The sequence below is a fragment of the Bufo gargarizans genome, chromosome 1 (assembly GCF_014858855.1).
Source record: "Bufo gargarizans isolate SCDJY-AF-19 chromosome 1, ASM1485885v1, whole genome shotgun sequence".
NCBI lineage: Eukaryota > Metazoa > Chordata > Amphibia > Anura > Bufonidae > Bufo > Bufo gargarizans.
The window spans coordinates 477,777,035-477,849,123 of NC_058080.1; the positions used below are offsets into that span (position 1 = coordinate 477,777,035).

At 44.6% G+C, this 72,089-nt stretch overlaps 2 protein-coding genes across 2 annotated transcripts; one reads left to right on the forward strand and one right to left on the reverse strand.

Moving 5' to 3' along the window:
• The first annotated feature begins 2,481 nt into the window (after window positions 1-2,481).
• Window positions 2,482-35,796, forward strand: LOC122922800 (fructose-1,6-bisphosphatase isozyme 2). The gene is made up of 7 exons (XM_044273539.1): window positions 2,482-2,753; window positions 9,450-9,612; window positions 12,643-12,735; window positions 16,731-16,871; window positions 16,968-17,105; window positions 18,995-19,114; window positions 35,534-35,796. Exons 1-7 carry the CDS (start codon window positions 2,584-2,586, stop codon window positions 35,726-35,728), a joined length of 1,020 nt encoding a protein of 339 aa, XP_044129474.1. The 5' UTR covers window positions 2,482-2,583; the 3' UTR covers window positions 35,729-35,796.
• Window positions 35,797-63,264: 27,468 nt separating this feature from the next.
• On the reverse strand, window positions 63,265-69,314 carry CTSL (cathepsin L). The gene is made up of 8 exons (XM_044273552.1): window positions 69,173-69,314; window positions 66,879-67,009; window positions 65,450-65,572; window positions 65,130-65,279; window positions 64,696-64,920; window positions 64,424-64,592; window positions 64,084-64,201; window positions 63,265-63,608 (listed from the first exon to the last, which is right to left on the reverse strand). Exons 2-8 carry the CDS (start codon window positions 67,002-67,004, stop codon window positions 63,509-63,511), a joined length of 1,011 nt encoding a protein of 336 aa, XP_044129487.1. The 5' UTR covers window positions 67,005-67,009; window positions 69,173-69,314; the 3' UTR covers window positions 63,265-63,508.
• Between the last annotated feature and the right edge of the window lie 2,775 nt (window positions 69,315-72,089).

The following is a 72,089-nucleotide window of genomic DNA, read 5'->3' on the forward strand; positions in this document are numbered from 1 at the left end:
AAAAAAAGTGACAGTTTGCACTGATCACTTTTTTCACTTTCACTAGTGATTGACAGGGGCGATCAAAGGGGTGATCAAAGGGTTAATTGGGGTGCAGGGGGTGATCTGGGGCTAGTGTTTGGTGTACTCACTGTGAAGCCTGCTCCTCTGCTGGATCCAACCAACGAAAAGGACCAGCAGAGGAGCAGGGAAGCCGTATACAAGATCATATTTACTAATATGATGTGTTATCTGGCTTCTCATTGGATTTTTTAAAAATCAGCAACCTGCCAGCAACGATCATTGGCTGGCAGGTTGCTGACGTGACCCCCCTTTAACTTTTGCCGGCCCGCCATGCGCATGCGCGGGCCGGCAGATCGCGTCATCTCGCGTCTCGTGAGATGACGCGTATATGCGTAACTCTGCGCAGCGCTGCCACCTCCGGAACGCAAATCTGCGTTAGGCGGTCCGGAGGTGGTTAAAGGATAACTATCACACTTAGACCCTAATTTCAATTTTCATATATATATTTTATATATGTTACCAATAACATGATATTCCAGAATCAGTTACTATTAGACTGACTTACCCCATATTTAATAATATTCAGCCCTTAGCAACCAGTCTGCATAAAAGTGCAATCTCACTATTCAGTTAAGATGGCCGCCACTGCCCTCACCCCGAGGCTAATCCTGCCTGCCCTCACTAGCCAGTAACAATAGCCCCCCAAAAGTGTCAGTAACCAGAGCCCTCCCCCCTAAAGGGTTAATCTCCTGCATTTATACACTGAGCAGACGGCAGATCTCCCTTCCCTGGTCTGCGCTGCTTCAACTCTGCATTCTCCAGCTCTGCTGAGTGAGGGAGCGTCTGCCAAGCGCAGGGACAGGGAGAAGTGCACACAGCCCAGGCACTGTTATCAGCTGCTGGGGAGGACCTGGCTTTAATAATTTACTTACAGTCCCTGGCTGTCAGTAATCTGACCTTGCAGGCTGTGTGCTTCTGCGTGCTCCGTCCTTCAACAGATAGACGGACCATGCCTAGCAACCCTATTTTAAGCACAGGTAAAAGTAGGCAGTAATGGGAACAAAACTGTGTAATTAAGGGGTAATTGAGTACACAGTGAAAAGTTGAAATAGGGCCACCAAGGAGATATTAATCACCACAATCCAATACTCCAAAAATATATATATATATGACAGTTATACTTTAAGTATTTTTGTTTTCTTAATTCCCGGAGAACCCCTTTAAGCCTCCGCCAGAGGTGTCTGAGGCCAAGTTCACACATCAGTACTTTGTTAAATCTACTTTCACAAAGTCAGTGTTTGATCAGTGTTTGTGAGCCAAAACCAGGAATAGAAACTACACAGAGATAATGTATAATGGACAATGTGTTTTGGACCCGCAGTTGGTTTGCGATCACAGTCACTTATGGAAATTCCAAATAAATCACTGACCAAACACTGACTGTATGAAAGCGGCCTACTGTAAGTGTCTGGTCAGTGGTTTACATCAGTGACTGTGCATTGTGCCGGTTGCCCACTGCATAAGGGGTTCATGTATTTCTCGCATATATTTTCATCCCAAACGCTGTATATAGGGAGAACGGAAGGGGTTAATTAGCTGGCCCTTGTGATGATTGCTGGGTGGGGGCGGTCCATCTATCTAGATGCTGGTGTCTGTGAGTGGATGCAGCAGATAGGTATCCTCCTGCCCTGTGAGCCAAGAGCAGCCAGAAAGCTACTGTAGAAAGTGCCTACTGAGAGAGAGAGGGATTGAGCTTACAGAAGGATTAACGCCAATACAAGTATCTGTCAGAGAAGGTAGGGCTAGTTTTATATTAGCGTTAAAATCTCCTGGCAACGGAATAGCCTGCTGGATTTTATCGTATCCAGCATAGCCAGATACTGCCGTTCCCTCTGGAGCCCATTAAATACTGGGACCTGGTGGGGATCCGGCCTGTTTCCCTATTCCCTTCCCAGGCCTATTGCATTTGTGAGTCGAAATCAGGCGTGGGTCAAAGACTCAGAACAGATGCAAATCTTTCCATGACGGGCATTCATACGACCAGATTTACAGAATGCGGATGCGGTCTGTGCGCATCCTGCACTTTTTACAGGCCCTATTGAAAAAATGTCTACACTTGTCCACAAAACAGACAAGAATAGGACCTGCTCTATAAGTTGCGACTCGGCCACACAGAAGCAGGCAGCACATGGATGACATCTGTGTGCACTTTTTGTAGATCTGTAGAAATTAATGGGTCCACATGCAATCCGCAAAAAGTGTGGATCGGATGCGGACCGAAAATACAGTCCCTTGAATGCACCCTAATACCTTATCTCTGTGGAGGCTCCACTCCTGGTTTTGGCTCAGGCCTAACATGAAAACTCCATGTAGGCTGTGTGTCAACGCCCAGACTGCCAGTGGATTGCTGCTTTGATATTCAACTCTACAGGGTCACGTGTTCTCTGCAGTATTTCTGGAAGACCAACTGGAGGAGCATTTGGAAGTGTGTGGATAGTTAAAGCAGCTACAGGAAGGCAAGGACCTCCAGTTTAGTTTATCCCATTCTTCTGAGGACAAGGCACGCTCGTTTTCAGCACAATGTCAGACAGAAGCCCATTTGAAACGGATATGTTAACCCTTACTCGATTTGTCATGGAAAGGGGAAGACAAGCCAAGGGTACCGGGGAATTCACACAACTACTCAATTCCATGCTGACTGCTATAAAAGCCATTTCTTCTGCCGTGAGAAAAGCTGGCATTGCTCACATGTGAGTCTTTTCAACTAGCAGTATGATACTGTTTGCTTAAACTGAACTGCATTTGTTACTGTAATGTCAGAACTGTTCTTCTTACAAATCATGGTATAATCTAACAAATCCTCCTGGATAAACAAATGGAAGATATTCAGAGTGGTATCACATATTACTTCCAAAGTCCTATTGATGACCAATTCCCAGAATTGTCAATATTAATGACATATTCTCTGGATAGGTCATCAATATGTGACTGATGGGGTCCGACTCCCTGTTTGAAGAGGCCGCTGCCTACTCGCAGCTTACCAAGCACGGTGCCATGCATTGTATAGTGGCAGCGATTGGTATCACAGCTCAGTCCCATTTACGTCAATGGGGCTGATCTGCAACTAGGTCATGTGACCAATGAACGTGATGTCATTGGCCTAGCAGGAGCGCAGTGTCTCTTCAAGCAGGTGATCAGCGGGGGTGCCTACAGCCAGACCCCCACCAAGCAGATATTGATGACCTATCCTGAAGATAGATCATCCATATAGAAAACCCCATTGGAGAAGACTTATCTAATGACTGTTTAAACACAGAAGAAAGGCTGGATTCACACACACAGGGTTTAGGTCAGGGTTTCCAGTCATTTATTTTGAAGAAAAATATGCTAATATTTGTATAAAAATATGACGTCTTCAACAGACAAAGTAGGGGTTGGAAGCAGGAGCGTACATAGTAATTATGGGGCCCCATAGCAAAACTCAGAATTGGGCCCCCTCCCCCAGAGGGTTAAAATGGCAGAACTGGATCTAGTTCACACCTGTCAGTTTGAGCAATGTATCAGCTATATAGCTGACATCAAAAGGTGATCACTGTGCTACACATCTACAGAGCAAGAAATGGTTAAAAAAAAAATGGTGTAAAGTAGAACTGGCTTAGTTGCCCTTGGCAACCAATCACATTCCTCCTTTCATTTTCCAAAGGAGCTCTCCAAAATGAAAGGTGGATCCTGATTGGTTGCTATGGGCAACTAAACCAGTTCTACTTTACACCAGTTTGATATATATATATATATATATATATATATATATATATATATATGAATATGAGAGAGAGAGATCTCATTCTTTCTCTATCTAGCTATCTATAAAAATATATATAGAGGGTTCAGTCTCTGTCTCTTATTGCCCTATTAGAAATACGCTATTCGCAATAAGGGGCAAAGACTGATTTCTCTGAATTTCAACCATGTGTCTGTGAGTGGTGGGAAACATATGGAGGCTGCTGTGTAGTCAGTAAGCAGTGTGTGTGTGTATATATGTATTAAGGCTGAGGTCAGCCTGTATTTGTGGGCAGGGCGTCGGCACCCTATATATACTTGCCTCCCCTGTTCTCTAGTGATGTGACTCACTTACCTCTCCCTCCCATCCCCTTTTCTCATACACTCCAACAGGGTATGCCTCTCCAGGCCTACCCACGCCCGTGGCTCCAGGCACAACCCAGCCATATAGTTCAGGTTCGGCATGCCTTACCCACGACCAAGACGCGTTCAGCCCTGCCCATATATATATATATATATATATATATAAAAAATGTCAGCACCAATTCACAAAAAATATAATGGGTGCTATGTCCCATGGTGTAACTTCTTACCCAAAAATATAGTAGGATACGGACAACACTTCCAGTAGAAAATCGTGATTTATTGACCCATGTGGGACAGTGAGGCAACGTTTAGGCTCGGACACAGAGCCTTTCTCAAGCATACATACATACATACATACATACATAAATACACAGTATATAAACACACACCAGCACACCTACTAATAACCCTGTCTCTGCCACACATATATGACACACCTAGCCTCAGCCAGCAGACACAGCAGTCACCTATGATTATTGTAGTGTTAGTGATCTCACTGTCTGCTGGGTCTGTACCGGCTCAGTTTGGTCCCTGGAAGACTTAATCCCTAAGGCTACATGCACACGACCGTATGTGTTTTGCGGTCCGCAAAAAAAATGGATGGCGTTCCGTATGGCATCCGTTTTTTTGCGGATGCATTGTAATAATGCCTATCCTTGTCCGCAAACTAGAAAAAACTAGGACATGCACAATTTTTTTTTCGGAGCAACAGAACGGACATACTGATGCGGACAGCACACGGGTCCGCATGAAATGAATGGGTCCGCATCCTTTCCGCAAACAAAAAAACGGATCGGACACGGAAACAAAATACGGTCGTGTGCATGAGGCCTTACTCTGCAGGTCACTGGTCAGGAGGAGGTCAGAGCAGTAAAGCTCTGCTGAAGTTGTTCTAACAAAAATCCTTACTTCGTGAAAATACCTTACCCCTCGTGACTTCCAGGGGTGTGCGCCTCAACTTCCGGGGGTATGAGCCTCAGCGCAAGCGCACCACTACGGCTCGGGTAAGATAAAATTACATGGAGCGCTGACTCACGAACACCACGCGTGCGCCATCAGGGGTAAGGAGATCTGACAGTCTTTTCTCCTTACCCTCACACTGCGCACGTGCGGATTGTGAAATCTCCTTACCCTCACAAGGGTTAGAGTTAGGGTTAGGGTTATGCCATCCAATATGCTGCACCCACCACCCAGCCCCCGGATGGCTGATAGTGCTGGGAGCAAAGGGAGATTTCACAATCCGAGCAAGCCTCCCTATGGCAATCCACCAGAATGCAGGATGATTTAAGTGTAGGGTCTTATATCCATAAATCTCATTAACTTCAGCTTGGGGTCCATTCACACGTCCATAGAATGGGTCTGCTTCCATTCCGCAAATTGTGGAATGGGTGCGGCCCCATTTATTCTCTATGGGGTAGGAATGGATGCGGACAGCACACAGTGTGCTGTCCGCATCTGCATTTCCGGAGCGCGCCCCCGTTCTTCCTGTCCATGGCTCTGTAAAAAAATAGAACATGTCCAATTCTTGTCCGCAATTGCAGACAAGAATAGGCAGTTCTATTGGGCTGCCGGCCGGGTGTATTGCGGATCCGCAATACACTACGGACGTGTTAATGGACCTTTTAGGTAGCACCCGCTAAACTATTTCCTATTAATCAGTGTTTCTCTAGTCCTGAAATCCTTGAGTGTATTTACACGGTGTGAATTTTGCTGCAATTTGTGCACTTTTGTCAGGTTTCACTAAATCAAAGGCCTGTATTAGACATCAGCATTTCGATTGTCGGGAAAGAATCGTTCCTTCCTGGCAATCGCTATCAGGGGTGGTGGGCCGATGCCCAGGGGGCCGCCCCAGCCCTCCTCTCTGCAGCTGGCCAACCAGCTCTCAGCTGTAATTAATGCTGTGAGAATCATTATTTGCCGGCAGCAGACCATGATTAGATGGCACAATCTGCTGGAAAACAATGACTTTTCAACATGCTTAAAAATTGCGATTGCCCGATGAAAGAGCGTTTGCTCGTTCATTAGGTAATCCACATCACTTTTAAGTCTCATTCACATGTCAGTGTTTTACGGACGTGTGCTGTACGCGTTCTCCGTGTTCGGATTGTCATCTGCGTCCGCGCGTCCACATCCGTTTTTTTCCTATCATTTGCATTGCAAACTTGAAAGTAAATTATTTTTACTTTCCTTCATGTCTGGTGATCCTCCAGAAATAAAGGAAGACACACGGAAACAAAAACGGAAACGGATCACGGAACAACGGAACCCCATTTTGCGGAACGGAACACAACAACGGTCGTGTGCATGAGGCCTTACTGTCATGTGCTAGCCAGGATTTGAAGACCTGTGACAATTGCTGATGACAATATTTAACCATTTCCCTGCCTATTGGGGCAACTATCTGGTAACCGTATAAACATGTCATCATCTAATATCTGTAATCTGATGGTGCTGTAAATCCCTGTGACCGTGCAGTTACTACAAGAATGCAGTCACAGGGAAGCACTGCTGAAGCACTGCCAAGTCATTGCCTCCTAAATGCCGTGGTCAGTATTGAGTCCCACAGTATCTAGATCAGGGATGACCAACCTGAGGCTCTCCAGATGTTGCAAAACTACAAGTCCCAGCATTCCCAGACTGCATACAGCTGTCAGCCTACAGCAGGGCATGGTGGGAATTGTAGTTTTACAACAGCTGGGGAGCCATAGGTTGGTCATGTCTGATCTAGATAGTTAGCATAGGGAGGGAAAAAGAACTAGAAAGTTATGTTCTATAACCCTTTAAGCAATGACCGCCACAGAAAAATAATAAAAATCATGCAAAAATAACAGATTTTTGTTCATCCCAACACCCAAAAATAGAATAAAGACACATCAAAAAGTTTTATGTACCGGTACAACAAATGGTGCCAATGAAAACTACAACTTGTCTTGCAAAAAACAAACCCTCACACAAGTTCACCAAAACAAATGATCTTTTTAAAGGGTGCAAAAGTAATAAAACGTAAAAAAAAATATCAATTTGCCCTTGCTGAAATTGGGCCAACCTAAAGAATAATGACATCTCATTTAGGGCTCATGCACACGACCGTATGTATTTTGCAGTCCGCAAAAAATACGGATTACGTTCGTGTGCATTCCGTATTTTGCCGAACGGAACAGCTGGCCCCTTATAGAACAGTCCTAGCCTTGTCCGTAATGCGGACACTAATAGGCCATGTTCTATTTTTTTGCAGAACGGAAAAACGGAAATGAAATGCACACGGAGTAACTTCAGTTTTTTTGCGGACCCATTGAAAGGAATGGTTCTGCATATAGTCCCCCAAAAACGGAAAGAAAATACGTTTGTGTGCATGAGCCCTTATGCTGTACAGTGAATTGAGTAAATGTAGCACAATAAAAAAAAAAAATTGTTTGTTCCTGTTGTCAGCACTCTGCACCATCTGTGCTGTGCCATAGATGGCGTGTTTGGTCTGCATCATGGACTAAAGTGGTGCATGTCTCCGTTATATTTTTACTGACTTTGGCGCTGAAAGGGGTGTGTATAATGACCTTGCACTTAATATGTGGTGCTCTTATTGGGTTTTGGGTTCCTATTGCTGTGGACCTCCTAAAAATGAGCATAACATTGTTTCTCACTTTTATTTTTCAAACTAGTAAAATTAAATCTCATGGTTTTTTTTGCAGGAGCTTTTAAGCATGCCTGGTATGTTTGCTTAACAGTCTGATGTCTGGGCCGTCAACCTCTTCTGTTCATCTAGTTTGTAAAAACAATCTGGGTGAAAGGTGATAACTTCAGGAGGTGGCTTCTAGGATATTCTGGGAGCACAAATAGACAGGGTGTAACATGATAATATGCTGTAAAAACAAAAAAACAACAATATTGCTGTGTTTTTGAACACTCTCCAGTTTCTTCATCAAGTTAGGGCTCATGCACACAAATGTGTGCCAACTGGGCCCCTCGCTGTGGACCTCAAATTGCCGACCCAGGACCCATTCACTTCAATCGGGCCTGCGATCCCTATCTGACGGTCTGCACTGCAAAAAGTGCGGAGGAACAGAGAGAAACCCCACAGAAGCACTCCGTAGTGCTTCCGTAGGGTTTCGTGCCGCACCTTCTGGATTGGTGACAATTATTCAAAGTTAGCTTCTGAAACATTAGGCTACCTTTTAGTATTGGATACCCCTGTGATCACAGCGACATAATGGGGGTGTTTTACTAAGCTTAATTTCCACCAAACATCTGGGGTGCATGCTTTTCACCACATTATTAGACCCTTTTTGCATCTCACTCTACAAGGGGCATGGTTCTGTGGGAAAGGCTTAATATGCTTCAAAGAGCTGTGACAAAAACTGCGGCAAAATTTTAGCACAAAGGAAGTCAACCAAAAGATGGCGTAAAGTTTCAATAAAAATTTTCAGGAATGATTGTAGGTACGTACCCTAGTTCTCGATAATTACCCTATGCAAAGGTGCCGCTGATCGGTCGAGGAAGAGCAAACGCTTGTTCATTGGGTAAAAGCATCTTTGATGTGGCACATAAAATCATTTGCTGGAAGCAGAGTGTCTTGTGTAAACAGGGATCTGCTGCTGGCGAAAAAGAAATCTCTACACGGATGAACGATCATAGTAACGATCGCTCATCCCCATACCAAGGAGATGATTGCTGCATGTAAATGCAGCTCTCACCTTTGCTGATGATAAGGTATTTATTAGGAATGTTCAGTTCATGCCTGATAGTTGCCTGGGCATTGGCTTGTGGAAACAAATGTGTTAATATGGTTTGCGTATATGGTTTGCCTAAAACAGGCGTAGACCTGGAGTGAGCAGGGTCAAATAATCTGTGCCAGAAATACGCCCAATATAGACGTATTTCTGGTTAGTAAATGACCCCAAATATTTTTCACATAGATTCTACTCCACCAGGGGACTGGAGTGGACATTTCAAAATGCCGCAAGTAATAAACTCCACCCACAAGGCATCTGTATGCCCTTTAGTAAGTATCAAATGCCGGGAATGGTGCAAATCACATTAAAAATGTCATAGATTTCTAAATGTGTCGCCAAGCATGTTCCACCAACAAAATAAAAAATTGCTCCACTTTTCTCCCAAAAAGCCTTTTATACTTTAGCCAAAAGTTGCAAGTCCACCCCAGTCCCCTGGTGGTATTTGCTGAGAGTGATTTATGACGTACACCCAGGACAGGTAGGAGTGCGTGATAATTGGGGGGAGTCCTGTTACAGATTATGAACCTGGTTTTAATACCTATTAGGTAACTCTTGATCTTTTTGCACATTTAGGTTTGGCATTGCTGGAAGTGTGAATGTAACTGGAGATGAAGTGAAGAAGTTGGATGTGCTGTCTAATGATCTTGTGATTAATATGCTGAAATCCTCATTTTCCACGTGTGCTCTGGTTTCTGAGGAAAACAAGGAAATCATCGTTATACCAAAAGATATGAGGGTCAGTGATCATCGTACAGAATTCTGTGAACAAGTTTAATGTGTATGATGCAACTTTTGTCAAAATGATATATTTGAGGCATTATTATTTTTTTATTTTTTTATTATTTCACTTATTCTGCTGGGTATTCCAATGGTGGTCCCTTACTCTTAAAGGGGTTATGCCATGATTGTTGTAAAAAATTAATCAAACATCATATAGTGCATGAGAATCTCTTAATAAAGCTTAAACCGATCCTGTACCTCACATGGTTCCAGAGCTCTCCCTATTCATTCCTCCAATTGCTCTATTAGATTTATTTCAAACTGGCAGTTTTCTCCTGCAGCTCTCTCCCTATAACAGTCACACTGTTAAATTACCAACTTGCAGCAGCATTGTCCCCCTTCTCACACCTCTACATAATTGGCAGAAGCATTGTCCCCCTAACCACCTGTTCTCCTAACAGCAGCTATCCATGCTGATGGTGCTGCCAATTGGGAAATACATGGGCATAAATATGGTTGTATGCTACTTCTAGCAAAACCACTCTAGGTGTTAAAGAGATTGTTCAGCCTCTATGGGCTTTTTGGGCAGACCCCCAACATGGCTGGACTTGAGGAAGAAATCCTACTTACCTGATCCCTGTCGCCCTGTTCCAGATCCTTCACTCCTCTGCTGCTGCTGCATATCTCTGGTCTCCACACGTCAACATACAGTTTGATGTGGGTCACGTGGCCGCTACAGGCAGCCAATGACTGGCCTCAGTGATGGCTCAGTGACGTCACTCTTGCATCACATGACCTAGTGATATGATGCATGGAGGAAACATCACCTTGCAGCCACTCATTGGATGCACCGTGCATGTGGCCTGCGTCAAACCAGATGTTGACACAAGGGGAGACCTGAGTGCCTAAGTGGCACGGGAGGGGGGAGCAAAAATGCTGCCGAGAATCAAGTATGATTTTGTACACATGTCATCAATATCTAGATACCGGAAGACCCCTTTAACCTGCGTTGTAAGGGATATACTATACGTATGTTCATGTATAATAATCATGTCTGTGCTAAAGGCTGTAGGATATGCTCACTGCTGTTTTTCTGTTCTGTTATATAAAAGGTGGTTTATGAAGTGACATTGAGACAAGAGAGGCAGAAGCCCGGCTAGCTATGAATCATTTACCAGTCATAGGACTGACACAATGATATCACTGCAGTTAAACCCTAAGAAAAAAGCAAGCACAAACTTTTTACACATAAAGCAAAGTTCACTTTTGCAGGTTTTATGGACTTGTGTTTTTGGTTAATGATTTGGTTTTTGCACTGAAACAGATATCTGAATAGTTCTGCGTTAATATCTACAAGGACATATAGCCATAATTGCCATTTGCTTATTCATCATGTAAATACACTACACACTAGTACACAGCTTTAGGCCTCATGCACACAACAGTTGTTTTTCTCGGCCTCAGTTGCGTTAGGATGGAGACCCATTCATTTCAATGGGTCAGCAAAAAAATGCTGATAGTTCATCCGTTTGTGTTCCGCGTCCGTTGTCCGTGTTTCCCTTCAGCAAAAAAAATAGTGCATGTCCTACTTTTTTTTAACATTTGTGGACAAGGATAGGCATTTATTGCAAGGGATCTGTGGAAAAAAACGGATCCTCCCCAAAAAACGGATGCCGCATCCACAATTTGCAGAGGCAAAAAACAACTGTCGTGTGCATGAGGCCTTAAATGGACAAACATCACAAAAAACATAAAAAAAAACCATCCTGCACGATATGATAAATGAATATGCTACATTTATAAATGCTTTAAATGGGCCGGTGCTGGTGTTATAGCCGTTTGTGTACATGTATTTGATAGCATTGTAAACTCTAATCCTGCAAAGGGTACGGCCACAAGGTCAGGTTTCCTGATGCAGTTTTGGAAGCCAAAGCCATAAGTGAATTAAAAAAATGTTTCCTGATTTTGGCTTCCAAAACTGCATCAGAAAACCTAACCGTGTGGTTGTATATAAAATAACATTGTATGTCTTGGAAGGGCAAACGGCTTGTTTCAACTCATACAAGCCCTTTAGAAATAGCAGCCTCGGCAGCTGGCAGCTCTTCGCACTCCCAGCAAAAAGTAGATTTTCATTTATTTGAAGCCTTGTCTGGCCAGACGTTTCCCCTGCAGCGGGTACAATGTAGTATGACGTGATGGCCAGTCAGGTGAATCTTCAAGAGTGGCTCCCCATCCTCGCTCACATCTTTTTTAGATCAACAGGAGGATGGGATCTCGGAGTTAGGGCTTTTGCACACAAACGTGTGCCAGACGGGGCCCTATTGTGGCACGCAAACAGCGGGTCCGCAATATACTGGCACAGGCCTTTTTTGCACCGCATCACGGATGCGGACCCATTCACTTGATTGGATCGGCAATCTGGAAGGTGCGGTGCGGAACAGAACGGAGGCACGGAACCCCATGAAATTCTGTAAGAAATTATTAGGGAATTTTTCGCCTCTCCATTGCATCTTGATCTGATTCTACTTTTGACCTAAAAAAGATTTATGAGCAGATTTTCTAATCCTGAAATGCAGAAAAGCCTTGAATGCATCTGTCAATTATTTGACATTTTTAAAATATGCATTACTACAAGTTACCAGCAGGTGGCACTACAGCTTAAGAAATACTGTAAGTTACATGTGTGATAAGTCTTGTGACCTTATATGATCTGTGTGTAAATTTCTATCTAAAAATAAAGAAACTCTGCGGCACTTCCGTGAATGTGCGTTTATTCACCAGATATCATGTGATGTTTCATGAATAAACGCACATTCACGGAAGTGTCGCAGAGTTTCTTATTTTTTTTTATTTTTGGGCTTGAGGGATCGCACTCCAGCATTTGCTTGATTTACAGCGGTGCTCCCTGATTTATTTATTCTTACACCATATATCAAAGATGGATAGATATCATATTTTCCCCATTTTCACATGTTTTTATACGCTGTAGTTATGCAGCTGTTTGTATATTTCGGTTCTCTTTGATTAGTGACTTCATGTCTTTCAGGGTAAATACATTGTGTGTTTTGATCCTCTTGATGGTTCTTCCAACATAGACTGCTTAGCATCGATTGGAACAATCTTTGCCATTTACAAAAAGGTACGATTACAGATTGTTAAACTTTGACATTATGATTTTATTGCATTGTGGACGAGAGGACAACTTTCTGCTTCTTAGCACACGATCTGTACACTGGAAGTTTTGCCTGGAAAAGTATATAGGCTGAATTTACTAATCCTATAGATGATGTAAACTTACGGATAATGTATCAGGTGGACTGCGCCAGAGATGTGGAGTGATTTTGCCTGTTTTGTCAGTGGAATAGGCACAAAATTTGACATATTCTTGCCATTTTAGGGTGCTTCAGGTGTTTTGTGGGCAGATATTTTTAGCTAGATGTACCATTGCGTCTAGTGTTAAGTGAAGCGAGCTTCGGATGCTTTATCTGAAGTCGCTTCATTCAAAACTTCGGAATACTGTACGGAGATTCGCCTCTGTACAGTATTAAAATGTATGGGCTCCAATGAGCCAAAGTAAGTTGTTCGCTAATCCATTCACACATCCGTATGTGTTTTGCGGATCCACTTGTCCTCGGCCAACACTGCTCCTCCCAGACCCATACTCCTACAAGCTCCTGTAAGGGGGAATCACAATGGCTTCCGTATGGCTCCTCACACTGAGCTGCAGTGAATTGCTCTGTCATGGAAAGAGGTTTAAACATTTACTAGGGGGTGTGATCCAGAAATGACCACCTGTGTTTGTCCCCGCGGAATGCCATGGGTGTGCGCTGCAGACAACTATATCAGGAGGGGCTGTTCCCTTGAAGTGATTGCTAGTAGTAAGCTGTCTCTGGGCAGCCATATTGTGCCGTTCTGTGTACATCTCATAGACTTGCGTGCATACCTGGGTGTTTGACCGACCACATATGAGTTGTCAGCAATGGATGGCATTTTTATCTGTTTACACAGCAGTTATTGTTGTGGGCATTAGATATTGCTCATATCTGAATGATAATCACTTTGGGGGACATTTATGAAGACCGGCGTTCTTCATCCCTCCTGTGCTGGCGGTTCATCCTCCTAAGTTATGTAGAGGCGCCGGCCTCTGCATAACTTAGGCGGACTTTACACTTGTCTAAATCCACCCCAGCTCCCATGCTGGCATAGATTAAGACCATTTTCTACACCTAAAACAGGAGTAGAAAATGATTAATGCCCCCGCTCATGCCACGCCCCCTTTTTTAGATCTGGCGTGAGCTGTAAAAGGGGAAAAGTCACGGATTGCGGTGCAAATAACCTTTGCGCTACAATCTGCAACAGGTATATGCCAAAAAAGTGTTGTATATCTGTTTGTAAATGACCCCCTTTCTACTTTGTATTTAGGGCTATGTATCAGCTGTACACACAGCACAGGGAAGCTTTCTATAATATTCCCAAAATTTGCTTGGTTTCCAGTGTAACCTAAAGGCTTTTCTGTCGATGTAGCCGTATGAGCGCTTGTTTTTTGTGGAACCAATTGTCATTTAAATCCTTTTCTGGTCACTGTTGATCAATGTGTATGTCAGATGACTGCATAGTGATTAATAATGTAGCCATTGTTGATATTCTGCTCTCTTTTTACTAAGATATGTCCCCATGTTGGCTAAGTCTTTTGTGCTGTCCACATGTAGGTCCTGTCCATAAAATGGCCACTGATGGAGGGTCATGTGACCAGGCAAAAATAACTCCAGACACATCACTCAACCCCCTCCATTCAAATACACTGCACCTGCCATCTGTACAACTGTTGGGAGTTTAGTGCAAGTGTAGTGTGTCTGAATGGAGGAGGCTGAGTGATGTGTCTGGTCACATGACCCTCCATCAGCGGCCATCTTATGGACAGGACCTCTAAGCGGACAGAAGATTTACCCAACAAAGTGACATGATTTATGAAAAATATAGCAAACATCTCAGAATATCAACAAAGACCATATTAGTAAGTGTCATAGATTCATCTTACCAACAAATTGGTCAACAGTATACAGAAAGTGGCCAACCCCTTTAACTTTTTTTTTTTTTTTGTGTGTGCATTAATGGAAAAAAAAGCTATTCTACAGGGTGAGTCAAAAGTCTCAGGACACCCTTTTATTACGATTGCTGCAAAATTTTCCCTTGATCTAATATGGCAGCTTTCAAGATTGCGGTCATGTTCCAGACATCTAAATAAATTGGTCAATCAGGGAGGACGGGTAGTGATGTACCCAGCCCTGAATACTGCTCCAACACTAAGAAATAGGAACTAGAAAGGGGGCAGTCACTAAATAAAACGTAACTTTTAATAGTATAAAGAGGTAAAAATTAAGCCCCTACAGACAAACAAATATTAACGGACTCAGAGCTCAACTGGTCATTGGTGAAGGACCGTCAGGGACACTGAGTATAACCGTCAAAAGGCTGGGTGGGTGCCCAAACCGTCTGTTAGACACAGAAAGACAAAAAACGATTGTCTCACCATTGTAAAAAATATGTTTCCACAAAATGGTGTAGAACCAAGTGTCACGGATGGCACCTAAACCAGACTGGCGGGTGGCTAGTGAGGCCCAAGGGGGAGGGGGTAGTGGGTGTCAACTAACCCTATCCAACCCTACTTGGCCTAGTCCATCCTAAAATATTTTTTACAATGGTGAGACAATAGTTTTTTGTCTTTCTGTGTCTAACAGACGGTTTGGGCACCCACCCAGCCTTTTGACGGTTATACTCAGTGTCCCTGACGGTCCTTCACCAATGACCAGTTGAGCTCTGAGTCCGTTAATATTTGTTTGTCTGTAGGGGCTTAATTTTTACCTCTTTATACTAATTACAGTGAAGTTTTATTTAGTGACTGCCCCCTTTCTAGTTCCATGTTCCAGACATAGCCTAAAAGATAGGCCCCCTCACCCATTGCTTGCTGGGGTATTCAGATATTTCATTTTCCCGTTCATTTCTGAAATAAAAGGGAGTCTTGACTTTTGACTCACCTTGCACGATTTTTTGCACAATCGTGTTACATTTATTCTTTGGGTCAGTACCATTACCGGGATACTAAATATGTATGGTTTTGTTTGTTTTTTTCCTTTCTGGGGTGCTAATTGGCAGAGAAGGGGATCCCTATCATTCCAGTAGTTGGGAGTCCTGGAAATGGAAGCTGCATCTATCAGACATATATGGCATATACTCTTGATATGCCATAAATGTCTCAGATGTTAATGCTTTATTGTAGCCCAGTGGACCAGAGAAGGTTGTGCACCCATATTCCAGAGCAATGGTGGTCATCTGATCACTTCATGAGATATGGCCTTCAAGTACATGACATTCTATGTCTTATGTCCTCCTGCTTCCATTACAAGCTATGGGGATATAGTAGCAGACCAGTGTGTGTGTTCAGCTGTTTACATATTCTGGAAAATGACTGCACATGAACCATCCGTGGAAATGAGGGAAGCGTCTGCATGCTCGGGAAGCGTCTGCATGCTCGGGAAGCTACGCTGTATACAGTACACATGTGGCAGGAAAATGACTGCACATGAACCATCCGTGGAAATGAGGGAAGCGTCTGCATGCTCGGGAAGCTACGCTGTATACAGTACACATGTGGCAGAAGGGAACCAGTGCCAACAACTTGCCAGCACAGCTTTATCATCAGGCATCATTTTTATAAAAGTCTACTTAAAACCATTAGATACTTGTAATATTATACAATTTAAGAGCATGACGAGTCCAATTGAATTAATGGCCTTTTACATGGGCCAGTGCAAGCTGCATCCAGCATGAACGATCATCGCTGCCATGTGTACACGGGTCAATGATGGAGAATGAGTGTTTTTATGATAGACGGTTTGGCCGATAACCTTGTAAAAGGACCTTCAACTGAGAACAGCTATAAAATGGTTACAGATTAGAGAACTACAGCTCGCTCAGGTTGCGGATTCCTTTCTTATTTTGCCCAGAGATTCCCTTCTTCAGGCTTTTTTTTATTCCCCAGTGTCTTGTTGAGTAGATATAGACAAGTTGCCATACATTAACACATAAACTGGTCTCTGCTCTCATGTGTATTTTGTACGTGTCCGGCTTATTTAGACAACAGAAACGGAACCCTGTGAGCAAGATGTTCTCCAGCCTGGGCGAAACATTGTAGCAGCAGGCTATGCTCTATATGGAAGTGCTACACTTGTGGCGCTCTCTACTGGCCAGGGAGTGGACTGCTTCATGTTAGATCCGGTAAGTATGGCAAATGATGTACCTGAACACAGGACAAACAATAAGTGATGGATTTGATAATCAACACGTTAATTGTGGAGTTTTTTTTTATTGCAGGCACTGGGAGAATTTGTTTTGGTTGACAGAAATGTGAAAATAAAGAAGAAAGGAAAGATTTACAGTCTCAATGAAGGATATGCAAAATACTTTGACCCCGCAATAACAGAGTACCTACAAAACAAAAAGTTTCCTCCAGTAAGCACATTTTTTGTCATATATTTTGTTAAACAAGCTGAATATAATGAATTTTCAGACTAGCTACTTCTTTTAAAGGGGTTGTATGGATTATACTTACCTGCTCCCTGGCACCCGCGTCGCTCCGGATCCCTGCACGGCTGTCGCTGCATCTCCCCGTCGCTCAGATCAAAGCATCCAGCGACGGGGTTGGGAAGGGGGTAGAAGCCAATAGCAGTCCGTGACAGGGAGGAGCCCCCTTGAGGCTGGTCACCGTTGCGGCCTGCTATTGGCTGTTTCCCCCTCCGTTGCTGGATGTTTTGATCCAAGTAACGGGGAGATGCAGTGGTGACCGTGCAGGGTGCCAGGGAGCATACAAGGGTACACATCACCATTCTGATGGATCAGAAGGATGGAAAACTAAACTGGGATGTGAACTCGGCCTAATTTGTATTTTATTTATCTAAATCTATCTTCATTTTCAGCCTCAGGGCTCGTTCACACGAATGTGTGGTGCCCGTGCTGTGGACCGCAAATTGCCGTCTGCATTGCAGGGATACCGCCCGTGGGGCAGGCGCATGGGGATCGCAGACTCATTCACTTTAATGGGTCCACGATCCTTCCGTTCCGCAAAAAGATAGAGCAAGTTCTATCTTTTTGCGGTGCGGAAGCACGGAACCCCAGAAAGCACTCCGTAGTGCTTCCATAGTGTTCCGTTCTGTTCTTCCGTTCCGCATCTCCGGATTTGAGGACCCATTGAAATAAATAGGTCCGCATCCGTGATGCGGAATAGCCACGGAACGGTGCCCGTGTATTGCGGATCTGAAAATGCAGTCCGTATTACAGCAACGGGCAGCACACGTTCGTGTGAACGAGCCCCCAGAGTCATGTTGCAGACCTTTCCTGTGTGAGTGCATTCACAGATAGCTGTCAGCCCCGGTGACGCTTCAGCTCAGAAAGAGCACAGATTTAGATGAATAAAATGTAATTTATGCTAAATATTTTCCCATAAAACTATATTTATCAGTCTGCTCAGCTCCTCCTGCTCTATACCATCATGTCTTCAGATGTGCATATTAGCCCTGCAAGTGCATGCAGTGTTAAAGGTGTATGGCCTCTTTACTAGCAAGACCTTGTCATTTACTCATTGCTGGGTTCCTACAGCATATGCATGATTTTACTTTTAGTCTTTTCTTTTAGTGTTGTTCCTTATTGGATGTTTTTTATGTAGTGCTGAAGTACTAGGCTGAATAAAGTAGATGAGGGGAAATCCCTGGTGGAGATTTATCTCTATTAAGTCATACAGGGAACCCTAGGCTGTCTGCCAGGCTCGTGTCTACTTCACATTTCACAAAGTGAAAGTTATGGGACTACTGTATATAAACAGATCTTCCTCAGTATCAAAGCTAGAAACTGAAAGCATAAATATAAAATGCAGCTCCAAGAGGTATTCGCTTCAATTTCCTTATATATATTCTCTTTGGTCAAAGTCATAAAACAATCTATCCTATCGATGTGCAGATTTCTTAGGCTGCCCATGTAGGCCAAACCCGTCAGTTTCGTTGAGACCTTCCAACCATCTCTATGTATAAGGACCTCCCAACCCTTTCCTGATGGCAGAAGTCAGGAGGGATAAGGATCGGGCACTTCTTAGGGATATAATCTGCTGCCAGTGGAGCCTTTCTCCGCCCTCTACCCATACAGGACACACGCCTGCTCGCCAAGCAGGAATGTGTATGGGGGGATCAGGAAACATAGCACTAACTAATGTGCATATCCAGCCTATTCTACGTAATGAAGCTGGTGTCTGAAATTGCTATACAAACAGCATACAGTGGTGGGACACTGTTGGCCAAGATCACCATGTAGCCCCGGCCTTATGAGCGGTTAAACTGTTCCTCTCTCTTTAGGATGGCAGCGCTCCGTACAGCTCCAGGTATGTTGGTTCAATGGTCGCTGACGTTCACAGAACTCTTGTATACGGTGGAATATTCATGTATCCAGCTAATGAGAAGAGTCCTAAAGGAAAGGTAACTACCGTATTTATCGGCGTATAACACGCACAGGCGTATAACACGCACCTTCATTTTAAGAGGGAAATTTCAGGAAAAAAAGAAAAAAAGGGTAGCTCAGAACTTTTTTTTTAATTAATATTATTACCACTTATAAGGTAAATAATGTAAAAGGATGACACTTATGGGGCTCTGTGGATGACACTTATGTCATCCACAGATCCCCATAAGTGTCATCTACAGATCCCCCATCAGATGGATCAGTGTGGAGAGAGGAGGCGGGGACACTCATGGCGGGGCCCGGTGCAGTGACTCTACTCTAATACACCGGGCCCCGCAACTGTTAAACATTTAATCTGATCTCTTGTAGACGCGCTGTACGGTACTTACTGTAGTACCGGAGTTATAACATTAAGACGGCGCAGACCGGCATCTCCCTCGGTCATGCGCCGCCTGTCTCAGCTCCCTCCTGATGCGCTGCCTGCCCCAGCTCCCTCCTCATGCGCCGCCTGCCCCAGCTCCCTCCTCATGCGCCGCCTGCCCCAGCTCCCTCCTCATGCGCCGCCTGCCTGCTTATCTCACTTTATGAATGAACAGGCAGGCGGCGCATGACAGAGTGAGCTGGGGCAGGCGCCGCATGACAGAGGGAGCTGGGACAGGCGGCGCATGAGGAGGGAGCTGCGGCAGGCGCTGCGCCGTCTTAATGTTATACCTCCGGTATGTAAAAACATGGCTTCTTAACATTATATCGGCGTATAACACGCATACATCATTTTCCCCCTATTTTCAGGGGGAAAAAGTGCGTGTTATACGCCGATAAATACGGTAATCAAAATAAAACCAATTACATTAAAACTAAACTAAGATTAAAGCAAAGTTGTATTCATTTAAAGAGAGTCTTGGGCAGTTTTGTCCCAATTAAAAATGATGACTGCACCAAATAAGTGACGCGACAACAGTCTAAGCATACCTGGGGTGATGGTCATACCTGCACCATGATCACAAGTACCATAGTCCATTTCTGTTTAGTGCCCGAACAATTCCTTAGTCTAGCAGTCTCCTGATTAAGATCTACAGCCTTCATTCAGAACAGAGGGGAAGGGAAATTGTTCAATGCCGAGGGCCAAGGGCACTGAACCCTAAGAAAAGGGCACTCGCAGAGAGCAGAGGGCACTTGTGATCAGTGGGTCATTTAAAAGTTGGATTTCTTCATACAATCTGCATGACCTTTGTCTCAGGTCAGGTGCGTAACTAGAAAAGGCTGGGCATTATAGCACATTTTGGAACCACCCTTACCACCCAAGCATGTTCCCTGCAACCCTCCCTCCCTCAGGTAGTCAAGACCACACACCCTCACCATACAACCACCAACATTCTGTATTTATGCCCCCTTAGTGCCCCCACAGGGTAGATTTCTCCCATAGTGTTCTCACACAGTAGTTATGCCCCTTTAGTGCTCCCACACAATGCTAGTTATGGCTCCTTAGTAACCCCACACATTAGCTACAGCCCCTTAGTGTCCCCACACAATAGTTATGCCCCTTGAGTCCCCCCTCACAGTAGTGTTCCCCCTTAGTGTCTCCCTTACATTAGTGTTAATGTAAGGTGTTAATAAGATATAAAACTGTAATTCTGCGTTCTCCCAATGAAAGCAACATATCCCCCTCTCTCCAGTAGGCGTGATGCAGTGATGTCATTGTGAGTAGGAGAGCGCACAGTCCATGGACATGTCGGTAAATGAGGCCCAGGCCATAATGGATGGCAGACATCCATGACGGTCTGGTCACCGCTGTCACTGCAGGCCCTGTAGCAGTTTCTACAGCTGCTATGGCGGTAGTTCTGCCCCTGTCCCATGTATGCTTACACTGCTCCCTTATAATGCTGTGAGCAGTTTTGTGGGGTTCAAAACTGCTTACAGACTCCCTATAAGCATTCGGTATAGGTAACACAGCTGATCTTCCTTTGGCTAAGACATGTCTGTTTTAGACATTGCATTGTCCATGCAATAACAATTGTGGAGCATCTTATCATATAACTCTATGTTCCTCCATTCCTCAGTTATTGCTACTAAAAGTTAATTATTAAATCGACAACTGGCTGACACTTGGAGATCTGTCCCTGCACAGTTCTCAGTGGTGGCACTGACTGACTAGTGTTAGACCGTGCAAATTCATTGATAAACTTCTATTAAAAATAATTGAGAGAATTATAAGAAAAGATGCCCCTAAATCTTTGTTATATAGGGAATAAAATTATTTAGTTAAGTGTTTAGAAGTATATTTAATATGTCAGGAGAGGTTACATGTCCTCTTTCAAGGGGTTTGATTATTATGCTTTTGAACATATATACTCATGTAGTTGCTTACCTCATATACAGTACATCTTCTTACATACTTTTTTTCAATTTGGACTTTCTTGACCTGGTGTCACCGTGTAAGCAAATCACTCTGGTCAGTTAAATGCTGTATGTAGCACTTGCTGTTGTTGTATCCAACCAAACCCATGATGCACTTCTCCTTCCTCTACCTCAGCTCCAGCACCGCCTCTAACGCCCAGCTAGTTTGTAGCTCCTCCCACCCAGCTAGTTACATAGACACTCCCCTATCACTGCCCCTGTTGCTGCTTTGACACGACCATGGACATAACATCACAGGAAATAAAAATAAGAGCTACATGGACATGGTCATGTGATCACAGTCCAGAGTGGAAGATGGGAGCAATGAAGGTAAAAGAAATATATTACAAAATGACAGCTACTTTCACAACTGAGAAGCAGGATGTTCAAACCATGCAAATGAAATCTGTCTGTGTAACTCAGAGACCAACACAAATCTCTTGGAACAAATATGGCCCCTGTGCTTTATTAAGGGTTAACAAATTATACAAATAATGATCAATAAGTTGGAGGTCAGCCATAACATCTCAAGCTCCTATGCTCATAAATCATAACAATAATGACCAAATACTCAAATCGACCCAGTCATTCAGCTGGGTGGCACAACCCTCTATTAAGCATGCAGTGTAAGGAAGGGGATTACAATTTTGGGGGTTCTTGGTTATCCTGAGGTAAACCCCCTATTAGAGTGCATGATAATCGGGGCCAATTATCAGGGTCAAATATTCATAGAAATGCTAGTTCCCGATAATTGTCTTGTATAATCCAGTAGTCCAAAGTTACCAACTGTCACAAATTTGCCGAGACTGTCCTTGATTTTTCAGAGACAGTCCTGGCAAATTTCGTCTGTCTCTGGCTATAAATGGGCGTTAATAACCCCGCACATAGGTGGGCATTACCGGGTGAAGTCAGGGCATTCTAAGGACAGGGTTTAGATGCCCCAAATTTACCAGCTTAAGCGTTGGTAAGTATGGTGGTCAATCAGCTGATGAACAGGCAAACGCTCCTTTGTCAGGATGCGATATGCCCGATTATTGGGAGCACATATCACTGTGTAATCAGAATAAACAGACTAGAATGAGGGAGGAATGACCGCAGTAGCAATTGTTCCTCCAACATTCAGCATGAATCGGGCTGTGTAATCAGGCTGGTACAAACCAGAGCCAATGGATGTGTTATGTTCCATCAGCGGTCGCACTGCCAGTACATCGGGCATGTAATACCACCCTGACTGGACACCATTCTCGGTTCAACTGTGTTTCAACATTGTTCTCTATGATTACCATAGAGTGCTGCCTTGCAGTGCTGGGGGACCTGGGTTCAAATCTGACCAAAGACAACATCTGCATGGAGTTTGTATGTTCTCCCCGTGTCTGTGTGGGTTTCCTCCAGTTTCCTCTCACGCTCCAAAGACATACTGATAGGGAACTTAGATTGTGAGCCCCATTGGGGACAGCCTGATGCAAAAGTATGTAAAGTGCTGCGGAATATGTCAGCGTTATATAAGTGAATAAAATAAATAAATCATTTCATTGTTATGACCCTGCAATAGTTATGAAATGTTGCTACACTTAAAAATTTAAATTCGCTGAGTCAGAGAAAAAGTGACTTTGCTTGTACTTTATGTCTGACCCTGATCATGAGTCAGTGATTCTGGTCATCCTCCTCAGAACAGCTGACAGCAACTGATAAGTATAAGACATAAGTAACAGAGTAACCAAATAGTAAGTCCTTATACTCTCACGAGATCTCTGTTTGTGCCTAAAAAATGTGGAACAAAGTCTCATTGCTCGTCGTCACTTGAACAAGCAGGGTGCCTGTCCTGACATAAAATGTCAACTGACTCGTGGCTTATAGTAAATTGTGCTTGTTACGACAAGTTATGAACTGATATTAAAAGGAATGTAAGTCGTGAATCGTAATATTACGGGAACTGGTGACATTACAGAAACATGATATCATTCTCAGAGTAAGGCCTCATGCACACGACCATATTTTTGGTCAGCATCTGATCTGCATTTTTTGTGGATCTGATTTGGACCCATTAATTTCAATGGGGCCGCAAAAAATACGGAAAACACATCATGTGCTGTCTGCATCCGTTTGTCTGTTCCCCTGACCTGCAAAAAAAAATAGAACATGTCCTATTCTTGTCCCAACGTCGCCCCAAATGCCCACATTACAGAATGCATTCAGCAGCGCTGGGCGCTGTGGTGTCCCCCCTAAACTGAGTAGCTGCACAGCTTCTATTGTGAACCTGCTCAGGGCTGCTCTGCAAGCCCACTCTCCTCTGCAGTCCCCACCTCCTCCCTCTTGCCTAGGATAGGTCCTCATTATGAGATTGGTGGAGGTGCAACTCCAGGCACCCCTGACGATCAGCTGGTTGAGAAGACCGCAGTGCTCCAGTGAGCACCGTGCCCTCCTTGCTGCTTACCGAGCACAGCACTGTCTATTTGATAGAGGCTATGCTTGGTATTGCAACTCGGCCCTAAATACTTGAATGAGACTGAGCTGCATCTAGGCCACGTGATCGATGACATGACATGGCCTAGCAGAAGCCATAAGTGCTCAGGGAGAGCCACAGCCTCTTCATAAAGGAAAATAATATCTTTTGGGCAGCACATGCAAGAGGGGATATCACGGGAAAATGGAGGGAGGGGGCCCAAGTTGGGTAGACAGCCCCAGGCCTATGATGCACTTAATCCACCCCTGGTCACTACTCCCTAACCTTTCAACAAACTTTGCATAAATGAATAGTACCGGTGAATATAACAAGCTTTTAAATATATCTTATAAAGAAATGCCCCCCTTCCTCCTAAACTAACATTCTCTGCTAAGGCTAGGTTCACATCTGTGGTAGAGGTTCAGTTAGGGGCCTCACCACAGATTCCCACAAAAAAGCAGGAGAAAATACCACTACATGCAGGGTGTGTGCAGGTTTCCTTTCCAGTTACTGTAAGAGTGATGCTAATGTGAAACTAGCCTTAAGCTGATCATACACAAAGATAAGCACTCGTTCAGCCAACAGCTATTTCTCCTCATACGTATGTCTGCCTGGCTCAGGCGAGTGTGCAGGTGTAGCGAATGGAAGAGGAGAGAAAGTCAGTGGTAGAACAAGATGGAAGGCCACCGTTTACATTACATGGTCGACCACCAAAATGGGCGAGTTAGGCCAATACACATCTAATGTGTATGGCCTTCTGCAGTCTGCCTGACAGATGAGATGGACTGTCAGCTCACTAAAGAACCAGATTAGTAGTCTATGGAGAAGGGAAGGTTGAAGAGAAATAAGCTGCCTGTCACGGTCATATTGGTGTTTGACCGTGACACGGTTGCCATGCACACTGGTTGCCAGGGGCAAAGTGTAGTTTGTGGTTTGCACGTGCACTTCCCCTTTAAAGTGTGCCTCCCTGCTGTTTGGTGAGCAAGGGGTTAATCTTCTGGCTAGTGGGGATTAAGGTGTTTCCTGGGTGTGGCCGTAAGCTTCAGATAAACCTGTGGCTTGCTGGCTGGGTGCAGTTGTACTACAGCCTTGCTTGTGGTGGAGCCCAGTCCTTGAGGGCCACCTTATGGAACATAAATTGTCCTCCCTTTTGTACCCTCCTTGTACCTTTACCCTCACTTGTTGTATGTGTGGTGTGGGTTTATGTTCTGGGTGTGTGTAGCGTTTTGTTGGTTGTTACATGTCTGGGCTATTGGTCCCTGCATGTATACCCTGTATGTTGATACCTCCGAAAGGGGGCTGGTTTCCCCGGAGGGGTTAACCATAAATCTGGATGCAGGGCTGCCGTGCTCCTTGCGGCATGGGGTCCAGGCAGTATCAGGAGTGCTGGGATACCTGTGTGTGGTGGTGTTTGTACGGTGTCCTATTTGGTGTGTGTGTGGGCACCTGTACGGGTTCCAGTCGTGGTTACTGTGGCAGGTAAGTGTGTTTCTGGTGTTCTTACCTGCCGACTCTGTTGCTGTATTCAGTTGTCCACTTTTCCCTGCTGCTAGGCCTGTGGGCACTCTGGTTCATCCGTGTCTTAGATGAACCTGGTTGTCTCTATTCCCTGTCTCCTAACCTCAGGGATATTAAGGGTTCTGAGGTTCCAGCATATGGGCCCTCCTACCTTAAGGGTCGGCTCATACAGTTAGGAGAACAGGGCCAGATTTAGGGATGCTATAGGAGGTGACCAGCTCCCTTTTCCTTGGCAGCCTGGCCTAGCTGCTACCCTTATCCCTTTTACATTGTACGGTGGGGGGTTTCCCCCACTCCCCACCGTGACACTGCCACAGGGAGAAACGGGCATTTCCTGTAATAAGATGTATTACAAATTTCTTATATTCCCCTAAACTATTGGTTTATGCAAAAAGTCAGTGACCATTCAAGTTCTTTCTATCAGCGTGTCCAAAGCTTCAACAACCAGTTTTTCCTAGAAGCTTTTGTAGTTAGTGATTGGATCAGGTAAGACCACAACACTAAATATTAATGTATAGCACTGTAATAAGCCATCCAGCATCCAGACAAACAGGTTTATAGAATGTAGAATATAAACACTGTCAGACTGGCTCGCTGTCAGTGTACCTACAGAGGGCAACATGGCTGCAAAAGGAACCTTCAATGTGGATACAAATCTCTCCTGGTCATGGGCTATTACAAGTAAAGTGTTTCTGAGCCGTGTCTAGTCTATTACACGACCACTGCCCCTGCACAGTATATGGTGAATATCATCCACTCGAAAAATGCAGCATGTTTCAGAGATACTCTGTAGTGTCCAAAACTCCAGAAATAATAATAGCGCCCCCTGCCAAATAATGCAGTGTACTATAGATCCCTATATGCCAAGTATTGTACTTACTGTATTTCACTACAGATATATACAGGTATATTAAATCCAGCAAAGCTTTGTAGGTTCTATCTCCTCTGATTTGGATTCCTACAGAACTCTACTGAATATGACAGAGGTAGGTTCAGTTCTTAGCAAATACGGATCTATAATTCTTTTCAAAAGTACTTGATATCGCTCTATTATTTCTAAGGTGCGTTCACTTAAAGGGGTTATACCACAAATTAAACAGACTACCGTAGTTACTACATCCGTCATAGGCAGACACGGTCACACACTGCCAGATCCCCAGTCACTATAATGGGATCCGACAGGTATCCTGCATGCAGCGGAAATCCAGCATTTATGCCGGAAACCGGATGGATCCCATTATAGTCAATAGGGATCCAGCTGTGCGCAGCCGTGGATATGCTGTTCCCCTGCTGGAACAGAATACTGGAGATCACAAAGCATATGTGAACCTAGCCTTATCTGGAGAGGACATATTCCCTTTCTGTGGGCAGGTAGCAGCTCACATGGGAAATCCAAGCACCTGCATGTGCGAGGAGGCAATGCAATAAGCTCTTGTTAACCCATTCCTCCCCTGCATGCAAAATAGTGCCTCACATATAGCCCCAGACATACATATGATATATAATGCACCCAAAATGTCCTTCTCTACAGTCGAGAGAGCAATATAGCTATAAATTTGTATTAATTTCAAAGTAGGGGTGAATGGAAGGTGTCTGGGCCACTTCACTTGCTTCTGTATGAGATCACTACACCAGCACAGAGCATGTTAGTCCACCACTGAATGCAGGAGAAGGTGGACCAGTAGTATAGACAGTAGGGAGAACTACTGAAGAGGAAAAAGTAATGTACACAAAAAAAATTAGCAATATTTTTAATGCATGTGTACTGCAATAATGCTTTATTTGAAAGGACCTCCTCATTGCCTCGTAATACATTTTTATGGGAAAACCCCTTTAAATTATGTACTCAGAAGACTCTTTTTACTGTCCTAGACCACCAGAGATACTATCATCTCTTCACTCCAATATAAGACCAGAAAGGTAACTCGTTGTCTTGTCAGGCGGGCCCCAAAATTCCATGGGCAGCCCTGATTTATCTGGGTTCTGCAGTAATAATCTAGAATCAGGCAATGTTCACATAATTGCACCATATACAGGTGAAACTCGAAAAATGAGAATATCGGACAAAGTTCATTTATTTCAGTAATGCAACTTAAAAGGTGAAACTAACATATGTGATAGACTCATTACATGCAAAGCGAGATATTTCAAGCCTTTATTTGGTATAATTTGGATGATTATGGCTTACAGCTTATGAAACCCCAAAGTCACAATCTCAGGTCCCCCTTGCTCAGGGGGTCTGGATTAATTAGCTGACTAGAGTGTGATACTCTGAGCCTAGAACATTGAACCTTTTCACAAGCTTTCACATTTTAAGTTGCATTACTGAAATAAATGAACTTTGCACAATATTCTAATTGTTCGCGTTTCACCTGTATACCCTAGAAAATAACTATACAACAGGTCACAGAAAACGGTGTATAAAAATAATACCACCATACAGGACTCGCATAATTCTGCCATATAATGTCCAGATAAAGGAATCAACTAAATCACTGACTGAACAGTAAAACCACCCACACTGCTAATACAGTAGTAAAAGCCATATTGCCCATACAGAATATATATAGCGTGTCACTTCTGTAGTCTGTAAAGCATCATTCATATTTACGTTACCAGTCTCTGGCAGGCTGTTCCAGCAAAGTACAACCTGTCTGACCTCTCTGGCTGCAATGCCCGCCAGCCCCAGTGACTATAATAGTGTCCGCTGGAGATCCGGCCGCTACTAAACAACTATGCCGGGATTCAGTCGTACAAAAATCATTGTGGGTAGTGTCTTGGATCTCTGGCAGAGACAGTGAGCATTGCGGTAACATCTGGCAGGCTGCTCTCTGCCAGAACAGCCTGCCGAAGACTAGTGTGAAACTAGCTTTATCAGACAGCAGGAGAAGGACCGGAGCAGAGCACAGAGAACGGCGCAGGAGAAAGAAGTATGTACAGCGTTCAGGGGCATTATTAAAACGTTTAATTACAGTCATGTGAAAAAATTAGGACACCCTTTGAAAGCATGTGGTTTTTTGTAACATTTTTAATAAAAGGTTATTTCATCTCCGTTTCAACAATACAGAGAGATTAAAGTAATCCAACTAAACAAAGAAAACTGAAGAAAAGTCTTTTCAAGATCTTCTGTAAATGTCATTCTACAAAAATGCCTATTCTAACTGAGGAAAAAGATAGGACACCCTTGCCCCTAATAGCGAGTGTTACCTCCTTTGGCTGAAATAACTGCAGTGAGACGGTTCTTGTAGCCATCTACCAGTCTTCGACATCGGTCTGAGGAAATTTTACCCCACTCCTCAATGCAGAACTTTTTCAGCTGTGAGATGTTTGAGGGGTTTCTTGCACGTACAGCCCTTTTCAAGTCACCCCACAGCATCTCAATGGGATTCAAATCTGGACTTTGACTTGGCCATTCCAGGACTCTCCATTTCTTCTTTTTCAGCCAATCTTTGGTTGATTTACTAGTATGTTTTGGGTCATTGTCATGTTGCATGGTCCAGTTCCGCTTCAGCTTTAATTTTCTAACTGATGGTCTCACATGTTCTTCAAGCACCTTCTGATACACAGTAGAATTCATCGTGGATTCTATGATGGTGAGCTGACCAGGTCCTGCTGCAGCAAAGCAGCCCCAAACCAAAGCAGCCCCGAACCATGCTTCACAGTTGGTATGAGGTTCTTTTCTTGGAATGCTGTGTTTGGTTTACGCCAAACATGTCCTCTGCTGTTGTGTCCAAATAATTCAATTTTGGACTCATCTGTCCAAAGAACATTATTCCAGAAGTCCTGGTCTTTGTCAACTTTATCTCTGGCAAATGTCAGTCTGGCCTCGATGTTTCTCTTGGAAAGCAAAGGTTTCCTCCTTGCACACCTCCCATGCAAGTTAAACTTGTACAGTCTCTTTCTGATTGTAGAGGCATGTACTTCTACATCAACAGTAGCCAGAGCCTGCTGTAGTTCTCGAGATGACACTTTAGGGTTTTTGGAGACCTCTTTTAGCATCTTGCGGTCTGCTCTTGGGGTGAACTTGCTGGGGCGACCAGTCCTGGGCATGTTGGCAGTTGTTTTGAAAGCCCTCCACTTGTAGACTATCTTCCGGACAGTGGAATGGCTGATTTCAAAATCTTTTGAGATCTTTTTAAATCCCTTCCCAGACTCATAGGCTGCTACAATCTTTTTTCTGAAGTCCTCTGACAGCTCTTTTGCTCTCACCATGGTGCTCACTCTCACTTCAACAGTCAGGAGCACACCAAACTAAATGTCTGAGGTTTAAATAGGGCAAGCCTCATTCAACATGCAGAGTAACGATCTACTAATTATGTGCACCTGGTGTGATATACCTGTGTGAGATCTGAGCCAATTTAAGAGGGAATACATGTGAGGGTGTCCTATCTTTTTCCTCAGTTAGAATAGGCATTTTTGTAGAATGACATTTACAGAAGATCTTGAAAAGACTTTTCTTCAGTTTTCTTTGTTTAGTTGGATTACTTTAATCTCTCTGTATTGTTGAAACGGAGATGAAATAACCTTTTATTAAAAATGTTACAAAAAACCACATGCTTTCAAAGGGTGTCCTAATTTTTTCACATGACTGTATCTTGGACAAAAGGTTTTAGGGTTTCTGTCACCTGAAAAATGGGTATTAATCTGGCTGACATTAGCAATGGGCTACTGTCAGCTGAACATAACTATATTAGTGCCACCTCACTGCCTGCCGCCGTTATTGAGAAAAACAAACTTCTATAAAAAGCAAATCTCGCGCCTGCGCCGCTCCGTTCAGTATTCGGAGCAGAAACCCTTTAATGTCAGTGGTGTGTAGTTTGGGAGTATATGTAAAATGTATTTAGACAAGACAATCTCCATGGGATTGACCACAATACTCGGCTATTTGCTGACTCTTGGATTTACCTTTGCTCCACTTTTTTATTCCAAGCTGCTTCTAAGAAAAGTTGGTTGTTTTCTTCATCTCATGGCTCTTTGGGAGCGTCGTTCTTTGACGTTACTGCTTTATCACAGAATGTTCCTGTTTGCTGAACTTGGGCAACACAGTTCACCTGAAACTCAGCCAACCTGTTGCTTTAGAATAGGATGTCTGCCTTGGGTCCTGTTCTTCACCCTCCCCCACCGTCAGAGCACATGACTGTTTAGTTTGCAGTTTCAGGCATGTCCGTTAAGGAAGTTTCAGGACTGGTTTCTGAGCAATTTTCCGAACTTATTTTATTCTGAATCAATACAGAAAATTATTTTATATATAATTTAAATTCTGTCAATATTAGGTAGTAGTTAGATGAGGTACAGTATTTTTTTGCTTTATAAAACGCACCTGATTATAAGACGCACCTAGGTTTTTGAGGAGGAAAATAAGAAAAGAAAAATTTAACCAAAAGGTGTGTTTTTTTTTTAACTAATGGTAGTCTGTGGATTGTTAGGTGGGATCTGTGGATGACACTACTATGGGGGATCTGTGGATGACACTGTTTAATCTTTCCACCAGGAAAGATTAAAGGACCTTAACATGTATAGCTTGGAAGAAAGACGAGACAGAGGGAATATAGAAACATAGAATGTGTCGGCAGATAAGAACCATTTGGCCCATCTAGTCTGCCCAATATACTGAATACTATGGATAGCCCCTGGCCCTATCTTATATGAAGGATGGCTTTATGCCTATCCCATGCATGCTTAAACTCCTCCACTGTATTTGCAGCTACCACTTCTGCAGGAAGGCTATTCCATGCATCCACTACTCTCTCAGTAAAGTAATACTTCCTGATATTACTTTTAAACCTTTGCCCCTCTAATTTAAAACTATGTCCTCTTGTGGTAGTTTTTCTTCTTTTAAATATTCTTTCCTCTTTTACCTTGTTGATTCCCTTTATGTATTTAAAAGTTTCTATCATATCCCCTCTGTCTCGTCTTTCTTCCAAGCTATACATGTTAAGTTCCTTTAATCTTTCCTGGTAAGTTTTATCCTGCAATCCATGTACCAGTTTAGTAGCTCTTCTCTGAACTCTCTCCAAAGTATCAATATCCTTCTGGAGATATGGTCTCCAGTACTGAGCACAATACTCCAAATGAGGTCTCACTAGTGCTCTGTAGAGCAGCATGAGCACCTCCCTCTTTCTACTGGTAATTCGTCTCCCTATACACCCAAGCATTCTGCTAGCATTTCCTGCTGCTCTATGACATTGTCTGCCTACCTTTAAGTCTTCTGAAATAATGACCCCTAAATCCCTTTCCTCAGATACTGAGGTTAGGACTGTATCACTGATTTTATATTATAGAAACTTTTAAATACATAAAGGGAATCAACAAGGTAAAAGAGGAGAGAATATTTAAGAAGAAAAACTGCTACAAGAGGACATAGTTTTAAATTAGAGGGAAAGGTTTAAAAGTAATATCAGGAAGTATTACTTTACTGAGAGAGTAGTGGATGCATGGAATAGCCTTCCTGCAGAAGTGGTAGCTGCAAATACAGTGGACGAGTTTAAGCATGCATGGGATTGGCATGAGGCCATCCTTCATATAAGATAGGGCCAGGGGCTATCCATAGTATTCAGTATATTGGGCAGACTAGATAGGCCAAATGGTTCTTATCTGCCGACACATTCTATGGGCCAGATTTATCATTAGCTCAAGTCAGAATAATGGAGTGAAAAAGTAAAAAAAAAATGTGCAATCGCTAAAACTGCGCACAAATTTGCGACTTTTTTCTGCTCTGCACTATGCTCGCCAGTTTTCTGAAAGTGGGCGTGTTTTCTTATGTAAATTAATCTCTAGAGAGATTTACTATTGCGACTATTTAAAAAGTCGCAAAAAAATGTGCTCCACTGAGGACCATGCTTATCTTATGAGACTTTTTAATAGAACATGCAACTTTTTCGTAAAGATGTGCGACTTTTGTAAAGCTGCTTACTGACGGATAAACTGCTACCGTCAAACCACATTTATTACAGTCTTAAAGGGCCGATCATAAATCTGACTTGGCTAAAACTCCATATGTGAAAGTGGAGTGAGCTTTCAGAGTAATGATACATCTGGCCCTATGTTTCTATGTAACCTGATAAACGAAAAAATAAACTAAAATACTTTACTGTAAAATATTCTGCCCATACAGCACCACTGCTTCGATAGTCCCTGCTGGTCTTTGTTTACTTGTCCTGAATGAAGACATGCCGTACAACCAAATCACCACTTCAGAAGTATCATGAGCAGGCACACTGCGTCTATAGGGCTGAGAACAGTACATATCTCTTCACTGCGCATGTGCTCCTTGTGCAGTGCATATGCAGTGAAGTATACAATGCTTGGCTTCATTGCTGCAAGGTGCATGCAGCTGGTGCCACTAGAGAAGAGTTCCAGACTCTTCCCAAAACGATGGATGGCTTTTCTATGGGCATTTTTGGGACCTTAAGGCTAGGTCTACACGACAACATTTGTCGCACGACAATAAGTTGCGCGACAGATAGGGCACAACTACACTGCAACATTTGTCGTGCAACATTTTGTTGCACCATTGTCGCGCAACAATTTTTATAATGGCAGTCTATGGTGTCGCACTGCAACATGCGACATGCTGCGACGGGACATCTTGAATGGATTTTCTGCGACTGTTGCGTTGCAGTCGCAGCATGTCGCATGTTGCAGTGCAACACCATAGACGGCCATTATAAAAATTGTCGCACGACATTGGTGCAACAAAATGTTGCGCGACAAATGTAGTCGTGTAGCCCTAGCCTAATACCAGCTGTGTAACAGCATGCTGATGGTCTAGTGGTCCCAAACCAGGTGACAGGTTGTCTTCAACCCCTTGAATACCAGAGGTTTCTTAATTTTTTTTTTACATTGCCGTATTCTGAAACCCTTAACTTTTTTTTTTTATAGTTATGTCTATTGAGCTGTGTGGGGGCTCATTTTTTGCAGGATGATCTTTAGTTTTTATTGATACCATTTGTATGTGTGTGTGGCTTTTTAATCACATTTTTACATATTTTTTTATTTTAATAGTATGGATGTTTTTGGATGTGGCAATGCCCATGATGTTTATATTTTTTTATGTTTATGCTTTTTTATTTAAAGACCCCCCCCCCCGAGTGGTGGTATTCTAAGGGTTAACAATCATGTTAGTATTGTTTATTTTTCATTTTTAATAACATATTAATGTCAATATTAAATCATGCCTTCTCTAATACTAGCTGGTAAATGGGAATATCAGTGATAGGGGTTGGGATGTCAGAAGGGTACAAGGAAATGAGGGAGGGTTTTATGCCAGCGCCATATGTTCTATATGTTGAATGCCATTTTACAGTTTGCTTATAGAGATATAGGGGCACATTTATTTAGACACTGGTCTTAATAAGCCCCTGTGCTGGCGGTGGATCGCTGAAATTATGTAGAGGCGCAGGTCTCTACATAACATCGGCAGATATACTGCCTCTTTAAATGTAAGACAGCTTCCGAGCTGTCTTACATTTAGACCCTTTTCTATGCTTAAACAGATGTAGAAAATGGTAAATTAGACCGACCTACGGGCCCGTCCCCTTCGCCGCCCACACCAGGCTCACTTTTTTTAGACCTGGCGTGAGGGAGAAAAAGTTGCAGATTGTGGCACAAAAGGAGCTTTGCGCTGCAATCTGCGCCAGAAATACGCCTAAGGCTACTTTCACACTAACGTTTTTGCTGGATCCGGCAGGGTTCAGCAAAAACGCTTCCGTTACTGATGATACAACTGTCTGCATCCGTTATGAACGGCTCCAGTTGTATTATCTTTAACATTCCCAAAACGGATACTTCATAAACTCCATTTTTCTCAGATTGTAGCAGAGAAAACTGATCCGTCCCCATTGACTTGCATTGGGGGTCATGCCGGATCCGTCTTGCGCCGCATCCCAGGACGGAAAGCAAACTACAACAAGTAGCCTAATATAGGAGTATTTCTGTTTAATAAATGACCCCCATAGTGTGCATATTGTAACTTTTAAACACATTACATAATTAATCTTTTACTGAATTGTAGCTCAGAGCAGCTGCATACCTAACTCTAGCTGCTAGATACTGTAAGTCGGACAGTCACATTCCTAAAAGCTTATCTAAGCTTCCATACTGAAATGTTCTCTGCTGCATCAAATTACTGTACACAGTGTTTAGTTTCCCAGCACGCAGATCACCAGACTGTGAACAAGCAGGGGATGCATTATAAAATATAATGCTCTATAACAAACTATAAAGCAATGAACTATTAAAGGGGTTGTCTAGTTTCAGCAAATGGCATTGATCATGTAGACAGTTATTAGCTGAGGTGAAACAACCCCTTTAAACAGTGGCGTACATAGCAAGGGCCCATAGCAAGGATCAAACCAGGCCCCCCACAGAGGACAGAAGGGTTTCCTTCTAAACCCCTTTTAATGACCTTTGGGCCATTTTTCCACTGCCTCATTTTCTAAAAGTTGTTCCTTTAGAGCAGGCATCCTCAAACTGTGGCCCTCCAGCTGTTGTAAAACTACAACTCCCAGCATGCCCGAACAGCCTACAGGTATCAGTCTACAGCAGGGCATTGTGGGATTTGTAGTTTTACAACAGCTGGAGGGCCGCAGTTTGAGCATGCCTGCTTTAGAGGTTTACTCCTCCAGTAGAAGAGGAGATTATCCCAATCAAGACTGGGCCCTCTCTTGCCCTGGGCGCCATAGCAGTCGCATGGTCTGCCGCTATGGTAGTTACGCCCCTGCCTTTAAACATCTACAATGAAATGCCAGATTTTGTTCTTGTATAGAGACCATAAACCAGAATCATATGCCGGAGACTGTCAGAGTCCAATGGACTCCATTGACTATATTGGGATCCATTGGGTTTTCGGCTGGATACTGAATAAAATACCGCTGCATGCCACTATAAGCCACATAAATGGTACATACATGGTACCATTTACAAGCCATATAAAGGGTAGGATGGTAACCTCAGTAGAAGGTATTAGGCTCTGACGCTTACGAAGCCTCTATATTAATTCTGTAGACTAATTGTTTGAATATGTATTGAAGATGTGCAATGTCAGCATAACATCACTGCCTCTTTTCCATGCCTTTCACAGCTACGCCTGTTGTATGAGTGTAATCCAATGGCCTTTATTATTGAGCAAGCAGGTGGAATGGCAACCACTGGAAGTCAGCCAGTGCTCGACGTTCAGCCAGAAACTATCCATCAGAGGGTGCCACTGATTCTTGGCTCTCCAGAAGATGTTCAAGAGTACTTGGCTTGTGTGAAGAAACACCAGAAGAGCAGCTAATTGTGTTTAACTTTGGTTTTTCATTCATGTACCTGTGTTTCTTATGCATAAAAGACGTTCTGAACATCTGTGAGTGCTTCATTGAAAACCATCAGTGGAGGTATTCAGTCCTTGATTGTACAATACCTTATAATCTCGATATGACAATATTATATGGCTAACACACAAGGATACAAAGGTTGTAAAAGAGCAGTGGTGACCCCACTATAGGGCCCTTCTGCATCTTTACTTGAAGTATGGGGGTGGGGCGGGGGGGGGGGTGCTGGAAGGAACTGGAGTGCCAACTACTCTTCCTCCCCCTACAGTTCTGCAGATATTCGGTGAGAAACTGGATGATGAGGATTGAATCATGCAAAACACATGAAGGGTGTGGTTGTAGGTGCTGATGCCTAGAGCCAAAGATGTGCAACCCATATGTGAAAGTTTTAGGCAGTGCATATCGGTTCCACACCACAAGGACTGTATCGGATTCACACCTGGCCATTTTAGGGCTCTTTCACACTACGTTTTCTGTTTAGTTAAAGGGGTTGTCTGGGTCTTTTCTATTGATGACCCCTGGCCCCCGCGCCGATAAGCTGTTTGAGGAGACGGCTCAAGCAGTGTGCACGTGCCGTCTCCCGTCTCTCTTTCTGTCTGCTGCTGCTGTCCCATAGACATACAGTGGAGAGCAGGAAGAGAGAAGAGAGACAGCACATGTGTACTGCATGCACCTTCTCTTCAAACAGCTGATTGGCAGGGGGGTGTAACAGCAGCGGCTGTGCGCTGCTGTTCCCCTGCTTACCGCCGTGGTCCCAGGCGCTGTGTTCAGCAGTGATCTGCTGCCAGTGTTTCCTTTCAGCCCTGGCCGCAGCATGCTTGCTGCTTGTTTCCTGCAGCATTTCCTTAAGGGCTGGCATGTGTCACTTCCTATGCTTTATGGGTTGGATCATGTGACCTCGCAGACCAATCCCAGCCCTCCTGCACATATATAAGTGGCTCCTTCCCAGATGCCTCAGTGTCAAGGTCCTTGTGTCCTGCTAAGGTTCCTGATATCTGCCTGTGTTCCTGACTTGCACTTGTATTCCTGGACTCTGCTACCTCTTTGATCCCTGCCTGCTTGCCTTGACTCTCCTGTTGCTGATCCAGATTGCCTGAACTGTACCTGTGCCGCCTGCCCTGACCTGTTGCCTGCTTGACTTCGCCTCTGCCTCATCCTTTGGTCCTGCACTGTTGCTCCTGTACCTCTGGTACCTTGCTCAGGTATCTACTGGTCCACCTGGGTGTGCCTATCCTCCTCAAGAGGTGGTGACCTGGTGTTCCCCTCGGGAAAGTCTATCCCCACCATCAGGGGTACTGTGAAGATAGAGGGGTTTACTTAGCAGAGGTAGGACACGTGGCACAGTGGGTTCACACCAGCTGGTTCGTGACAGGGTGCCGGGTTTCGGACCCCTGCCAATCTGATATTGATGACCCATCCTGAGGATAGGTCATCAATATTAAAGCCCCCAAAAACCGCCGTCCTGTTAGTACACACAAAACCTGTCCTAATCACACAGGAGGACAAGTTACTTCACAATGCTGAGGTAAAGAGCTGCCTCATCTTCTTCTATAATCCTGAATACATTTTAATATGATCTTCAGCTAAATCTCTGTGGAAATGGAGTTCATGAGGAGGCATGAAGTACAGAGAGGAGGTGGGGATGTGGGTAATGAGCAGCACTTGTATGCAGCCTCCATTACCACAGTCTGTCCTGGCTGTCCTCTCTGTACTTCATGTCTCCTCATGAACTAAATCCCCCAGAGATTCAGCTAAAGTTCTTATCATTTGTATCTGGAGGATGAGGCAGCTCTTTACCTCAGTGTTGTGAAGTAACTTGTCCTGCTGTGTTATTAGGACAGGTTTTATGTGTATTAATAGGACAGGGGCCATTTTGTTTCTCCTAATGATTGGCTCATTTTGTTTAGGGAGCATTCTAAATAATGAAAGGTATATGGGAATATATTCATAATAAAGAAATATTTAAGTATTTTCATTTTCTAAATTCCCGAAGAACCTCTTTAAGCTGATTTTTACTCAAAAAAACTGTTCATTTTAAAGGGGTTGTGCAGCCAGTACACACTAATGACCTATCCTCGGGATAGGTCTTCAATATCTGATCAGCGGCGGTCCGACCCCCATGACTACCGCTGATCAGCAATTTGAATAGGAGGGCACTGCTTCCTCTTCAAGATTATACTGTGCGGTCTCGGAAGTATCAGTGGTGCAGTGTAATTACAAGTGCATGTTCCAGTAGTTGAATCAGACAAGCACTTGTAATTACACTGCAAAAGAGACATTCTTGAAGAGGAAGCAGTGCTCATATAAGTGCCACCTTCTCTTCAAACAGCTGAAGTCGGACCCCCACGCATCAGATATTGATGACCTATTCTGACATATCAGTTTATAAAGCTGTTATCTCTGTGTCCTTGTAATGAAGATGCATTCTGCTAATAACACTTCTTGCATTGAGCTGAACTGAATACTATGTGAGAATGCATGCACCTGCTGGAAGATAAGACATAACTGAAATGTAGAATAGTTCTAAGTGAACCTGTTTCACCAGAAAGCATGGAATTCATTAGCAGGGTTGTCTCATCAAGACAGGCTCCTCCATATGCACTGTTGGCACATACTGAAAGAAGAGCTGTTCTGCACGAGGGACCCCTGTTTTAGTGGACTTACGCCATCCTTGTATTAAATGGATGGCCGTTCATCTGAATGGCTGCCGTATAGTACCACAAAGTTGCTGTAGTACGAAAACCTGGCAGCAAGTGTATAATTTCCCTACTCCACCCTACAAAAAGATGAAGCATTCCCCAAATTGAAGGGCTCATCATGTAATGCACGGATGTGATGGCTTCTGCAGAGTGGGAGATGCTCCTAGTAGCTACCCTTTGCTCTTGCCAAAAAAATAAGAAACTCCTAAATGGAGAATCCTTCCTCTATTAAAGGGCATCTGTCAGCAGATTTGTGCCTATGAAACTGACTGACCCTCTGCACATTGATTGACAGGGCCAGGCAGTGAGCCCCCTAGAGGCTCACTTGCATCTATTAAAACTTCATTTTTTTGCGGGCACATATAAACATGGGACCAATACAGATTTCTTCAGCTGCCAAGCGCACATGTAACAGGTCAGCCAGTTTCATGGGTACAAATCTGACAGATGCCCTTTAAAACAGACTTTTTTTAGTGTATTTGTAAATGGGTTTTCTAATCCAGACAACCCCTTTAAAGGGTCTGCAACTTAAAAATAAAATAAAAAAATCGATATAAGGTGCGAAAGGCGTCCTTACTGTACTCTGTCCCTTGTTTCCACCGCCAGCACTTTCTTCTGTTCTGACCCCCATGCCTCCTGAATAGTGTTGAGCGAACTTGTGTTTTAAGTTCGGCGTCTAAAGTTCGGGTTATCGAAGAATGGCGCAACTACGGACCATAACGGAATTTAGAATCCATAACACGATTCTTCGATAACCCAATCTTTAGACGCCGAACTCTAAACACAAGTTCGCTCAACACTACTCCTGAATTGAGCAGTCCAGCACAGCATATCACGTGCATTGTAAAGTGTAAAAACGACATTACCCATGATTCTTCTGCCCTGGCAACTGCATGGAAAACTGGGCTGCCCATGTCCGCCAAGTACTTACAAAAGATGGAGCTGTACTGAAAGTCACCACTGCTTGCATGGAATGATGGAAACACATCTGTGCATACTTGTCCTACAAATAAGATCTACAGCAAGGGGTAACCAGAGGGGTCACAAGCCTGGTAGGATTTGGGCACTTGGGGCAAGACATTCTTATGAATGTTGCAACTTGAATAAGTTATAACACTATTTGTTAAGACCTATTTTTGATTAAACATAACAATGCTGTGGATGTGTTTAATGGTTTTGAGGTTTGCGGCGACAACATGTTTGTCCCCAAGTGACGTTTTATTATAGCTGTAAAATGTCACCTTTGTCATACAAGTTTTTCTGTAAAGAAAAACTGATGTTACAGTGGAAATCACTGAGCAAAGTACAGAACATTTCATTCTATAGACTTCCACCAGAAGAAGCTGAAAACAAGAAGAGCGCTGTGATGGTGCCTTCATGCCTGACTACCCTGTCTGCTGTTGTTACCATTAACTTCACCCACTGGCAGTGCCAGCAAGAATGATCCATTCCCTGGGTGTAGCAATGTGCAGGGCTCGCATGAGGTGCGAAAGGGTTAATCTTGCCACACACACACACACACACACAAGGAAGAGAAGTGCTGACAGAGAGAATAAGGCAATGTTATCACCACATACATATCACATGCTGATGGCTCAGAACACATGGCATTGTGAGTACACAACCAACCAACTGACCTAAAAACATTTTGGCACAGATCAGTTCACTTGTGGTAAAATCAGGATTGGATAGTGTGCGCTCCCATTTTCTCTGATGGTATTTGTAAGCCAAAACCAGGAGAGCGATAGAAGCAAAAAAAAAAACTAAAAAAGGCACAATTTCCATTATAGTTTTCTCTGTAGGTTCCACTACTGGTTCTAGTTTGTCCTTGCTTAGTAAATTTATTTTTACAAAAAAAATATAAACTATGTTGCATGCTTCCATCTACTGACAGCGCTGATCTAGGATGGCCAGAGGTCCGGTTTTAGGCCGGACAGTAGGGCTTTCTGAGCCCCTGTCCTTTCACATTTGCGTTAAAGTTTTCCGGTATTGAGTTCCGTCCTAGGGGCTCAATACCATAAAAAACTGATCGGTTTTATCCTAATGCATTCTGAATGGAGAGCAATCTGTTCAGGATGCATCAGTTCAGTCCCTCTTATGTTTTTTGGCCGGAGAAAATACCGCAGCATGCTGCAGTTTTCTCTCCGGCCAAAAATCCTGAACCCTCGCCGGAGTGCCGGATCCGGCATTCATTTCCATTGAAATGCATTAATGCCAGATCCGGCCCTAAGTGTTCCGGCAAAACGGATCCGGTTTTGCGGTCTGAGCATGCGCAGACCTTTAAAAATTTGAAAATAAATACCGGATTCGTTTTTGCTAAAAGAGATGATATCAGTGTGAATTACAGATGTACTCATTTCACGTGAGCGTAACAATAGCAGTAAGTAATACTGAGATGACTAAACATTGAGTAAGTACAGATTCGGGATGTGGTTAGGAAATCACGTCACTCAACTTGTCTAAATATTGCGCCACTGCATTATAGAACAGATGGTTATATTATTTTTCATTTTCGTTGTATTAAATATTGCAGGCTCGGCATGTTTTATGAAGTCTATTCCAAACTATAAGTATCACCTCTGAAACACCGACTCAACACACATTATTTATTAGTATTACATAAGTGTGCACCCTTATTGTCAGCCCTCAAGATAAAAAAAATCTGCTTATTCAACTTCATCTTAAAATTCTAGCACAAATGTGTATTACTTTCATACTTGAAGTATGTGTTCATAAAACCAGTGTTGTTCTGGAGAAATTAACCGATTATGGATACTTTCACTCTAGCGTTTTTCTTTTCCGGCACTGAGTTCCGTCCTAGGGGCTCAATACCGGAAAAAAACTGGTCCTAATGCATTCTGAATGGAGAGCAATCTGTTCAGGATGCATCAGGATGTCTTCAGTTCAGTCACTGTACGGGTCTTGGACGGAGAAAATACTGCAGCATGTTGCGATATTTTCTCTGTCCAAAATTCAGGAACACTTGCCGGCATGCCGACATTGAAATGCAATAATGCCGGATCCGGCCCTAAGTGTTCCGGAAAAAACAAACCCCGTTTTGCGGTCTGCGCATGCGCAGACCTTTAAAAATGTGGAAAAGATAAATACCAGATCCGTTTGTCCGGATGATAGCCAGGGAAAGACAGATACGGTATTGCAATACATTTGTGAGACTGATCCGCATCTGGATCTGTCTACAAATGGTATCCGTTTGCATACAGATTGCCGAAACTGCCTGCAGGAATCCGGCGATGCTAGTGTGTAAGTACCCTAGGGTCCAGTCTGTATAAATAAACCAATTAAGGACTGGTCCGGAGAAATTAACAGCGTAGAGACACAGCGTGTTTGGGGCCTGGAGGACGCAACAGTTTTTTATTTCTGCTTTCTTAGAACTATAACTTTTTTACCTTTCCCATCTGACTAGCTTTATGAAGGATGTTTTTGTGAAAAGGGTGGTTCACTTTTGGGGGCTTTTTGGGCAGACCTGCCAGCATGGCTGGACCTGGAGGTAATCATACTTACCTGATCCCCACCACAGAGTTCTGGCTTCTTCGCTTCCCCACTACAAGTGCAGATCATCAATCTCCCCATATAAACATCCAATTTGACACACTGCAGCCAATGACTGGCCACAGCGGTGACATGTCCCCCATGTGTCATGTCACTGAGACCCGAAACAGCTGTGGCCAGCCATTAGCTGCAGCGGCCGTGTGACCTCCGTCAAACTGGATATTGACACAGGGACACCAGCAATGTATGGCAGGGGAGCGAAGGAGCCAGAAACCAGCGGCTGGGTTCAGGTAAGTATGATTCCCTTCATAGAAGGCGTGCGGCAGACGGGCTCAAATAATTTTGTACAAAAAGTATTTGATAAGCATCTCTAACTTATTAGCATAGCATGAGCAATATAATATACCTTTGTTCTTTATTTGGTTTGTAGGGTGCTGTTGCACTATGTGTTTGATATGTATTTTCAGCCATAGCAATGTGCACCTGCGTATTGGGATGTGCCGCCCCTCTTTTGAATTGTAGTTTGTATGGGAGTTGTGGCTGACACCTATTTGGTTGTGCACTCCTGTGGCCTGTTTTGCGTCATGGGCTGATTTTAATTAGCATGAGTACATAGTTTGCTCAGCATACATGCTGGTATTTGTAGTCCCTGGATTCATTGGAGGCCATTTTGGCACCATAGAGATAGAAACCAAGAGGGGCCCAGGGTGCATGTGGGACCTACACTTCCTGAATTTCATGGTCGCTGTTATGGCACTCAACATGGAAAATGTTGCCCTGGTACAACATGGGCACGGGCACCATGACTTCCAGAAGTACTGGGACCCTCCCAGGCCTGGGTTCGAAAAATTAGGGCCTTGATAACCACCTCTTGGAACTGAAGGAAAGTTCCTGTGTGGCCTGAAGACTGAAATAGCTCATACGCATTGCACATTGCCATCTGTACAATGTGTACGGCCAGCTTTTTGTACCACTTTCGCTTTTCATGTGGCACTGTAGGGCTTCAGAAGTTGATCTGAAAGATCCACCACTCCCATGTGCCTGTTGTAGTCCAGGATAGAAATTGTACAGGAGCAGAGGAGCTGGCGTTAGTGTGAATGGTGGTCAGCACAAGGACATCCCTCTTGTCTTTGTACTTAACCATCAGCATGTTCTCATGGAGGAGAGCCCTACTTTCACCCTTTCTCAGTGGTTGCCCTACCAGGGATCTAGGGAGGCCTCTCTGATTTTTGCGCACTGTGCCCCAAGCCACAGTACCTCTGGATTGCGGGAACGTGTGGGAACGGCGTTCCTGCACTTTTTTCATAGCAGGAACACCTTTCCCTTTCAGGGCCGCCCGTCTTTAACGCCGGGCAAAAGGACCAGGAAGCGGTGAAGGCTTTATACTCACCGCTTCCTGGTCCTCTGTAGGTAACGCTTGAAGTTAAAATATACCATCAGATTGGAGAAAACTGCGATGGTATATTCTAAATCCATGGCGTTCCCATGGTGATGGGGACGCTGCATCATTGGTGGGCAGTGTGCCCTTCCCAGTATTAAAATCATTGGTGGGCAGTGCGCCCTCCCCCCTCCCCAGTATTAAAATCATTGGTGTGCAGTACGCCCTCCCCAGTATTAAAATCATTGGTGGGCACTGGGCAGTGCACCCTCCCATCATTGGTGGCAGCGGCAGTTCCGATCGGAGTCCCAACAGTGTAATGCTGGGGCTCCGATCGGGTACCATGGCAGCCAGGACGCTACTGAAGTCCTGTCTGCCATGGCCAGTTACTCTGCAGCATTATAATTACATGCACTCTGGCCGCCAGGCGCTCCTTCTTTTTGTAACTCGTCACAGGTCTGTGCGGCGCATTGCTATAAGCATAAGCAATGCGCCGCACAGACCTGTGAGTTACAAGAAGAAGGAGCGCCAGGCGGCCACAGGGCATGTAAGTATGCTGCTGACTAACTGACCATGGCAGACAGGACTTCAGTAGCGTCCTGGCTGCCTTGGTAACCGATCAGAGCCCCAGCATTACACTGCTGGGACTCTGATCGGAACTGCCGCTGCCAACTATGATGGGGGGAGGGCGCACTGCCCACCAATGATTTTAATACTGGGGAGGGGATACTGCCCACCAATGATTTTAATACTGGGGAGGGGGGGAAGGGCGCACTGCCCACCAATGATTTTAATACCTGGGAGGGGGGGGGGTGGGCGCACTGCCCACCAATGATTTTAATACAGGGGAGGGGGGGCGCACTGCCCACCAATGATTTTTATACTGGGGAGGGTGCACTGCCCACAATGATTTTAATACCAGGGAGGGTGCACTGCCCACCAATTATTTTAATACCAGGAGGGGGGGAGGGCGCACTGCCCACCAATGATTTAAATACAGGGGAGGGGAGGAGGGTGCACTGGCCACCAATGATTTTAATACAGGGGAGGGGGGAGGGCACACTGCCCACCAATAATTTTAATACCGGGGAGGGGGGATGGGTGCACTGCCCACTAATGATTTTAATAATTAGGGAGGGGGGGAGGGTGCACTGCCCACCAATGATTTTAATACATGAGGGGGGGGAGGGTGCACTGCCCACCAGTGATTTTAATACCTGGGGGGGGGGGGGGCGCACTGCCCACCAGTGATTTTAATACATGGGGGGGAGGAGGGTGCACTGGCCACCAATGATTTTAATACCGGGAAGGGGGAGTGCACTGCCCACCAATGATTTTAATACAGGGGAGTGGGGGAGGGTGCACTGGCCACCAATGATTTTAATACAGGGGAGGGGAAGAGGGTGCACTGGCCACCAATAATTTTAATACAGGGGAGGGGGGGAGGACGCACTACCCACCAATAATTTTAATACTGGGGAGGGGGGATGGGTGCACTGCCCACCAATGATTTTAATAATTAGGGAGGGGGGAGGGTGCACTGCCCACCAATGATTTTAATACCTGAGAGGGGGGGCGCACTGCCCACCAGTGATTTTAATACATGGGGGGGGGGGAGGGTGCACTGGCCACCAATGATTTTAATACCGGGAAGGGGGAGTGCACTGCCCACCAATGATTTTAATACAGGGGAGGGGGGGAGGGCGCACTGCCCACCAATAATGTTAATACCGGGGAGGGGGGATGGGTGCACTGCCCACCAATGATTTTAATACCTGGGAGGGGGGAGGGTGCACTGCCCACCAGTGATTTTAATACCTGGGGGGATGGTGCACTGCCCACCAGTGATTTAAATTCTGGGGAGGGCGCACTGGGGGCTGATGGAAAGGCACTGGGGGCTGATGGAAAGGGTACTGGGGGCTGGTGAGAGGCACTGGGGGCTGATGGAGATGCACTGACTGGGGGCTGATGGAGAGGCACTGGGGGGCCGTTGGTGAGAGGCACTGGGAGCTGATGGAGAGGCACTAGAGGCTGATAGAGAGGCACTGGGGGCCGATGGAGTGGAACTGACGGAGAGGCACTGGGGGCTGGAGAGAGGCACAAGGGGCCGATGGAGAGGCACAGGGGGCCGATGGAGAGGCACTGGGGGGCTGATGGAGAGGCACTGGGGGGCTGATGGAGAGGCTCTGGGGGGCTGATGGAGAGGCTCTGGGGGGCTGATGGAGAGGCACTGGGGGGCTGATGGAGAGGCACTGGGGGGCTGATGGAGAGGCACTGGGCGCTGGTGAGAGGCTACTGGGGGCTGCTATGAGGCTACTGGGGGCTGCTATGAGGCACAGGGCTCTTATCTGAGGTCTGATTGGGGGTCATTCATATTCAGTCTAAGCTGAGGTGTTATCTGAGGTCTTTGGGGATCTTATTGGGGCTGTTAGCTGAGGTCTGATTAACATTGGGGTCTGATTGGTGGTCTGACTTTAGGTATAATGAAAAATATTTTTTTTCCGGAGCAGCTTGGAGAAAAAAGGCTTCACAGTCTCCCACACTCCTTCTGCCCGGCCAAGCGGGCCAGCACCCCTGAGGCCAAGCCAGCCAGCACCCCTGAGGCCAAGCCTGTCAGCACCCCTGAAGCTAAGACAGCCAGCACCCATGAGTCTTCAGAACTGTAAGTAAATTATATATAAGGGGAGCTTATAATATGAAAGAGACGAATTATGTCTGAACAGACATATATCGCAAATTCCAGTTTTTGTTTACGTTTCATGTTGCACTGAATTTTCTGTGAAATACAGTGCTGCCCATAATTATTCATACCCCTGGCAAATTTTGATTTAGGGTCCATTCACACATCCGTAACGTGTTTTGCGGATCCACAGATCCGCAAAACACGGACACGGCAATGTGTGTTCTGCATTTTGCAGACCGCACATCGCCGGCACTAATAGAATATGCCTATTCTTGTCCGCAATTGCGGGAACAGAATTGCGTTCCGCAAAATGCAGAACGAAACTGCGTACGTGTGAATGGGGCCTTAAAGTTACTTTTATTCAACCAGCAAGTAAGTTTTGACGGGAAATGACATAGGTGTCTCCCAAAAGATAATATGACGATGTTATTGTGGAAAAAAAAACATTTCTCAGCTTTTATTTACATTTGAGCAAAAAGTGTCCAGTCCAAAATTATTCATACCCTTCACAAACTGTCACAGTCTGTGGGAAAATAAAAAGTTCTATACCATTCCAAATAGTCCAAGCTGTTCTAAAGCATCCTAATTACCCTGATTAATTGGGATCAGCTGTTTTGATCAACTCAACAGGTGAAAAACAGCAGCTCTCTGCAGTTGGTTTGTGGACAGTCATGGCTAAGACAAAGGAGCTCAGTGAGGACCTGCGGCTACTCACAAGTCAGGAAAGGGATACAAGGCCATTTCTAAATGTTTTCAAGTTCCAGTGGCTACAGTGCAAAGTATTATTAAAAAAATACAAGATGTTCTGCACTGTGTAAAATCTCAGAGGATGTGGTCGGAAGCGAAAAGTGACACCTGTGCTGGCCAGGAGGATAGTTAGAGAAGTGAAAAAGAATCCAAGGATCACCACCAAGGCCATCCTGGTGAATCTGGGCTCTGCTGGTGGCAATGTCTCAAGGCAGACAATCCAACGGACACTGCACACGCACACAGCAAAAGTGGTGAAGAAATGGTTAGCAGACAACAACATTAACGTTTTGGAGTGGCCCAGCCAGAGTCCAGACTTGAATCCAATTGAGAATCTGTGGCGGGAGCTAAAGATCAGGGTGATGGAAGACCCTCCAACCTGAAAGATTTGGAGCTCATTGCTAAAGATGAATGGGCAAAAATACCTGTGGAGACATGCAAAAAGCTGGTCTGCAATTATAGGAAGTGTTTGCTGTAATAGCCAATAATTGTTTTTCTATTGATTATTGAGAAGGGTATGAATAATTTTGGACTGGACACTTTTTGCTCAAATGTAAATGTACATCGTCGTATTATCTTTTGGGAGACACCTATGTCATTTCCCGTCATAAAATTACTTGCTGGTTGAATAAAAGTAACTTTAAGTCAAAATTTGCCAGGGGTATGAATAATTATGGTCAGCATTGTATGTATGTGTGTATATAGATATAGATATATATATATATATATACAGTACAGACCAAAAGTTTGGACACACCTTCTCATTCAAAGAGTTTTCTTTATTTTCATGACTATGAAAATTGTAGATTCACACTGAAGGCATCAAAACTATGAATTAACACATGTGGAATTATATACATAACAAAAAAGTGTGAAACAACTGAAAATATGTCATATTCTAGGTTCTTCAAAGTAACCACCTTTTGCTTTGAATACTGCTTTGCACACTCTTGGCATTCTCTTGATGAGCTTGAAGAGGTTGTCACCTGAAATGGTCTTCCAACAGTCTTAAAGGAGTTCCCAGAGATGCTTAGCACTTGTTGGCCCTTTTGCCTTCACTCTGCGGTCCAGCTCACCCCAAACCATCTCGATTGGGTTCAGGTCCGGTGACTGTGGAGGCCAGGTCATCTGGCGCAGCACCCCATCACTCTCCTTCATGGTCAAATAGCCCTTACACAGCCTGGAGGTGAATTTGGGGTCATTGTCCTCTTGAAAAATATATAATGGTCCAACTAAACGCAAACCGGATGGAATAGCATGCCGCTGCAAGATGCTGTGGTAGCCATGCAGGTTCAGTATGCCTTCAATTTTGAATAAATCCCCAACAGTGTCACCAGCAAAGCACCCCCACACCATCACACCTCCTCCATGCTTCACGGTGGGAACCAGGCATGTAGAGTCCATCCGTTCACCTTTTCTGCGTCGCACAAAGACACGGTGGTTGGAACCAAAGATCTCAAATTTGGACTCATCAGACCAAAGCACAGATTTTCACTGGTCTAATGTCCATTCCTTGTGTTCTTTAGCCCAAACAAGTCTCTTCTGCTTGTTGCCTGTCCTTAGCAGTGGTTTCCTAGCAGATATTCTACCATGAATGCCTGATTCACACAGTCTCCTCTTAACAGTTGTTCTAGAGATGTGTCTGCTGCTAGAACTCTGTGTGGCATTGACCTGGTCTCGAATCTAAGCTGCTGTTAACCTGCGATTTCTGAGGTTGGTGACTCGGATGAACTTATCCTCCACAGCAGAGGTGACTCTTGGTTTTCCTTTTCCTGGGGCGGTCCACATGTGAGCCAGTTTCTTTGTAGCGCTTGATGGTTTTTGTGACTGCACTTGGGGACACTTTCAAAGTTTTCCCAATTTTTCGGACTGACTGACCTTCATTTCTTAAAGTAATGATGGCCACTCGTTTTTCTTTACTTAGCTGCTTTTTTCTTGCCATAATACAAATTCTAACAGTCTATTCAGTAGCTGTGTATCCACCTGACTTCTCCACAACGCAACTGATGGTCCCAACCCCATTTATAAGGCAAGGAATCCCACTTATTAAACCTGACAGGGCACACCTGTGAAGTGAAAACCATTTCAGGTGACTACCTCTTGAAGCTCATCAAGAGAATGCCAAGAGTGTGCAAAGCAGTAATCAAAGCAAAAGGTGGCTTCTTTGAAGAACCTAGAATATGACATATTTTCAGTTGTTTCACACTTTTTTGTTATGTATATAATTTCTTATGTGTTAATTTATAGTTTTGATGCCTTCAGCGTAAATCTACAATTTTCATAGTCATGAAAATAAAGAAAACTCTTTGGTGTTGAATCTATTTTTATTGTATAGAGAAACAAGTCAGACAAACATAGCCGCCATGACAATGTATGCGAAAGACATCTCCATTTCCAGAATCACATGAGACATATAATATAGTACACATACACAAATGGATTTAGAGAACAACATTTCTCCCTGAGCCACAACGATGTGGACCAAAGAAGACAATTACCACAAAACCAGGCTGAAGAAGTGATTCCACGTTGAGAAATACAAAAAGAGTAACTCGAAATACCTTGACTTCTGAAAGGAAAGGTAATAGGAACTATGGTCAAATTCCTAGATTATTCAATAATGGAAAGTTAAACAAAAGGCTACCAATATGTAGCTCACAGTGAAACAAACTAACTCGGTAAACTAGCACAGACAGGGGGACAGACAAGAACACAACACCACAAACAGAGGACAGGGAAGGGGGGGGGGGGGGTAGGAATAAAGGTAGCGACAAGAAAGCATATCAAGGAGGCCAGGTGCAATCACCTGTGCCCAACCAGGTTTGGAAACGAGAAGAGCTCCTAAATTGCTGCCAAGGTTCCCAGGTCAGTGTAAATGCTTGGATTTGGTTTAAGTCCTCGGCTTCCATCTCCTCCATCCTAAATAAGGCATCCAGGGCACGTATCCACGTAATTCTCTGCAAATTGTCCGAAGATCTCCACTGGCGTGGAATGATCTGTCTCATAGAAAGAACAAATGTTCTAAGTACTCCTTTTTTGACATGTTTGATCCTGCCCGGGAATATAGAGAGCAAAGCAATCAAGGGGGAGGGAGATATAGTAGACCGGTAAAGAGCATTATACAGAGCAAAAACTTCTCGCCACAATGGGGCAACCCCAGGGCAGTCCCACCAGATGTGGAGCATGGAGCCGACCTCTGTTTGACAGCGCCAACAGGTGTTGGGGACCGATGGATAAATATGGTGCAACTTAACCGGTGTCCTATACCAACGTGTAAGGATCTTATAATTCAACTCCTGTAAGCGACATGACGTGGATGATTTATGAGTAAAAAGGAGGGAACGATTCCATTGCTCAGAGGACAGGGAACACGTCAGTTCACTCTCCCAACCAGAGGCAAACCCAAAACTACCCATCTGATCAGCGAGTGATAAGTCCTCCACCCCGCCGGCACCCAGCAAGCCATATATCAAAGAAATACCATGATCCGGACCTGTGTTGGCAACACAGAGCTTTTCAAAATTTGTCAGAGGGGCAGACAGCTGCGATCCGGGAGTCAGGGAACCCAAGAAGCTACGGAGCTGAAGGTAGTGAAACCAGCGACCCGGGGAATTTAGAAATATGTACGATAGATCCCCGAGAGGTAAGAGACCCGTGCTATTAAAAATATTCCTAATTAGGATCCGGGGAGGGGGGACTGTACAGAGTAATGGTAATTTCCTGATCTGGGGGGGAAGGCCAGGATGAGCCACAATGTCTGTCAAAGGACCCGGAGCATATATTAACTTGGTTTTGGAGGCGAATCTTCCCCATAATTTAGTCAGGGTCTGGAGTAAAGGAGAGCGAAGAGTAGGTAAGAGGCTGTTTTGTGCTGCTGCAGGTAGCCAAAATATACCAGGTACCACATGGGGTTCAATGGTGTGTTCTATGTCTACCCAAAGTTTCAAAGAGCGTTTGTGTACAAGATCTAGAACACAATTTGAAATGGAAGCCCTAAAATATGCCTGGAAGTCAGGTAGGCCGGCTCCCCCCAAACTCTTCGCTCTGGACAAAACTCTGTAGCTCACCCTAGCCCTTGTGCCATTCCAGATAAACCTAGAGGCTAGTGACCGCAATTGGGCAAAAAATCTATTAGGTATATTACACGGGGCAGTCTGGAACAGGTATAGGAATTTGGGTAAAATGTCCATCTTTAGGGCATTAATCCTACCAAACCAAGAAATCTGCAGGGGGGACCACTTCTGGAGAGAGGCCTCTACCTTCCTCAATAGCGGTTTGTAGTTCAGTTGGAAGAGATGGTTGGGATTTGCAGGGAGGCTAAAGCCTAGATGGCGAATCGAATCAGAAGCCACTTTAAACGAGAACCCCTCCTTAATGTGGGAGATTTCCCTGTGTGATAATGAGATATTCAAAATTTCAGATTTCTGGATATTTACTTTGAAGTTACTAAGTCTACCAAATCTCTCAAATTCCCGGAGGACCAAAGGTAGGCCTATTCTGGGGTCTGACATGTAGAGAAGCAAGTCATCAGCAAAAAGGGACAATTTATGTTCCTTTGTTCCAATTCTCACCCCTTTTATAGACTGGTTATTGCGCAGAGCATTGGCCAAAGATTCCATGGTCAGGATATATAGGAAGGGGGATAAGGGACAACCCTGACGCGTTCCATTTTTAATAGCAAAAGGCGTAGATAAAAGGCCATTGGTCCTTACCTGGGCTGAGGGAGAAGAATATAGGGCCATAATACGTTTAATCATTTTAGAACCGAGACCAATACGCTCCAAGATTAGGGCTAGAAAGCCCCAGTTGACCCTGTCAAAGGCCTTCTCTGCGTCCACTGAAAGCAGACACAGAGGAGACCTAGTAGACCTAGCTCTAGCTATAATGCCCAAAGTCTTGAGGGTACTATCACGTGCTTCCCTGCCCGGGACGAAACCCACCTGTTCCTGATGTATACACTTCGGGATGAGGGGATGTAACCGCAAGGCTAGTAATTTAGCATACAATTTTAGGTCCACGTTCAAAAGAGAAATAGGCCTATAATTGGAGCAATAGGAGGGATCTTTATCAGGTTTGGGTATAACCGTTATATGGGCCTGTAGAGTTTGGGAAGGGAAAGGGATTCCAGCTGCAATGGAGTTAAAAGATTCAAGTAATAAAGGGGAAAGCTCCTCCATAAGAAGCTTATAGAAGCGTGGGGTTAGACCGTCCGGGCCAGGACTTTTCCCATTTTTGAGTTCCCTTATAACTCCCACTAGTTCCGGGGATGAGAAGTCATCCTCCAGCGCCAGAGAGTCATCTCTAGGGATCCGTTCAGGACCGAATTGGTCCAAAAAATCCTTAGTATCTCGTGTAAAAGAAACCGAAGTTGGGTCCCTCCCTGTCTTAAGGTCATAAAGCGAGCTATAGTAAGTGCGGAATTCTGATGAAATTTCAGAAGGAGCATATACAGATCCCTTATTGGATGTGGTAAGTGAGGAAATCTGGGTCTGGGGTAGCCTAGGATGCAGAGCCCTGTCAAGCCACTTCCCACTTTTATCACCATATTCAAAAAATCCAAATTTGACCTTATCACGTAGACATAGGGTTCTTTGATCTAGAATTTGAATTATTTGCTGTCGGAGAAGCGAGATATCAGCTTTCAGCTGATCGGAGGGAGTCAATTTGTTTGAGGCCTCTTTCCCGTCGAGTTCTAACAGTAGGGAGGAGAGTTTTGCGGACTTCTCTTTTTTGAGTCTAGCGCCATGGGATATGAAGATCCCCCTGAGCACACACTTTAGGGCTTCCCATTTAATCGGCGGGGGGGAGGGGTCTGATTGATGGTTATTCGTAAACTCAGAGATGGCCTTACGTATGTCGGCCATACACACCAGGTCATTAGGAAGATTATCATTTAGTCTCCACGTGAAAGGACGGGAAGGCGACTGTTGAAACCTGAGTAGACCATACACAGGTGCGTGGTCAGACCAAAGGAAACCATCCATTGAGCTAAGTGGATTCGCATCTAGTAAAGACTGCGAGACAAATAAATGGTCCAGTCTGGCATAACTATTGTGGGCTAAAGAGTGAAAACTGAAATCCCTGACTCCCGGATGCAGTACCCTCCAGAGATCTACAAGGCGGAGAGAGGACAGGTTTTCCTTCAAGGAACGCTGTGATGCCGGAGAGATAGCAGACCTACCAGTCGACGAGTCCAGAGCAGGGTCCATCACCATATTTAGATCACCGCCCAGAATGATAGAGGATCCTTCTGCAAAGCGAGCCAGTTTCCTGAGAATCTTGGAGCCATATAGAATCTGCCCCTGGTTGGGAAAATAGACATTAGCAACTGTGTATACACGTGGACCATCAGACAACTTGAGGAATATATAGCGCCCCCTGCTATCAATGTCTGAAGACAAAACCTTAGGACGGAAAGATTTGTGAAAGGCTATAGAAACACCTCCTGCTTTTTTGACCGGATTAGGACTATGGAACCAAGTCAAGTAGTACCCACGGTCGCACCTGGGAACCGAGGCAAGCTTAAAGTGGGTCTCCTGAAACATAATAAGCATGACCCGCTTCCGATGAAAGCGATACAAAATCTGGCTACGTTTTTCTGGTTTATTCAGGCCCCTGGCATTATACGTACAAAAAGAGAGAGGAGTCATCCCACCCACCTCTAGGGGAAACAAAAAGGGGGTTCAAGAGGGGAAAGATACACGGGGACTAGAACAAGGAAGGAGACAAGGACAAACAAATATCACGCGGTAGGAACAACAAAAGAAAAAGAAAAAAAAAAACCTCCTATGAGAGAGAGCCAAAAACTGTGGCTCCGAGGTAGACTAGTAAGTGACTGTAGTCACGTTCGACACCCGGTGTCGATATCCCTAACGGGAGGAGGAGAGGTCAAGGGTGAGGCAGCAGCCCTACTGACCCCCGGCATGTAAAGAGGAATTTCAAAGATATAAAACACATGAAAACGCATGAAATATTAAAGCATGAACATTATACTCTGAACGAGCGTATATAAAAATATGCGGAGTCCCGCGGCAGCCTATCTGGCTCAAACAGGCGGTCTAGGATGGCGTCTGGAGTGCCTCTGAGGTTTCGGTGGGTCTCTTGCCATTCTTCACGGTCACTGACGGGTGGTACCAGGATGGGTCTGGGCCAGTCAGGAAGCTCCACCGAGGGGAGATCAAGTGTAGCCAGGAATCTGGGGAGGTCATCAAGAGACTTGAAGGTAGCAGATTTCCCATTTCTCCTAGCCGAGAGCTGAAAGGGATACCCCCATCTATACAGGATCTCATTGTCCCTGAGTAAGTATAAGAGAGGCTTCAGGGCCTTCCTAAGTTGCAAGGTGCGGCGTGCTAGGTCCGGGAGGATCTGAATGGTGTTCGGGTCCGACTCAGGGCCAGCCGCAGCCCGGGCTGCTTTGAGGATGGACTCCTTCTCCTTGTAGAAGTGTATGCGACAAATGATGTCCCTGGGACGTTTCAGGTCAGTTGATTTTGGCCCAAGTGCTCGATGGATCCGATCTATCTCAATGATCGAGTCAGGATTCCCTTTTAGTAGTGAAGCAAAATGGCGTTGCGCCCAGGTATGCAAATCTTCCACAGATTCAGGAACCCCCCTGATCCGGAGGTTGTTCCTCCGATTGCGGTTTTCAATATCGTCTATGTGGGTTAAAATGTCCTGCATTTGAGCAGCGTGTTCATTAATGACTGCACGGTGGCAATCCAGAGTATTAAAGATCTGCTCCTGTTTGTTCTCCACATCTTCTACCCTCTGCCCCACATGCCTGATGTCTTGATGCAGGGCCGCTATATCTTGCTTGTGGGATGCCTCCCTCCTGCTGAGCAGAGCATCTACCTCAGCGGTAGTGGGAAGGGATTTCAGATGAAGCTTCCAGTCCCAATCATCCTCATGGGGGTGAGCTGTGGGCGACCTGCTTGATGCAGTTGACAGGGCAGGGGAGCTGTGGTGGGAAAGCTGGGGGTCTGGAAAGGCCTCAGATCCCCTGGAGGCCGGCGAGGAAGGGACGGACCCCAAGGTAGGACTCACCGCTGCTACAGCTGCTGCATATGAAACCGGAGGTCCTCCGGTGAGATGATCCCCCTGATTGCGGGAGTTGAGGGCCGCAGTTTTCCCTCTGGTCAGAGGAGTGGAAGCGCTCGATTCCCGCGCCTGCTCCGCCATCTTGGAGGTGGTGGCTCCGGAGCTCGGGCTTTCAGGCTGGCTGGACGGGTGAAAAAACTTTGTGATGTCCCCCGAGTCACTCGATGCGGGTGCAGGGGTGCTGGTCGTGCCCCTCTTGCGACCCATGAAAGATCCGCAGGCTTCTGGGTGCTATATGACGCTGGTAAATGCCGGCGGTGTTCGGGAGCTCAGACAGCGTGCTGCTCACTCCGCCATCGGCAAGCTCCGCCTCCTAAAGAAAACTCTTTGAATGAGAAGGTGTGTTCAAACTTTTGGTCTGTACTGTATACTGTGTATATATAATATATATATATATATATAATTTTTTTTTTTTGGGGGGGGGGGGGGGGATCAGGGTGGCAGTGGATCTTGGGTGAGTTCCCACACTTCCCCCCCCCCCCCCCCCCCCAGGACTTGACCCCTGGACATGAATAGGGGTATGCTGGTATAATAGTTATCCACATAGAGGTGGTAACCCTTATCCAGCAGTGGGTGCAGTAAGTCCCACACAATCTTCCCACTAACTCCTAAAATGGGCCTTTCTGGTGGTTCTATCTGGGAATCTTTCCCTTCTTAAATGCGGAACTTGTGGGTGTACCCAGAGCTACTCTCACAAAGTTTGTATAACTTTATGCCATACCTTGCCCGTTTGCTAGGCAGGTACTGTCAGAATCTATTCCTCCCTTTGAAGAATAATAGGGACTCATCTGCACAGACATTTTTGTCAGGGTTGTACACCTCAGCAAACTTGTTGTTAAAATGGTCAATAACAGGCCTAACCTTGAACAGACGGTCAAATGTTGGGTCATTATGGGGTGGGCCCTGTGCATTGTCATTGTAGTGTAGGAATTTCCTAATTGACTCAAATCGATTCCGGTTCATGGTGTTACTGTAAATTGGAGTCTGGTCAAAAATGTCTGAACTCCAATATTGCCTAACGTTTGTTTTTTTTACAACGCCCATATGCAGCACAAGTCCCCAAAACTTCATCATCTCTGCTCCACTTACTGGGGTCCAACCTAGGGGTCTAGCATATGCTGATGTAGGGTTCTGATCAATGAATTGCTGGGCATATAAATGCGGGAAGGGACAGGGACGGAGGGTGGTTTAGGGATCTGGAACAGCTGCAATGAAAAAAAAAAAAAAAAAAAAACTGTGCAGCAATTCCAGATGTTGTTCTTCTTTCAGCAGCAAAGGGTTAAAATAGCAGTGTTGGTGCACCAGAAGTCCCAGCAAGCCACAAGCAGCACAGAACCTCTCTGAATGCAGTCACCAGCTAGAATGGCTGCATGAAGGAAAGTTCAGCCCTTTCCTGTGCAGCTATAGAGCTCCCATTGGCTGGAGCGTTGTTCCAGCCAATCGCAGCGCTGGCAAGAGACCCCAAACACTGGTGTCCCCGCCTCACCTTGGAGGAGACTCAGCTCACCAAGCACCATGTACATTGTATAGCGGCTGTGCTTGGTATCGCAGCTCAGCCTCATTTACTTCTATGGGGCCGAGATGCACCTAGGCCTAGGAAAAACTGAGAGAAGGCTGTGGCGCTCATAGGAGCATTGGTGCCATCTCAAAATGCTGAATTGCAGGGGTCCGAGGTGTGGGACTCCCACCAATCAGATACTAGGTCATCAGTATTAAAATCTTGGAATACCCCTTTAACAGGACAAGAAAAGGTCCCAATAAAAAAAGTCTACAGGGGATCAAACAATCATGTTGCACAGATCATGATCTTTTCATCTGCAGGTAGACTAGCAGCTCTCAGGCACATGTTCACACTAATACGAGGGGCATTTACTAACAGTGGTATTTCATGTCATTGTGCTGTAGAGCAATGCGGCAAATTTATAAAAGCTAATCTGTCACCAGCAAACTCCCTATTAAGCATAGACACATAGCCATAGTTCACCCGATTAAAACACAGTTTTTTTTTGTTGATCCGAGGCTTCATTACAGAATTACGATACTTCTTCTTAATATGCAAATTAGGCCTTTGGTGCAATGAGGGCATCACCATGACTCTTGTCGTACCCACACTCCACTTCTTTCTGTGGTCAGCCTCTTCCTCCCTGCTTTGCCACCGCCTGGCCCTGTCAATGAAAGCAGACAAGGAAGAAAAAGCAGAGTTTGGGTGCCACAAGAGCCCTGGTGATGCCCTCATTGTACCAAATGCCTAATTTGCATATTAAGAAAAAGTAGCATAGCTCTGGAATGAAGCCAAAAAAACAACCGTTTTAATCAGGTGAACTATAGCTATGTGTCTATGCAAACTGTTTGCTAAGAAGGTCGTTCGTGACAGAGTCTCTTTAAGAAGAGGCACAGGAAAGGAAATCTATGCCTGCAGATGTAGACTTAGACCTCAACTGACACCACTTATAGTAAGCCTGCTGGACCACCAAATTCTGCTCATCAGTTTTTAGTGGAGATGGAAGCACAAGTGGAGATGGAAGCACAAAAGATGAAAAGGTCACAAATTTTAGTGTAACTGGAGTGTGAGCCAACATCTGCCACTTTTAATGGCAGAAATCTAGCATAAACTTTCCTTATCTATATAGCGCCAACATATTCCGTAACGCTTCACAGACGTTAGCATCCTACTGTCCCAATGTGGCTCACAATCTAAGGTCCCTATCAGTATGTCTTTGGAGTGTGGGAGGAAACCAGAGGAAACCCACACAGACACGGGGAGAACATACAAACTCCATGCAGATGTTCTCCTTGGTCGGATTCAAGCCTAGGACCTCAACGCTGTGCCACTGAGTCACTGCACTTTGTAAATTCATCACTTTAAAGTCTTTACCAAATTATCTGAACAAATGGCTAAATCATAGCCTGAAGTGGCATTTTTATTTTTGCCTAGATATCTTTCTTGGTCTATTATTAGTGGTCTTGCCCCCCCCTTGGCCTTCAGTTCTGTGACAGAGGGAGCACAATGAGAGCAGCAGTGCTGAAATTGTCTTTTCTCAATCCTCCTGAGCTGTTCTTCACGTGATGCTGTGGACATTCCACAGCTGTCACACATGCTTCCTTTCTGCCTTCTCATGAAAAAGGAAGTCCTGCTACTTCCAAAGGTCTCTGGTGGTATCCAGCAATTTCCAACATGTCAGCACTATGGCAGAAACTAGTGGGTGAAAAGCAGTAGAAATGTCATATGCCTTTATATACTGTTGTTATATGTAATAACAGTATGTCAAGCATGTAAAAAAAAAAAAGTTTAGAAACCCTAGATGTGTCAAATGGCATCACTTTAAAAAATATATATTTTGGTGCAGACACGTAGGCAGGCAAAATCTGGACCATAGTTTCTTTGCCAGTCAGTGCAGGAATCCATTGTCATGGCCACCATATGACAAAGTACCGTCCAGTCACCTAATGACTTGGATGGTACTTTATCTTGTCATGTGGTGGTCATTTTAAAGTGTTGTGTTCTCTATTTAAAAAAAGAACTAAGAATTTACAAATTAATTTGTAGGAGAATAGAAAACAACTACAGTTGTCTCATCATCACTACGGAAATAAACATCAGGACCAGACTATGGTTTGCTGTATCAATATGAAGAATATGAATTATACATCAGATCTTCCAGTAAGTGTTCATTGTTTCCTCATCTTGACTTTTGCACTTTCCATTATCATTACAGGAAATAAATCATTTTGCTGAACTGAAGGGAAATAAATATCAGTTACTGAAACCTAATGAAATCTTCAAGGTTCTTGTTATTCTTTAAGACTTGACACCCACTGCTATATGATTCCTCTGTGTTGGTCTCCAGACCTCTGTAAAGTGATTATCCCCTTAGAGGGTTGAATGTGAATATTTAGTACAAGAAAATGAGTCTGCAAAATTTATTCAGAGATCTTCCGGTGCTCAAAGGTGCAGACTTCAACAGAATTACCTGAACACAAATATAAACTTGTATCATAACCACCAATACCAGGCAACGGAGCGGGGGTAGCACCTAATGTCTTGAGGATTTTATAAGAATGAAATATTTCACCCAAACACTCCCTATACTCATTAATAGAAGTGTGTTTTTCAACAAAGCCCAAGTCCGGCTGTAAATGCAAGTCAAAGACTGGGTCAATGGGTAGTCCATGTGTCCATAACGTGATAAACCGAAAATGGGACATCCTACCTGACTAAGGCTGCCTTGACACGTGAGAAGATTTGCTAATCCTATAGACGGCATACACTTAAAGGGAACCTGTCATGTGGATATTTGATTATAATCTAACTAATTATATACAATCATTAACTACTAAAAAGTGCCTTAGGCTACTTTCACACTAGCGTTCGTCGGTCCGCTCGTGAGCTCCGTTTGAAGGAGCTCACGAGCGGACCCGAACGCAGCCGTCCAGCCCTGATGCAGTCTGAATGGAGCGGATCCGTTCAGACTGCATCAGTCTGGCGGCGTTCAGCCTCCACTCCGCTCGCCTCCGCACGGACAGGCGGACAGCTGAACGCTGCTTGCAGCGTTCGGGTGTCCGCCTGGCCGTGCGGAGGCGTGCGGATCCGCCCAGACTTACAATGTAAGTCAATGGGGACGGATCCGTTTGAAGATGCCACAATATGGCTCAATCTTCAGGCGGATCCGTCCCCCATTGACTTTACATTGAAAGTCTGGACGGATCCGTACGAGGCTATTTTCACATTTAGCTGTTATATGCTAAAAATAATGCAGACGGATCCGTTCTGAACGGAGCCTCCGTCTGCATTATTATGATCGGATCCGTTCAGAACGGATCCGATCGAACGCTAGTGTGAAAGTAGCCTTAGATGTATTCACTTACTGGTGTGACAGATGGTTACCTCATAATATACACACAAAGATGCCACATGCCGGATGCTAATGAGCTGATTTGAGTCCAGCGTTTATTTAATTCAGAGCTATAGCCACTCCCCTGCCCACCTGCTGCTGATTCATATGGAAAAAAAACTGTCAACCAGCAGCAGGTAGGCAGGGAGAGCCAGGAGCTCATGAATATTCAGGACTCATCATTATCAGCTGGAGCTTTTCAATACAAGATGTTGGCAGATTGACTGGGTCAATAAAAGAAAGTGACCCAGCATTTTGCTAAGAGAATAAGTCACTTATTTATGTTGCCCTTAGTTAGGACACCATAAAACTGGTGACAGGTTCCCTTTAAAGACATTCTGTCAAGACCTGCACAACATTCATCAGAGGCTCAGGCTGGGTGATAAATGTAGTGCAATATAAGGAAATCTCAACCATAGCCTCTTGCACACGACCGTATGGCTTTTTCAGTATTTTGCAGTCTGAAAAAAAAAAAAAGGATCTGCAAAAAATACGGGTGACGTCCGTGTGCATTCCATTTTTTTGTGGAACGGAACAGTACTATCCTTGTCCGTTATGCGGACAATAACAGGACATGTTCTATCTTTGAACGGAACAGAAAAATGGAAATACGAAAATGGAAGGCATATGGAGTACCTTTTAAAATGCCCCCCAAAAAAAAACAAAAAAAAAAAACTGATGTCAAACTTGAAGTGGTTCTCCCACTATAAGAACTTATCCTCCATGCACAAGACAGGGGAGGAAAAGAATCAGATTGGTGGGGATCTGACTGCTGGGCACCCCACTAATAACAAGAATGAGGTGCTGGAGTTCCCAGAGTGAATGGAGCAATGGGTTGACATGTGCACTGGCATTAGTCTTTCCATACAATGGCACATCTAGGGTACCTTCACACATTGTGAATTATATATAGAGAGACTGGGCACACCTCCAGATATTGGGCCACTGACTTTAAGGATTTGCAAATTAATGATGAAAGTCAGTGGCCCAATATCTGGAGGTGTGCCCAGTCTCTTTATATATCTCTTTTTATACCATTTTGAGTAGTGGGGTGATACTACTCGACTGTGGGCACCCCGTGTGGTGGTCACTCAAACTTGTGCGTCTAACTACCTTTTGATTACATTGTGAATTATGCACTTTTTCCACACAGATATTTGTACCAACAAAGCGTTTGAGATTTGACAATTCTCATGAACACTGATTTAGTTATTCCTTGTGGACATTGAAAGATATAAATCTGCATGACAGCGGTTTTCTATGTAGTTTAGGTGAGGATTTCTTGTGTATTTCGTGCATAGCCTTAAAAACTAAAAGGTTGACAGGCTTTAGTCAAATGTATTATGCAAATTTGATGCAACTTAACTTGGGCCAAACCTGAAAGACAGCTCGCATTGAAATCAAAGTCCATGCTTTATAAATGTGTCCAAACTATAGCTAGAACTTTGACATTAACAGCAGGGGAAGTTTTGCTCAGCGGTTGCTTGGTTTCACCAAGTACTGCTAATCCTATTCCAGTATGCATTCTATGATTGAAACTATTTGCAGCAAATATCTGTAAAGAATAAATCAAGGCAACTGGACGTACTGTAGATTTCTTGAAACGTTTCACTCGTTCTTCCAACGAGCTCTCTCAATTCTGAGTGACTGTACAAGAATTCTGGGAATAAATATGTAACTGAATCCACATCTGGTAATTATACCCAGCATTGGGTCAAAGGTGTTGATTCCATTATCCTAATTGGAGTCAGTAGGTGATAGACTTCCCAGAAAAAGGTGTCAAGACAGCATTGTATGTGGCAGACAATAGATGTCTAACCCACCCACCTCTATTCAAGCTTGGCTTCTCCATTTTTACGTAGATTGTCTCCTTCACGCCTCGTTTGTACCAATCGGCCTTATCCAAAACACGTATGCTGGGTATAATTACCAGATGTGGATTCAGTTACATATTTCCCAGAATTTTTGTACACTCACTCAGAATTGAGAAAGCTCGTTGGAAGAACGAGTGAAACGGTCAAGAAATCTACAATACGTCCAGTTGCCCTGATTTATTCTTTACAGATATATACCATGACCTGGATAAATGAGAACCTTCACAGACTATTTGCAGCAAAGACTTGAAACTGTCCATCATACATATGCCTTAAATGTATTTCCTGTTTACATTCCTTCTTGCTAAAAGACCAATCATGTGAGCCCACTAATATGGAGAGTATAATGTGAAGCCCCCAGGTAATAAATTAGAGTTATGCTTTGACCTTATCTAGAGGTGTCTGTCATTTCTCTTGCCGTGCATTCACGTACCCATATCTAATTTGGAGCAGTGTATCAACCTACCTGACCATTGATCAGACACAGATTATAATGGAACTGAATAGTGTTTAAGGTGTGTTAGAGTTGAGAACCTCCCCACGGTACCAGAAAGCGGCTGGGCCATGACTGCTGCAGCCAATTCCAGGCCTCAGTTGTCACAGCAATAATGTACTAATCAATGTGCTCCAAGGCCTGTGAAACAGAACCCAGCCACTTCATGTCCAGCAGGGAATGACAGGACAGTGGGCCGGTAAGGTCTTTTTCCCCCAGCAGGGGCACAGCCCTGGACAACCGATTTAAAGGTAACCTGACAACTTTATGCTGACCATACTTAGAGCAGTATAAAGTACTGACAGAAATGCAGATGTCAGCGGTGTGTCACTGATCAGCTAAGACTAAGTGGTTGCCGAGAACCAGGATCATAATCATTACAGCCCAGGCCTTAGTCAAATCTACCCGAGAATAGTCAGTTATTCATAATCTCTTGCTCTCACCCATCTGCTGATGATTGGCAGTTCTCTGAGAGTTAGAAAACTAGGTAAAAGCCTGTCAGTCATCAGCAGGTGGCAAGAATTCATGACTCTTCCTCAGGTGGCCGGGACTTTTGCTTTAGGCCTATTCTGCAATGTTGGTTCTCGGCATTCACTTACTTTTAACTTATAAATGACAGCCCGCTGAAATCAACTCCCCTGTCTATACTTTATACTGCCGTTAGTATGGGCAGCATAAAGGTGATGACAGGTTCCCTTTAAGGGGAGAACACCTCTTACACAAATATTCCAACTCTGCAAAGGATGGCTTTCAGAAAACCTACTTCTGTATGAAAGCAGAGAGATACTACGAGGGCTTTTAGCAGATGGCACACGTTCAATAGTGGTCAGCCCAATGACAACTTGCTTAGCTGGCAGCTTTCTTCTGACTTCCTCCCAGTTCCCTCACACTTAATTTGGCCAAAAGCCTGTGTTCTGGTGGTGACCTTTCTCCACAGAAGTGCCTTAAAGCAGCTCTCACTAAACCTGCCATTCTGTGCGCTTGGCTGACAGATTAAAGTGTATGGGGGGGCGCCTTACGTGTATCGAGGGTTAGCCATCACTGATGGCTGTGCAAGGGGCAGGCTCCTGCGCCAACATGCTACATACAGACTGTGCAGATGCAATTTACAGCATACATTCACAACTTTGTTAAGGGAACAAGCACATTGTGCAATTTATTACTCATGGTAAACAAAGTTGGATTAAACAATTTTACTTTACAATATAAAAACATTAGTCAAAATAAAAACAGTACTAAAACAAAGCAGCATCCTGGCGATGTTTCCCAGCATCTAGTTGTGATCCTGCAGCATTGCCACAAATGGTAAAACTCAAAGTAAGAGATCAGAACATGTGCCTAGTGTCTTAAAATAAAAAGTCTTTGTAAAACTAAACTAGAGGATAGCTGGCAGCTGTAGCAACTCCGCAGTGATTCTTTCTGTCTTTGGCAATGTAAATGTAACCCTTGTCGCCCCATTTCTCACTCCAGCTAAGGAAAGAAAAAAGGAAAGAGTTACAGCATGCCCAAAAAACACATTTTATATCTGAGCAGAATCAGAAACACGTACTAGCTCAGTGTTTCCCAACCAGTGTGCCTCCAGCTGTTGCAAAACTACAACTCCCAGCATGCCTGGACAGCCTTTGGATGTGCGGGCATGCTGGGAGTTGTAGTTTTGCAACAGCTGGAGGCACACTAGTTGGGAAACACTACTAGCTGATGTTAAAGTGACCATCCAAGATTTAAACATATCCCTAAAGGATCCAAGACTGAGGGGTCCTACACCCGCAGTGAGTCATTTGCTGCCACTATTCTCTATGGGACTTCTGGAGACAGTACATCGTTCTGCTGTCAGTCCAGTGATTGGTGGATGCTTGTTGCCATATTCCCATCCTGTGAACAGGGAAGTCTAGAGCTTGCAGCAACCCTTTAGGGAAAGGATCATGGCTTTAGGTTTGTGTCCTACCTGTTTTTAATTATCCAGTACTTCTTGCCATCAACATCCTCTCCTTCAAAGCCATAGCCAACCACAAGGACACCATGATCCAGATCTGTGCTGCTGCATTCAGGATCATAGTAGATACCTGCAAGAAACATTGTCATTACATGTGGTGAAACCATTAACAAGTCAGTCCCAGGGCTAGATTTACACAGGCAGAAAAATGGCAGACTCCGTGGCAAGTCAGCCCGCTTTACTCAGGTGAGAGCCAACACTGAAAATTGGTGCATTGCTCCTTGGCATAGTGTTCCAGAAGTCTGCCATGCTATGGGCAAGTAAATAATGGTAGAACCATCAGAACACTCACCGCTCTGATAGAATTGAAATGATTGATGTCCAGCATCAATTGCCACAGACACCGGACCAACTGAAGCCACAGCCTTCATCAACTCCTTCTCGCTTCCAGATGTTACATCCATGAAACCAGTGTCATTTGCAGCATTGTTATTAGGATTGTACTGACAGTCTTGGTCATCCTGTAATGAAAGGTAAGCCATCAGCTACTGCTTACAACACTGGGGAACAAAAAAAAAAAAAAAAAAAAAAAAAAAAAAAACGCAAGGGTGAGACTAGTCTTACCTTGGCAATGTATGGGTAAGACTCTTCAGAGTCAATGCCCTTATTGTCCAAAACATATTGGAAAGCTTGATCCATGAGACCCCCATTGCAGCCTTCATTGCCTTCTGGCCTAGAGCAGTCAACAAGGTTTTGCTCACTTAGTGAAACCAGTTTCCCAGACTTTCTGAAGTTTTGTCCTTCCAGAGCTCCAGTGGCACTGAAGGACCAGCAGGAACCACACTGACCCTAAGAGGAAAAACCAAAGTGTGAATGAAGAGGTCATAAGATGCAAGTTCAGTTACTAAGTATGCAGATTTCATTAACTTAAAAGTAACTGACCAACGATTCAAGACCGCTTGCAGACTTATGAAACTATGTAGACAGTTCAGACCATTTAAGCAGGACACCCAAGTTCAGGCCCATGTGTTCCCAGTTATCTACCATGAAATACATACCTGATCCTTAACTGGCGTTACATATCCTTCTTTGCGCCAGTCAACACTCTTGGCGGGTTGATAGTTGATTGGAGACATAAAGGTGGATCCTCTCTTCCTGTCTGGCTTGTGTTTGTAGCCATTGTGTATCTGTCTAAATTCTTCTGTCGTCTAGAACAGGAGTCACAAATCTCATTACATGCCCAATATTATGAGTGGCCACACAGGTTGTGGCACATGCCCCGAACAGAAGCAATGTACTACCCAACGCCACACTTCCTGACTTATGCCATGTCAAAAGACACTTGTGTATACAGAAAAAACAAAACTGATGTGCTCACCATGTCCCCAAAATGATTCATGCCAAGCCTGTAAGTGTGTTTGCCCATGGCATATTCCATGTTGTGCACTTCAATAGTCTTCAGATTCTTCTCCCATATCATTCGCCTCCAGCCAGCTTCCCTCTGTAGAGGAAATGAGATCATTACCAATACATTTATGCAAGTGAACACTACTTGGACAACCCCTTGAACACCTGCCTGCATGATGAGCCCCTAAGAGCTGCCTGAGGTAAATCACTATCAGTGGGGGTCTGATATCCAGGACCCCCACCAATCAGCTGTAAGGAAAGGCACACATGGTGTGCGCCTTTCCTCCATACAGCTGATTAGTGGGGGTTTGAGACCCAGGATCCCTACTAATCTGATATTGATGACCTAGCCATAGGATAGGTCATCAATATGAAAAGCCTGGCGAACTGCCTAATAAAAGAGCCACAGAACTGCAACTGAATCTGTATGCTGAACTACATTGTTACCGGTTACCAACTCCTCAGTTCTCCCAGTATAGTTTATTATACCATCATTGGGTGAAATTCTTTAAACCAACAAAAATCCTTGTTTCTGGGCAGAACTGCTGCCCAGAACCAATTAATCTGTATTGGGATGAGTGACAATCACCACTCATAGTGGAGGCAGTTGCAGCTCTCATCTCCTTAGGCAAGCAGGAAGGAAGAGCTCAATCACTGCTGCTCAGTCTGCATATGTAAGTGCACCGTAACTATAGAGCAGGACTATCCTACTGAGATAGTCCCACCGATTTATACACATCTGAAGCAGACATGTTTGTTACCAAACCTAACCACTTGCACCCCCTTGAAATAACCCTGGGGCATCCATTTGTATGACCATGTTCTGCCATTTTTACGCTTCTTCATACCCATCTGGACTTGGAAGCAACTGCTATGAATTTAACATTTCTGGAAGGAAAGGCAGAGTCATAAGAATAGATGCTCCAGTCATTTCAAGGGAGTGCAAGTGGCGACAGGTCCTCTTTAAAGGGAACCTGTCACCGGGATTTTGTGTATAAAGATGAGGACATGGGTTGATAGATGGCCACTAGCACCTCTGTAATACCCAGTCCCCATAGCTCTGTGCTTTTATTGTGTAAAAAATAAACCTGATTTGATACATATGCAAATTAACCTGAGATGTGTCCTGTCCCTGACTCGTCTCTCATACAGGACACATCTCAGGTTAATTTGCATATGTATCAAATCAGGGTTTTTCCACAATAAAAGCACACAGAGCTATGGGGATTGGCTATTGCGAATGTGCTAGTGGCCATCTAGCAACCCATGTCCTCAGCTCTATACCCAAAATCCAGGTGACAGGTTCCCTTTAAAACTAATCACTTCTGCTCAGGAAAACCAAGTAATCACATTCAGTATACAACACTTCCAACCAGTTGTGCAATTACCAAGCTTCTTACCGGTTGATAGGATTTTGAGTAGAAACTCAAGAAGTTCTGCCAGTGCTGGTCCAATGCCGGGTCTGTTGTAGGAGCAGCGAGAACAGTAGCTAAACAAAGCCCAATGGCAAGTATGTAGAGAGTCATGGTTGCTGTAAGAGAAAGAAAGGGTTAAGATATATTACATGCAGTCAAGGAAACAGCAAACGTAAATAGCTGGCCTGATGATTAATGTGTGGGGTATTTTATTTAAACCCTAGAAGTGGACATTGGTAGGTCTCTGATGGCTAAACCCTTTTAGATGCCTACATCGCACACTACCCATAGTGCCAGAGCCAGCAACCTCTGGCACACCAGCTGCTGTGGAATGACAACCACATGCACACTTTCTTAGCTGTTCTTGTATCTCCCATAGTAGTGAATGGAGCATTCTGGGAGTTGTAGTTCCAGAACAGCTGGCACAACTGTGGGGTTGTAGTCAATAGCCCATTCATTTGCCTATACCAATAAACATCTCCAGGCTTACTTGACTATACAGGCACAAGTCATGTTATCGGCCAGTGAAGAGGAGCAGGCACTGCCTACACCACCTTCAGGGATAATGGAACTCAGCCGAGCGCTGTCATTTCCCCTTTGTTTGCATCAAATCGATTTTCTTGCAATAACATTTAAACAATGTTGCAAGTCTGGTTTGTACACTGCACTCACCGGTTCCTAAAAGGGCTGTGGTGCCGGTGGGGCGTGGCAAGGCCAGGAGCCACACATCTACAGCAGCTGAGAGCTGCAATAGATGCACCCTCCAGCTGGCAGTGCACCCAGTTAGTGATGAGGCATCACCATAAATTAGGTGCATCCTCAAGCAGCACAGGGAATATCATGGCTGGTTTAAAAATACACTAGTCTATAATATATCTCCCCATAAAAGCTCCTAGTGACCATGAGCGGTAAATGGACCACACATGGAGGTAAAAGACAGAAGATAGCGGCATGTTCTGAATGGACATCTGGACAGAAGCCTCACTGGTGAATTACAGGGGTTGTGCAGTGGGTTAATGTTGATCCTTTATCAATACCAGAAGGGTCAACACTCTGCACCCCCGCCGATCAACAGTTTGAAGGGGTCATGGTGCAACCAGAGCATGCTCTTTACCTAAAGGGGTCTCTTAGCATAACCACAACTGCTCATCCCATTCAAGCAAACAAGAAAAGCTAATTACACCACCGCTGATCGGCAGGGGCGCCAGGAGTCAAACCTTCTCAGATCTGATATTGATGACCTGTCCCGAGGACGGGCCACAAATATTATACTAGTGCACAACCCCCTTTATACCAGATGGTCCCCCATATTCCTTCTATACTTTTTTTCCCCCTCAAACATTAGAAGCTTATGCTTTGGATTTATGGGATGGGACATATCTACCATTCACTCTTCCCCCCCCCCCCATCCCCATAGGGTACACCCCCTATAGCAGTGATGGCCAACATTGGCACTCCAGCTGTGGTGAAACTACGACTCCTAACATGCTCCATTTATTTCTATAGAGTTCTGGGAGCAGCCAAGCAAGGAGGGGCATCTTGGGAGTTGTAGTTTTACCACAGCTGGAGTGCCAAGGTTAGCCATCATGGCCTATAGGCTCCAAGTGTTACCTAACAAGGGGACACCCCCTATAGGCTCCAAGTGTTACCTAACAAGGGGACACCCCCTATAGGCTCCAAGTGTTACCTAACAAGGGGACACCCCCTATAGGCTCCAAGTGTTACCTAACAAGGGGACACCCCCTATAGGCTCCAAGTGTTACCTAACAAGGGGACACCCCCTATAGGCTCCAAGTGTTACCTAACACCACCCCAGACTCCTAGCAGAACTGGTCAAAGCAAGGGTCAAGAGGCCATTCCCTGCCCCCACCTTGTTTACACAATGCCTGCGGACGGGAAGTGTTAGGTCACGTGATGTACGAGCCCAGGAGGACGCAGCCGGGAAGCACGATAACCAGGGATAGGACGGAGGACAAGAGCTGACTCATCAGCCGGAGCAGGGAGGGGACGGGCAGATCCTCAGTGCAAAGGAGACCAGTGATGGGTTTGGCCGGGCGGAGCATACCACTGCTATAGGGGGTAACTTTCTGTTCGCCTAACACTATAGAAGTACAAAAGGCAGGAAAACCGGATCAACACCGCACAGGGATAACCCGGGCCCCGTATACACACAGCCCACCCCGAACAAAACACGTTCCAGGCATTCCACTGCCTCGCCCCTCCTCCCACCAGCACAGCTGCTGGCACGGCACGGCACGGCACGGCACTACACCACCTACCTTGCTGCAGGATCACTTGCTGGGAACTACAGGCATTGCTCAGCCCCGTGTTCTTATATAACCCGGTTAAAGCCCCGCCCACAACAAGACTCGCGCGCTAGGATTGGGCAATTCTTTGCCCGTGGGGCTCATGTGACTGGCGAGCGCGTGACTTGCCGTGTTGTTGTGGGGAGGGGGCAGGGCGTGCGTTATGTGTGCGTCTGCATTCACTCTGTCACCTGCAAGCTGTATCAAGTGAGATTGAACTGCTGAAAAAAGTTCAAGCGTAATAGTTATGAAAGAGGTTAATTTGGTGTATTTTTTAAGGCAGGAATTTGCCATTAGAAATATATATATATATTATATCTACAGCCCCCCGTCTGAATAGAGGCCATTGATTTGATGCAGGGGTCAGATGCGGTTTATTGCTGTGGAGAGGATAAGAGGGGGTTCAGGATGGAGAACACCCGCACACATTGCTTTCACACGCCCTAAATGGAGGTCTGTGGGAGAAAAGTGCCGGGCAATGAGGGAAAAAAACCCTTGTACCTCAAGGCTGAGAAAAAATCTGTCCTGCATCTAATATTTCCCATAGACTTCCATGCAACATTTAGAACTGGCATATTTGCTCCCCAAAAAACACAAAAAAAATCCACAAAACACCCCAAAAAGGTACTGTATATGTGACCGCAGCCCATGTGCATTCTGCAGATGTCGCATAATAGAACAGTCCTATCTCTGTCCGTACTGCGAACAATAATACGGACATAGAGTGCACACGGCGTATATTACGTTTTAATGCGGACCCATTGAAGTGAATGGATCTGCTTACGGGCCACAAAAAAACCCAGCATGGAAACGAAAAAAAAATAATAATTACGTACGTGCGCATAAGCCCTAGGAAGCAGCTCTATTTTTTTTTCCAGTAAAATGACGGACACCGTGATGGAAATTTTGCAGACCGCACATTAGCATCAATGTGGCCTCTCGTGACAGAGCCGCACTCCCATTAGTTTCGTTTTTCAGTTCCTAGGACATAAAAATAGAAATCCGAGTGCAGATGTGAAAGCAGCCTTATAACAAGCCAGTGATGTGCTGGACAAGCTCCACAGGCTTCTATGTGAGTCCGCCATTTTTATGCTTCTATGTATGACAAGATGGAGTTTTCTGCGACTGTCGCATCGCAGCATGTCGCAGTGCTACACCGTAGACTATCATTATAAACATTGTCGTGCGACACATATTGCAGTGTAGTTGTGCCCTTTCTCGTTGTGTAGCCCTAGCCTAATGGGCTAATGGGCACCGTCTGCTCGTCTACCGCCGAGTGATTCAATAAAGTGATGTATACGTACGTTGGCTGCGTGTGAATGGAATCAGCACATACAAGAAATGCCTTCTGTTATCAAGACAATGAAGCTGTATGGGGATGAATGATCGTAGGAGCAGTAGTCGTTCATCCACATACAGAGGGAATGATTGCTACATATAAATAACACTGAACAAGCTGACAATGGTCAAGAATGCTCCATTAGTCTTTCTGCCAGAAGCCACCACGTGGTCGTACCGGCAGAGGGAAGCAGGACGTGGTGAGCGAGATGACGTCAGCGCAGGTCCTGCAAGAAGAAGAAGAAAGAAGACGATAATGGCTGATTACAGTGAGTCATTTTTTTAAATTATTTTTTAACCCTCAATGGATATTTTACTTAGCATTCTGTATTAAAGAATGCTATTATTTTCCATTATAGCCATGGTCAGGATTGACGAGCGGAAAACTCGCCCGTGTTAAAGGGGCCTTACCAGCTCACCAGCACTGGGTTCTGGCCCCTTCGCTCCCCACAGCCTCTGCGTGTCCACATCCTGTTTTCCACAAGTTACATGTCTGCTGCAGCCAATGACATGTCCCCTATATGTCAAGTGATCCAGTGACATGTCATGTGGGGGACATGTCACCGCTGTGGCCAGTCACCATGTGTGTCCATGTGTTTTTGTGCATTTTCCGTGTGTGTTTTGAATACTTTTTTGGGGCAAATCTGCATAAAAAAAACTAAAGCTGAAAATGCAGCTTTGTATTGAAGTGAACACCCATTGGTTAAAAAAAGATCGGGTGGCCGCACCCCAGGGCCCTCTCTATGTCGTGACCCAGGTGTCAGAATGCAGAGTGGTATAGTGCGGCCTTAATGTCTCTGTATGTGTGTCACGGTGCTCCTACCTGGATACAGCTGGACCCCAGGCTTTGGCTCCAAAGCAATAAATAGGGGGGATTTGAAAGAACTTGAGTCCAGACCTTGAGATGAAGTTCAATGGCAGCTTTACTTTGGTAAATGTTTCTCAAAAACAGTTTACAGGCTTTGTTTTGGGTTCAGCAGGCTTTAGCATGAAACTGGCAGGCAAACTCCACTCTGCTACATCTGTTTCTCTCTGACTCTGCTGTAGTGACAAGCTGGCAGTATAACTCAGCTTCTTCTGCATGCTGCACTTCACTTTGTAGTCTGACTCTAGGTTATGCCAGGGAACTTTCCTCCTGGCTCCTGAGGCTTCAAGCTTTGGCCTCCATGGCCAGCAGAGCTTAACCACTTCAGCCCCGCTAGGTGAAACCCCCTTCATGACCAGAGCACTTTTTACACTTCGGCACTACACTACTTTCACCGTTTATCGCTCGGTCATGCAACTTACCACCCAAATGAATTTTACCTCCTTTTCTTCTCACTAATGGAGCTTTCATTTGGTGGTATTTCATTGCTGCTGGCATTTTTACTTTTTTTGTTATTAATCAAAATGTAACGATTTTTTTTGCAAAAAAATGACATTTTTCACTTTCAGCTGTAAAATTTTGCAAAAAAAACGACATCCATATATAAATTTTTCACCAAATTTATTGTTCTACATGTCTTTGATAAAAAAAAAATGTTTGGGCAAAAAAAAAAAATGGTTTGGGTAA

Coding starts and splice junctions, on each gene's coding strand:
- LOC122922800 (XM_044273539.1), top strand. CDS start 2,584: ATGTCAGACAGAAGCCCATTTGAAACGGATATGTTAACCCTTACTCGA. Junction 12,736..16,730: donor TCTTTGCCATTTACAAAAAG/GTACGATTACAG, acceptor CGGCTTATTTAG/ACAACAGAAACGGAACCCTG. Junction 17,106..18,994: donor AAAACAAAAAGTTTCCTCCA/GTAAGCACATTT, acceptor CTCTCTCTTTAG/GATGGCAGCGCTCCGTACAG.
- CTSL (XM_044273552.1), bottom strand. CDS start 67,004: ATGACTCTCTACATACTTGCCATTGGGCTTTGTTTAGCTACTGTTCTC. Junction 64,921..65,129: donor TAACGCCAGTTAAGGATCAG/GTATGTATTTCA, acceptor TTTTCCTCTTAG/GGTCAGTGTGGTTCCTGCTG. Junction 63,609..64,083: donor TACTGGATAATTAAAAACAG/GTAGGACACAAA, acceptor TTCTTTCCTTAG/CTGGAGTGAGAAATGGGGCG.